This window comes from Equus przewalskii, chromosome 4 (assembly GCF_037783145.1).
Source record: "Equus przewalskii isolate Varuska chromosome 4, EquPr2, whole genome shotgun sequence".
Lineage (NCBI taxonomy): Eukaryota > Metazoa > Chordata > Mammalia > Perissodactyla > Equidae > Equus > Equus przewalskii.
This window is the reverse complement of record NC_091834.1, coordinates 12510888-12582976: the sequence shown is the minus strand read 5'-3', so window position 1 is coordinate 12582976 and position 72089 is coordinate 12510888. Positions and strand designations below refer to the sequence as shown.

Sequence of the window (72089 nt, the reverse complement as noted above, 5' to 3'; positions counted from 1 at the left end):
AGGAATTGTTTAAGAAGAAATCTACAAGAGAAAGACAGGAAATGCAAAATGACCCAGTGAGTTTCAAGCAAGTTGAAGCAGAACCTAAAGAGAGCCCCTCAAAATGAAGGGTGTGTGGGAGAGAAAGTGATCAAGTGTGTCAGAAGAAATTGAGAAGAACAGGCAGCCACGGTTTGACCCGGGGACAGCTCCAAATTCCCACGTGATAACCTTATGCTTAATGAGGATAGCCCAAAGTTCGTGTTCATTAGTAAGAACAGAGAGGCTAGATGATTTCGTAGGCACAAGTGCATTGACAGAGGGTGTTATTTCAGTAGATTTATTACATGCTTTTCCAGAAACAACACTACAGGACAGTGCTGTGAAATGGAGTTTTCCAGAAGATCCTGTTTGTCAGTAGGACAGTGTTCCCTGGCATCGTAGTAATTGAGCAATGGAGTCTGATTGGATTTACCTGGACAACAAGTTGTGGCTACCTTCAAAAGGAACGATGTCAACAATGGAAAAGTGCCTCTCTTTCCTCACTGGAGCAGTTACACCTCCTCCACCTTTGATACTACGAAGAGGAAATCATTAATATCCACCGGCATTGTGAAATTTTCTTAACCTCTGAATTGGTTCTCTTTGCTCTTCCTGTTAAAACTCCACACAGTCAGTCACCTTCCAAAGTCCACATTGCTGGGAATTATTTGGAGGACAAAAGTTCCCAGGACAAAGTTTCACACTTTATGTAAACAAAACCTTGTTTCTATTATTTTCCATTTAGCCATGAGCAATTAAGCTGGAAACACAAATGTGAAGTATATTTGTGATGACTTTGCATGTCCTCTGACACAAACTTCATTCTCTTTGGGATTAGCAGAAGCCTTACTGAGATGTACAGTTATGTTTGCTGTACTCAACCATTCTTGCATGGTTAATTCATTTATTAACTTGATAAAATGCAAAGTTGGCCAGCATAAGGCTGGACTCTCAATCCTAAATTAACTTTTCCATCTAAAACAAAACTCTAAATGATACTTGCTGGTTTGAACAGCATTACCTGCTCTTCTCCACGTCAGATCCTCTCGGGGGGTTAATGCTGCACATGTGGGTGAGAAAGGGCTTAGGGAGGGGTAAAGATTTCTTTCCCACTTCTAGCCTAAAGATGCTCTGCAGAGAACTGGACCTTGTGCCGCATGAGATTTGGAAGAAGAATAAGGAGGATGTCAAGAGGATCTGAGAAGAGAATGAAAAAGGAAAACAAATGTAGGAAGACTCAGAAAGATTAGTTTTATTGTCAATACTTGAAGGTATCTGCAAATCTTTTTGTAATAACTTAGAAATAACTAGAATTAAGCTGCTATCAGGATAAAGAACATAGAATGGTTCAGAGATTATATAAATATCTTAAAGAAAAATATGTTGCCTTGTCCTCATCCTCATTAACTCTTTACCTGACTCGTGATACTAATATGACTAAAGAGAAAACAAATCCATCCAGAGGGAGTGTTGAGGGAATTGACCAGCAAAGAAAGAACGAGTTACTAGAAAACATAACGCCCATTGGAGGAATGACTAGGAAGATGGAACAGTAGCCAAAGAACTTCAAAGATTCCTGACTCATTGGCAAGATTACCCTTCATGTGGGGATAGACACAGAGTATCACAACCAATGGAGTTCAAGGATTGCTGTGCCTTTGGCAAGTCCAACCCTGTGGTGAAATGGATTAGCTTGATCCTTTCAAACATTCCATTCAAATTATTCTTTTTTGTTTGGTTCCATGTTTGCCTAAAATCTCTCTCTGTTTATGCCCTTCCTTCCTGTGAAACAGCCTACAGAGTAACCATTCACTGCCCCTACAGACTTTGAACGTGGAAATGCTTGTAAAGTTGCTTGCATTATAAATCAGTATGTTGGCACTCTCTTCATATTGTTATGTTGTTACAGTGAGATAAATACTACACGTATGGAGTCGTATGAATTACAAGAATACCTCTCTGTGTGACATTCCGGTATATACATTAGTCTTATCAACTTGTTTAAGGTGACTCTGCCCAAGAGAAGTTGATACATCATCAGAGTGTTTAAAGAATCAGGTGTCTCTGCCTAGAAGGTTGACGCTTGACCCAGAACCACGGAAAATTCCAAGGCATAATAAATGCTTCCCTACTAGATTTCTTAGGAGACAGCATGCTGACATCTCAAGTTCTGAAAGCAGAGAGTTAAACTGTGCCCACAGAAGGACTAAGACATTATTTCTTCTAACTAAGTTAAGGGACTGGGATCCCATAAGTGTATGGAACACCATTTAACTACAGTCCTTGGGTTCAGCAGAAAAGCATCCATTCTTCTCTAACATCATGACTAAATATATATGTTGGCAGCTTATGTCTAAAGAGCATTTGTCATGTGCCAAACACTGCACAAAGGTCTTTATGTACATACTCTCATATATTCCTCATAACAATTATGAAAGAAGGCTGCGGCATTGCCTCATTTTACAAATGAGGAAACCAGGACCCAGACAAGTTGAGAGCTTTCCCTAAGTCACACAATGGTGCAGCCAGGAATTGAAAGTACCAAGCTGCCTTTCTCCAGAGCCCTTGTGCTTACTGACTCCCCTGTTCCAATGATTCGTTTCTTTCCTTTTTTTAAAAAATGTCTTTGGTTATAGAATGGTCCCATTGAAGCCAGTGGCTTGTGGTCAACCTAACTGGCTAAACCACTCCATACCAGAGGGATATTCTGCTCCCTGATTGTTGAGTGTAACTGCACTTCAGTGTCGCAGTGCCTGCCACAGCTCCCTCTGGCTGAGAGGATGCTGCCTATAAAATAGACGGTGGCTGCCCTGATTGATGCGCATTTTACAGGTGGGGCAGCATATAAAGAGCAGTGTCACCTCATATGAGGGCCACAGGTCTACCATTTTTACTCAATTTTAGCCCATAATTTTGCTGCCACCAGGAATTTCTTACCTCTGCCTCGAACTGTTCTTCAGTGGAATTTCTGATTCTGCTTCTCTTTCTCTTTTCGCATAGGTTAAATATTTATCTTCGCTTAAAATTCTCCCAAACTCCACAGCCCTTAGAGACATTCTACTCTCATCTTATGACTCAAAACTTTGCTTCATTCTTTTTATAGATTCAAACTGGCGGGGACCACTAAGTTTATACTATGTTCTTCAAATATAACCCAGGGCCCAATGCATTTCGTGCACTTACAAAGGAACATCCGGCAGGTTTCCAAAAGTTGTGTTGCCATGACACAGCTCTAAAGCAGACCACTCTCAGAGGTAGCTAACTAAGGCTGGAGAGCCTCTCTCTGGTAGGTAAGGAGGTAAGGAAACAGGGCCACAGAAGCCAGTTGATTTTTCCCCACTATTAGCTAGTTGGTAGCTGAGTACACAGAAAGTGCTCAATATGTATTTATTGAATGAACAAATGAATGAAAGAGTGCATGATGAATGCATAATTGACTACTGCCTCCATCTACTGCATTCTAAAATATAAACCAGATAACATTTCTTCCTTTCACAACTGCCCAACAGCTTCCTGTTAATCTTGGTATAAAATGGAAATGGTTTACCATGACCTACCTTTGTGATCCCCACTTGCCCTTCAGACCCAACATCCTACCCCTACCTTCCTCAGTCACTCCGCTCCAACTCTACTCACCTTGCTGCTCCTCAAATAGGCCAGTGCCTTCTCATTTCAGGATCTCCGTGGGTGTCAGTCCTTCTGCCTGGAATGATCTTCCTTCAAAGTTTCATGAGACCCACTGCTATACTTCCTCAGATCTCTGCTCCATGGCATGCATTCACACAGGCATTCTGTCTGTCTGTCTCCCTGACTCTAACGAAAGCCTCATGATATGGCCTAGCCAGAGCCCAACTTCGAGCACCTGTGCGTGTACCCAGTGCATAGAATACAGTGAACGCTCAAGTGATATTTGCTGAATAAATGAATGAAACCATATTGCCTCCACAGTAAAATCAGATCTTCTGAGACAATGGATATAGCAATTTATAAATACATATAAAGCATTAGTGCAAAACAAAGTGAGTCTATCAGAAACCAAACACAGAAATGTGACAGCTTATAACTATCAGCTTTTTGATGAGAGATCTCTTCAATTTGAAGCAATCACAGATTTAGAACTTGAAACTGCATCTTTTTCTACAGTCGTGCATATTGTGATATATAATAGCATGCATTATGTGTACAGAGTAATGACCAGGAAATTTCCCACCTAGCTGCCTTTTGTTCACTTATGGTAAGAACACTTAGCAAGACCTACTCTCTTAACAAATTTTGAGATGTACAATACAGTATTGCTAACTATAGGTGCCATGTTGTACAGTGGATCTCTAGAACTTATTCATCTTGTATAGCTGAAACTTTATACCAGTTGAAAAGCAACCTCTCACTTCCCCCTTCCCAAAGCCACAGGAAACCATCATTCTACTCTTTGTTTCTATAAATTTGACTGTTTTAGATATGTCGTATAATGGAATCAAGCAGCATTGGACCTTCTGTGACTGGTTTATTTCACTTAGCATAATGTGTTCTGGATTCACCCACATTACTGTATGTGTCAGAATTTCCTTTTTTTTAAAGGCTGAATAATATGCCATTGTGTCTTCTTTATCCATTCATCCATCAATGGACACTAAAGGTTGTTTCCATGTCTTGGATATTGTGGATAATGCTGCAGTGAACATGGGGGTGCAGATACCTTTCCAAGATTTGGATTGTGTTTCCTCTGGATATACACACAGAAGTGGGATCCCTGGATCATATGATAATTTATTTTTAATTTTTTGAGGAACTTCCATGCTGTTTTCCATCTCGATTACACCAATTTACATTCCTACTAACAGTGTACAGGGTTCAAATTTTTCCATGTCCTAACCAACACTTATTCTCTCTTGTCTTCTTGATGACAGCCATTCTAACAGGTGTGAGGTGATAGCTCATTGTAGCTCTGATTTGCATTTCCCTGATGATCAGTGATGTTGAACACTTTTTTCGTGTACTTTTTGGCCATTATTCTTGGTTCTGCTGCTCCCTCAGAGGCCTATTTCCTGTTATCCAAAAAGGAAAACCAATCCCACTTTCTTAAAGTCACAGGACTTCTCTTATCTAGATGGCCTCGACCCCTATACATTCGGGAACATTTGCTTAAAGTGAATTCGCTTAATTGGTGTTTATTAGAACACCAAGGAGGAGCCTACTCCCCTTATCCACCGTGCTAGTCACTCAAGGGTTCTGTAATGAAGAAGGTATAACCTGTGCCCTCCAGAAGGGCCCATGTGTGAAAAAGAACAAGGCTGGAGGAAAGTGGAATGAGGAACAGCACACACACCTGGCAAGTGGAGTTTTTTTCTGTTGTCCCGAGCCTCTTGTTTCATCACGATGCATTTAGCTTGCAATCTCATGCCTGAGAACCAGTTCATAGGACAATGTTCTTCAGAAAAGGAGCCAGGCAGAGGACAAGGCTGTGACATTCTCCTGGAGACTCATCATTTTGTCCTTTATTTATTTTAAAGCACTTCTCTCACCATTCCTTTCTGGAGACCAGGCAGGGCACCTGGCCTCTAAGAAGCCACACACTGCTCTGGCCGCCTCTGGCTAGGCCAGGTCCCCTTGTCGTGTGGGGGTTCCCCCAATGCCACTGAGCGGCTGTGGGGTCTGTCTGCCTGGCCCTGCCCTCTCCCGAGGGCCCCTACAGCTGCAACTCGTTACTCTTTGGCCTGGAGCCGGGACCTACCCTGGGCACAGCCGATGCCCTCCCTGAAGCCGTGGAGATGCTCTGATCTCAGATTTGTTTTTCTTCTTGTGGCTTTTCAGAAGAGAGAAACTTTAAAGTTACTTAGACCTTCTGCATCAAAAAGAAAAGCTATTGCCTAATTCCCTGGGTTGCGTCTCAAGAGATGGAAGAAGAAGCTTCAAGTGCTTCTCAGCACGGTCCCTGGAGGAAGAGTGTGGTCGTGTGGTGTCGTGTGGATGAGGGACTCAGACGTCAGCCACACTTGCGTTCCTAGCCTGGCTCTGCTTTTTCTAGTTGCCCGACCTTGGGCACATCACTTTCCTCTGGGATGTACATAGATGAAGTCATGCCTGTAAGGTGCCTGATACAGGAATGGGCACACATCTGCACTGTGACTATTAATTATTGACATTATATCGTCTTTGACATTCCTGAGGTTTCCAGAAACAAAATTCACAATTCAGTCCTTCAGAAACTAGCATATCATTCATTCATCATTTTCATCACAACAAGAAATCCTGGGTTACCCTTTTTATAGAGAAAAATAAATATGTTGGAAAGAGATCTGCTCGTGATTTAAGATGTATTTCACCTGTTCCTGTCCGATAATAGGTGGCCCCCCAGAGACTGCATCCTGACCATTTGCTTATTAGCCCCTCCCTTACTGAAATTTCCCTCTACAACAGAGTGGGCAATGGGAGGTTGAAAAAAGAAATAACACTTGATTATTTGGATCTAGTCTGCCCTAGTCAGGCAATTTTATTGGCGGTTTGAGATTCTCATGCTCATTTACCGACCAAAAAAAAAAAAAAATAAAAAGAAAGGAAGGGCGGAAGGAAGAAAGAAAACAAATCTTGAGCAAGCTATGTTGCAGAGCCACCAGTAGTTAGCTTAACTGGAACTCAGGGTCTCATTCATATCTCTATTCAATAAATATTTTAGAATAAAAAATATACAGAAAACGACAATAATAATATAACGAATACTCATATCATCATATCCACAATTAACAACTGTTGGTGTCTTGTCTTACTTGCTTCTAGCCATAAAAACATAATAATAAATTTTATCCAGTGCTTATTCTGTGTTATCCCCTTTCATCCTTTTAATAGCTCCACATCCCATCCACAGAGGAAACCCTCCCATAAGATTTAGATGTGGATTTTTGGGCTCTTTTATACTTACATATACACATGTAAACATACATATCCATAAATAATTTATAATGTTTTTGTGTGTATTTTTAAAAGTTTCATGAGTAGCATTATGTCATATATACAACTGGGCAACTTAACTTTTTTCACTCAACATCATGAGTTGATCTAGCCTTTTGATATAAATATCTCTAGTTCATTCTTTTAACTGCTGAGTATTGGTCCGTATTAATATATCATATTTTGTCTATTTCCATACGGATGAACATTGTTATAAATCATGCTTCAGTAAACATCATTTTATACATCTCATGCTCATATATGAGAATTTCTTTAGAGTATGTATTTAGGAGTTGAAATGTTATAGATACTCATTTTTATCAGACGACCACAAAATTTCCTCTAAATCACGTATACCAATTCAAATGAGATATGTTGCAGATGAAATTGCAAAATGGAATAACACTACAGAAAGAAAATCGTCAATCATTACCAAAATTACAGATGCGTTTACTCCTTGACCCAGTGGTCCCACTCCTGAGAATTTATTTGCAGATAACCCTGCACATCTTCATGGCATTTGAGCAAGACTATCCACTGCAGCATTGACTAGGACATCCAAAGGCCTGGTGGATAATCTACACAATGATGCATTAACAGCAAACTGGTTAATTATGATAAATTTATGAAGTTGAATACTAGGCAGCTATAAAAACTGAAAGCATTCTTTATGTACTGACATGAAAAAAATATCTCTAAGAGACACTCAGCAAAGCAAAGTGCAGACGTAGTATATGCTATTTTTGTTTAAGAATGGGAAAATAAGAATATGTAATCATATTTGCTTAATTCTTCATAAAGAAATTTTTTTATAAGTAAGAAACTGATAAAAGTGTTACCTATAATTGGGAATGGAGAATGAAGTTGGACAGAGGTGGGAGCAAGATTTCTCTGTTATATTTCATTTTGTTTTTTTTTTAAATATATTTGTTTTGTTTTTAAATATTTCATTTATTTCACTTTTAAACTATGTGAAAGCACTACTCAATTAAAAAAAAACTTCATGAGTGTATATTTTTCCACATCATCACCAAAATTCACATTGTTTACTTTTTAAACCTTTGCTTTTTACATTGATCTACATTAATTTCCCTTTATTATTATTATTATTTTTGGTATATACACCTGTCCGTGTGTTTTGGGTCCATCTCAGCCTATCAATAGTGATGCTATTGGCTAGAAATGCCTGGGGGCACTCATCTTGGCCCACAGCGAGCCACTATAGACATTTCTACTTTTGGAGACAATGCTGTGGCTGGATCGGCCATCATGGTTCTGATTATAATTGCAAGATGCACCTCAGCAACAATCATCAGGGAACTTTGAAAAAATAAAGTTTATTACTCACAGGTCCTGGAGGGTAAATGGCACACCTGGGGCCACACAGTAAGGTCACAGGAGAGAGAGAGTCAGGGAGAAGCTGGGGTTCTACCTTTATTGGGGTTGAATTTGGGTCTGCGTATGGTTTTGTGGGTTTGCTCTTTATTGGTGAATTTAAAACATAAGAGCAGGAAGGGAAAAGCAAGAGGTCAGTCAAATAGCCAGTTACCTAAGCCAACTAGAGCTTTCTAAAACAAAGGAAGCTTCATGAGTGGGGCAGCCTGGGTCCTTACTAGTCATGTAGTATTGTGTTTATTTGAGATGGACATCTTTGAAGTGGATGCCTCCACAATCAAAAGCTTAATATCAGGCACTTACATTACAACCAAAAAAGTTAATTGTCAGCCAGTTACACTACATCTTGCTTTTTGTAAACTCCTGTTTTGTCTTTGTTTTTGCTTTTTTTCATGGATATTATTCCACCCCTTTTCTTTGAGAACATCATATCATTTAATGAATGAAAACTGTTCTATGATATCTATTTTTACATGTGAATTATTGTTCGATGGCTCTGTTGATCCTTTTACGCTGCTGGACTTCCTCATTTGCTTCGTTATTCTCATTTTAGAGTTCATCCATGGGAATTTTTTCCAGCTTGTGGGATGGCTGTCATCCTGCGTCCACCTTAGCCCTATAAGTTCCAATGAGTGTTCAATCTGCCATCTTGAGCCTTCTTTTCAACATATTCCCAATACCTTCTTCTGGAAGGAGACAAATATTTTCGGTGAAGGCTCATAATGAAAGCTGTGTGATTGGAGCTGGGATTATGTTTGTCAGGGTGTTCAAGCCAGAGAGACAAATTGGAGGAAGAGCTTGCTACACAGTGCGGTGGTTCCTCCTCTGCTCTGGTCCTTTTATTCTGGGTTTGTACAAAGAGAAACCCCAAATGTGCCTTCCTGGTGGTGGAAGGGGATAATTTGTGCACCTGCTCACCTCAGCTCACACTGCTCTTTGCTCTGCTGTTTACCTCTTGGGGACAAAATAATTCTCTGTAGTCATGTCTTTAGTAAAAGTCAAAAAAGGAAAACCAAAACTGTCTCAAGAATACGTTTCCAAAAAAAAGAAGCAAGAGCTCACTTCCGAGCTGGAGTGAGGAGGATGAGAGTGTGTCCCATGTGTGGAAGCGTGTTGGTCTCTGTCGAAAGCATGGTGCCTCCTGCTTTTCCCCTTGCTGTTGGAGGTCTGTCTTCACAGGCTTTTGTGTTTCCCATCCTCTCTGCAGCATTTATCTCACATGCACTGAGTTCCCTGTCAATTTGCAGAAACTCTGCTCCTGAAGAGACAGCCTCTTGGAGATGGAGAAATATTCGTTAATTATTAACAAAATATTGTTAATAATAACCTGAAAATGGATTTTTTTTTATCCTTGAAGATTGGTACGTGAGCTAACATCTGTTGCCAACCTTCTCTCTTTTTCCCCCCTTCTTCTCCCCAAAGCCCCCCAGTACATAGTTGTATATTCTAGTTGTAGGTCCTTCTGGCTCTGCTATGTGGGACGCCTCCTCAACATGGCTTGATGACCGGTGCTAGTTCTGCACCCAGGATCCAAACTGGCAAAACCCTGGGCCACTGAAACAGAGTGTGTGAACTTGCCACTCGGCCAAGGGGCTGGACCCTGAAATGGATTTTCATGTGATCGTATGTGTAAATCTTTGATAGATCTTCTCACTATTTAACAGTCTATGTACACACCACATTTGGGAATGAGATACATTTTATTCTTTGAGCCTTCTTTCCGTTAATATCCTGATTTTTTTTCTTTGAGTCTAGTTGGGTCCAATTGAGACCAGTATGTGTTAAGCACCCAGGAAATACTACTAAGCAGAGAGAGTGAGAAATAAAAATGATGGTATGAAGAAACATCAGAGCAAATGAGCTCATTTATCCCTGTTTGCACACCTTCAGCGGCTGTCTTCAAAGCGGATGTTGACCGATAACTAGAGAAGCCCAACGGGAGTTTTCTCCTTGAAGAGGAGGAAGAGCTTTGCTGTCGAAGCACATAAACTGGGATCACGCATTGGCTCTGCCCCCTCATGACCACGTGAAGTGAGCGGTTATCTCATCTCCTTGAAATCACATGCTCATATGAAAACTGAAAACAGCCATGCTGTGCGTGGAGTGCCTGACACCCAGTGGGTGCTTGATTTCATCACGATTATTGCTGGCACAGCGTTATGCAACAAGATCAGTTCACCTTGTACAATTTAGCAGTAAAATAGGTATTAAAAATGGACGATAATATAAAGAAATGTGATATTATAAAATATGCAAATAACATATTACTCAAGGAATGTTTACTGACTCTTCCCCACCTGCACTGAAACAGAATGAAGATTTAGACTATGTGAGGTGACAGATGTTACCCAAGCTTATTGTGGTACTCATTTCACGATATATGCATATATTGAATCATTATGTGCTGCACCTTAAATTTATACAATGTTGTATGTCAATTGTACTTCAATAAAACTGAAAAAAAATAATCAGACTATGACACCAACAAGGGAAGAAAATCCTAAAAGCCCAGGTGTTGTAAGAAATGTGATGAGTTACTATAAAAGGCAGTGGAGGGGTTGTCCCTGTGGCCTAGTAGCTAAGTTTGCGTGCTCTGCTTCGGCAGCCTGGGGTTCACCAGTTTGGATCCTGGGTGCAGACCTACACATTGCTCATCAAGCCGTACTGTCACGGCAGCCCATATAGAAGAACTAGAAGGACCTTCAACTAGGATATACAACTATGTACTGGGGCTTTGGTGAGAAAAAAACAAAAACAGAGGAAGACCGGCAACAGATGTTAGCTCAGGGCCAATCTTCCTCACCAAAAAGCAAAAACAAACAAACACACAAAAAGGCAGTGGAATTCTCTTTCCTAAAAATCTCCAGGAAGGCTCTAAGATTATATGAACACATTAGGGCCTAGGATGGCTCCTTGATTTCAATTTTTAGTCTTACTTCCCGTCTCTTCGACTTTATCACTGTTTTCAGACCCAAACTCTTTCCTACATTAAAGCTGCCTTTTCATTAATTTCATTCTAGGTTTTTGGCTTTTGCTGGTATTTTTCTTCTGCTCTCTCTCTTTGCTTTCCTTCCATCCAGCTAATATTAACAAATAATAATGGTAATAATAACAACAACAACAACAATAATAAAAACAATCAAAGAGCTACTGTGATTGGATGTTTACTGTGCACTTAACATATATTATCTCCTGACAGCTAGGGAAGGTGGATATGAATGTATTAGCTTATGAGATGAAGAAACTGAAGCTGGATGCGCTAAGTAACTTGTCTGATGTCATGTAGCGGCTGGTAGCAGACTCAGGATTCAAACATAGTTTGGTTGCTCTAACTTACCTGTGTCCCATGCTTAACCTAGGTGTTAAACTTGTGTTTCTCATAGTATAAAGTAATAAACGTCTCACTCTGCTTCTTTTTTTTTTTTGAAAGATTGGCCCTGAACTAACAACAGTTGGCAATCTTTTTTTTCTTCTTCTTCTCCCCAAAGCCCCCCAGTACGTAGTTGTGTCTTCTAGTTGTAGGTCCTGCTAGTTCTGCTATGTGGGACGCCGCCTCACCATGGCTGGATGAGTGGTTCTAGGTCTGTGCCCAGCATCCGAACTGGCAAAAATCTGAGCCACCCAAGCAGAGTGCGCAAACTTAACCACTCAGTTATAGGGCCAGCCCCTCACCCCACCTCCTAATGTGCCAGATGGTCTTACATTCTCTTATTTATTCCATGGGTACATTCCTCTATTCTCTAGATAAGGAAACTCAGATCATTTAAGTAATTTACTTAAGATCCAACAACTAGTAATGGGCAGAGTTAAGATCTAACTCCAGCTCTGCCTGATTATAATGCCATGTATTTTTTCACCATTTTGGACCTTAACCATCTTTGGAAGTCTAATCTCTTCCAAGAAGACTATAGTAGACTTTGTTTTTCAGAAATTTTATACTGTGTTTTATCTACACATTTTGGCAGTTGAAAATAACCTGTTTGGAATTTTCTTGAATATTTCCTCTATGTTTCATAATTTCCAGATTTTTTTAATCCCCACTGAGACTAGAAACAGCCTGAGGTACATGCAGAGTTTGTGTTCCTTTTGTATGGCATGGAAAGCCATCAGCACAGGGCTAGGAGCTCAATATACTTTTTTTGTAAATCAATTGGTTCATTGATTCACTATAGCTAATTTCTTGCAAGTTTGCTTTTACCCTTGTCCCAGAGGATTTGGGATAGAGCAAGTATATTTGTGGATGAATGGATTTTCTATATAACAAGTATATACTCGCTAATGTGAGGAGAGGAAGAAGCCTGCTTTTATAGTTGCATTAGAAGGAAAACTGTCGAGAGTCCTGACACTTGGTGGGGCAGAGGTCTAATGAAGTACCAGCCAATGTCTCGGGTCAGGATGTGCTGGCTGCTCATTCACACACATGGTAAAGGTGAGCATTTCTTGAGCACCTCACTCTGTGTGAGGCAATGGGCTGAACCTTTAGAGGAGTTGTCTCCTTTATTCCCCACATTACGTGCTGGCAACCAAAGCTTTAAGGGGTCAAGGGACTTACTCAAATCCACAGACCTGTTAAACAGCCAAGTCAGGATGTGATTCTCAACTTGTCTGACTCTAAAACAAATTAGCCGCTATATTCCACTGCCATGCACTTGAGGAAAGTGGCAGCAGGCACAGTGAAAACTTGCTGGTTTACCTGGACCTCATTATCAGAGAAGCAAGGAGAAAAAGGCTGCCTAGGGCTGGATTGGATGGGGAAGCAGGTCTCTGAATCAGTCTCAGAAATAGATGTGAAAGGCCCAGGCTCTAAAATCTGGGGTGGGAAGAGGAGCATGAAATATGGTACAGAAACCACAACTAGTACACGTTTGTGAGGCCCCTGCAGAGCCTCCAGATTTCCAGGGTCGTCTCCCAGGCCTTTTGACTTCTATGTCCCAGCCACACTGGAGCCACAGACCTTTGCACCTGTGTTTCTTCTGCTTGAAACCCTCTTTGTATCATTCTCACCATACAAGTGCACGTGCGCACACGCACACACACATATCTTCACCTAGTTAGCTCCTTCTCATCTCTTAGATTCTAAATCAAGATCACACCTTAAATGAAGCCTCTCTTGATGACCACCCCCCACCCCGCCCTCACCCCTTCCAGTAGAGGTTTCGTTGATCTGTTATCTGCTCTTCCGTGAATGAGTTCTTTCCTTCAGAGAGTCCCCTAAATGTGTAGTTGAATGTGATCAGTAGATGGACATTTCCCTTTTGCCTACTAGAATACAAGCTCCTTGAGAATAAGACACTAACATTTTACTCTTTATTCTATGTCCACCACCTGGCAGTGTAAAATTCTGGGTGGTCAATAACTGTTTGTTCAGTGATTGACTACGCAAATTAACGAAACTTTTTAAGTACTAAACAATCCATCCATCTCTAGAATAGAGATGATAATCCTTAGTTCATGAGTTGTGATGGAAATAAAATTAGATAACCAGTAAAGTGCCCAGAAAGACATCGCTGTTTAATAAATGAGAGTTCCTTTTCCCTTTAGCCCCAGCCATCAGATTACGTAAACTGGTGCTGGCCCACTGGGGCCACTTGCACAGTCTTAGGTAATATTACAGGTGGTGACAGCACACAGACCTAGTCTGAGTTTCAAGTGCCATGTTTTCTGCTTACAAGTGTGAGGACCTAAGCAAGTTGTTCTCTGAGCCTCCCTTTCCAATATTAAAAATGGAATTAATATCCACATAAAACTCACAACCATGCCTGGCATATGAAAATGCTCTGTAGACGTTGTTATTATTGTTATTTTCCTTTCCCTCTTCAGAATTACCTGGTAGCAGAGTTCACACTTCCTGTATGGTCTATATGGCTTTTTCCATTTTCTATACCTGTTTCTCTATATTATCCTCCTCAATCCTTTCCCGTTGCCCACTGATCTTTCTCCCATTTTCAGTAGGGTGGGAGATAAGCTGACAGGCCAAAGCATTATGGGACTACCCTAGGGTACATGAAGTTGGGTGGAATTCTGAGTTCGGTAATTTGTTGGCCCAAAATTTCAGACCCGTATGCAGGGATCATTATCAAAGACAATACCTTTCCCCATTCCAGACCCCAGAGGTTTCTGTGAATTATTTTAAGACTGCTTTTATGTTTGATATGGGAGGAAAAACTCTAGAGGGGCATTGTTTGTATTGGCATCTGTGAATTCTTTTAAGACACTGCATTTGAATTCAAAATGTCTAGCTGGGCAAGGTGAGGGAGCCCCATATTAAGGCCTGGTCCACTTGTCTCCCTCTGCCTATTCCCATCCCCACCTCCTACCCCTACTCCCTCCCTCACACACACATGCGCACACACACATCTTTCATGACCCTATCTGCATTTTTTCTGTTCTCTCTCAGTTCTAATCTTGAAGGTCAATAAGCGCCATCATCAGCTTTTCAACCTGCCTCCCACACCTGTCATCTCAGTTCAAGACCTCTGGGTAGGATGTTTTAACCCAACAAGGTAGACATGGGATCTGAGCGAGGCTGTAAAAGCCTGTGGGCCTAACAATCTAAATAAGCGCTAATTTTATTTTGGTATATTTTGGATTTATACATGAAGGTTTTAATCAGGAAATTTTAAATTAGGGGATGAAAAGGTAAGAAAAACAGAATTTCTCCATTTCCTAACATAGCATATAATTTCCACGAAAATTCTGATTACCTTCCGAATGTGTGCCCTTATGGTCACTTTATTATTGCGGCTGCTTTCCCCTCCTCTAACATGGTACATTTTTCTTGATGCGCTGTTTTAAAAAACTTTTAAAATATGATAACTCCTTTTTACACCATTTTGCATATTATATTCTTATTAAAAGACCCCTTAAAGAATTCCTGATAAGTGGATCTGAGAGAGTGCTAAAGCATTGTGACAGGAACATCATACTCCTGGTGAGATTGTAAATTTAGGTCTAACTAGGGCTTCATACTAAAATAAAACCCCTCCTTGATAAACTCTGTGTATTTCCCCATTCTCGCATGCCTATTTCTAAAGAAAAAAAGAGACAATTAAAGTTCTTGCTGCAATTTCAGTTATCACGGTGTGCTGGGAGGCCCACAGGCACCGTATCTGCCCTACCGACTGGACATTTCTGAAATAGAACCACTATCAGGTAGATCAGATTGTTGGCCAAAACTTTGGCACCAAAGAGACTCAACAAATACATTTCATCACACTGACCCTGTACTCACAGCGACTGGATGTGAATAACCTCATGGGAATGGAAGTTGAGAAAGAGCTATTTCAAGGCTGCCAGTGCCTTAATCTCTGCTCTGTGCAAAACGCAAACGTGCCGCTTTGTATGCTCACGCTGGTAAAACAAATCTGGGGGAGTTTATAATCCTCAGCATGGGAAGTTAGAGAGAAAAGTGAACAAGAGGCATCTCACAGAAATTAGCTACAGTCACAATAGAGAGAAGAGAACAAACACCTGCTTTAAAAGAAAAAATATATATTGGAAATTCACCCAATTATAAGAAGGCAAAAAGTAACTTTTGCTGGGAGAATCAACACTCACTTCTTTGTTCAGGAAAGCTAGAGCAACACCCTGCAGACTTGAAGGCTCCTAAGTTATCAGGGAACTGTTTCCTGGGAATACGCTCACCAGTTCCACACAGCATGCTTCCCAAAGGCAGAAGGAGCAGTGCAAATAAATTCTCTAGAGCAGAGGAGTGTTCCGTGCTTTGTTCTAACAACTATGATATTGATAGAATGGAAATATCAGGATATGTCTGATCTGCTCTGCCCAAACAGACTTGAATGGCTTCCAGGGTTGGACCTGAACTATTCTTTCCAAAAGCAAAGGGATCTCCTGACCCTCAAGGCCTCTGTGTGTTAACTGGCCTGCTGGGATGATGGCCTCCTGTTGTGGAGACTCTCCCTCCACCAGGACAGTGGAGTATGGATATCACAGTAAGACAGGGAAGTGGACTAGAGCCACAAGGACAGGAGGACCAAGACGTGCTTATCTTGACATTGGTTCTCCATAGTAGCAATGGGATGGATTCCACGGCCTTGGTCTCCCCGCTATCTGCTCTAAGGGTCTGTCTATGACCCTGGGATCCTTCTGTCCCACTCATCCATCCTTATAACTATTAGGGGGGATCAGAAGAGAATGGGACTTGAGGTGATTTTTCAGAACATTGGGAAAGAGGCCCTTAGTCCCCTTTCTCTGTTAGTCATTACCAAATGGTTCTCATCCGGTGATTTAAACAGTGTGGTAGCTTTATTATGACTATAGAGAGTGATTCCAAACCTATTGAACGATTTTTTATTGTCATTTATTTGTGTTTCTTAATTGAAACAAAATGGTACAGCATTCTATAATAATGGTACCAAGCCCTACAGCTCATAATAATGTGCAATGCTACTTTTTTCTTTTATGGGGTCTGGCTATTTAAGTTCGTCCTAACTACTTGTATGTCGGAGTGTGACATTCCAGATTGGATACAACCGAGAGAGCCCTGCAATGTTCATTTCTAAATCCAATCCTCACAGCCTTGTTATCTTTGTCAGAACAACCTAGTAACTGTTTCTTCAATGTTTTAATTTAGATTGCTGAGATACACGAGGAATTTAGATGTTATCCCCCCCACCCGCCCCACCTTAAAAATGTGGCAGTGCCTCACTGTTTCTAGGACAAGCTAAAAAGAAACAGATCAAGCAGCAGCAAAGCCCTGAAATGTTATTCTAAGTAGCTTTCAGATTTCAGCCCTTCTGTACAGTAGTTGGGCCTCACTCAGGGATATACTGATCAGGAAAGCAGTCATGGCATGGCCAAAGGATTACGATGACGCTCATATAATGATAAACAGGAGGCAGCTAATTGTTTCAATTGTTCCAATTCTGTAGTTTCAGGGAGTTATAAATGAAAACGAAAAATGAGAACAACTCCTATGTCTTTTACTATAAATCATACGCACAAATCTTTTTTTTCGAGCCCTTGCACAATACATCTTTCATAAGTTGCTTCAGAACGTCTGTTGCTGTATGTATTTAGGTTAAAGAATCATTTGGGTGGGATTGAAAGGGGAGACCAAGTCATCATAGGAGTGGAAGCTTGAAGCATTCTGCATGAAGAAATTACTAGTCCTGGCTTGCCCAGATTTCTGTGGCAAAAAGTCATCGTGGCAATTTCGTCAGACCATGCTTGGACTCTAAAACACCTTTGCATTTTTTTTTCCCCCATTTTGTCCTTGAGAAAGTCAGGTGTCCATGGGTAGTGTATCTGGACACTAAACCAGATACCCCATCCAAATTCGGGAAAGACAAAGAACTATTGTCACAGGATAAATGCTTCCTTCTTAGGCGGCATTTGCAGTTTCACTCTCTTTGTTTCTCAGTTTGCTGCTTGGGTGAGGTCTCCAGCAGCTGACAGACAGAGCCTAAAATTTAAGACAGTCTTCAAAGGTCAAGTCCGCTTTCCTTGCACTTTTTGTGAAAGAAGAGCCCAGGCATCTTGCCTTGGAAAAGTAGCAAAACCAAACAAAAGAGGCTTAAGTATTTATCTAGTGGAATTCTTCTGCGTCCTCGACAACATCCTTGTATGGGTGCCTTTGCCACATTAGTGGGCTCTGCTCTCAACAGAATCTTCCACAGAGTTTTGGATTCTGAGACCTCGAGATACGATGAAGTCATGTGTTTGAAAACTGTAAAAAGAAAAAGAAAAAGCAGAACAAGGAAGAGGGTAAAGAGTGAGGTAACAAAAAGAAAAACATGATACTTGCTTACTAAGCCAACTTCTAAGTGTAGCGCGCTCCAAGTTAATTTCTGAAGCTAATTGCAAGCGGAACTATTGTGATGTTTGTAGGAAAATCCAATAAAGCTGTCAAAAGGTTTCAGAATCCAGTGCTTTGTGGTTAAGGAGATACCAATTTGTTTGCTTTTGGGTTCGTTTACGCCTTTAGTCTTTTAGGTGCCCTTTTTTGTCGCGATAATTGCACTTTTTTGCATAAATATAGCCATTTTTCCATTATTTAAGCAAAGGAAACCGTTACGGTTTCTACACATTTTGGCAGATAGGATCAGCAGGGAAAAGAATAGCCATTATCTTCCTTTAACTCTCTCCTCAGTCTGTAACTGTGTCCTTTCAACTTCCCCTCAAAAGTATTTCGGGCTGGGAACACAGTAACTGGTTTTGTTTTGTTTGTTCGCTTGCTTGTTTGTGAAGAGCAATGGATGCTTCTTAAAATAAGGCTCCCCTGCAACTTAAGTCTCACCTTTCAGGTGGCATATGTTTGCCTATGAGTTGCAGCTGGCACACCAAAATAGAGGAAGGTGCTAGGTCAAAATACAGGCATCATATCTGAAGATGCCAACAAGCAGAGAAAGAAGAGATTTCCAATTCTCTGTTTGGGGACAAGGTAAAAGGTTATGGAAAAAGAAGGGAGCTCTTTTGGGAAAGAAGTTTTCTTTTTCCTTTCTTTCTGCTTATAAGCAAGGGAGACATGCCAGCTCCTTCCACTTGGGTGGTATATGTGCCTCACGGGCTGGCTGCTCAGAGAGGACAGCATACATGGCCTGCTGACAGTCTTACTCACTGCCAGCATTATACTTGTCTTTCACTAAGGGTTTTCAAAACCTTTTTTAAAACGGCGATTTTGTTTTTCTATACTGTTATGTCAATTTCTGTGTGGACCATACTTTCAAGTCTTTGGCTCTGCCCTTATGCCGTGCCACACCCCTCTAAAACTGCCTCTAAAAATTATCATTATGCATGCCCTATGCAGTCATTAGATGTCACATATGTCCTGTATGGTAACATGTTGAATAGAAAATAGCCCCTTTACTCTAGTGTATGAACTGGATCAGTTTAGTTCAGATACTTAAACACTTACATGAGACTTAGATGTTACTAGAAGGTGGAAATCACAGCCACTGGTATTACACTATCTAGTCCAGTGTCACAAGCAGCCAGGCACTAATTACAATGTTGGTGAACGAGTGCCCAGGGCATTTAAAATGATTTTGATTTAAATGTAAACTCTCAGAAATGAAATGCCGATACTTAAGGAAAAGGTGATATTTAAGTACATTTCAGAAAGAAACTCCTTTACTTTTCATCATTCAGTGGTTTCTTGGTTCGCCACTCTAGTGGAAATCTCTTGTCCACTTGCCCAGTATCCATTACCTTTCTTTTGGTAAGACCTCACATTTCCTAAGGGGACTGTCTATACCCAGAGTCCTCCCCACCACTCTCTCCACAGCCCCTTCCACCCCTAGCCACTGTGTGGTTTGAGGGAAACTGTCTCTACCTCTGGCTGCCAAGATGGGCCTGTGACCCAGGATTGAGCAAAAACAGTGTTTATCCCACTGGCCATAGTCAGTGGTTCATGGATGAACATAAAACCTACTCAAAGAAAATCAAACCCAGCACAGGGCTTCTGTGGGAAAGACTAAGAGATGCTGGCAGCATTGATCTTACGATGGGCTTGAAGCTGCTGGGAAGCCATCTTGCCCTCAAGAAGGAAGTAGAAAGACTAGAAAAAAGTGGAAAGTTTCAGGATGTTTTTGGGCGGTAGAGCCAACAAAACTTACTGAGTTGACAGGGTGTTCTTATGGCTCGGATGTAGGTGATGAGAGAAGGGAAGACTCTTGAATATGTTCTAGATTTTTGGCTGAAAAATTGGGTAGATGGTGCTGCCATTTACTGAGTAGAAGAAAGATTAAATAAGACACCAGATTGAAGGGGGAAAAAATCAAGTGTTCTACTTTGTCAGGTTAAGTTTGAAATGTCTTTTAGACATTCCAGTGGAGGTGCCAATTTGGAAATTTGGGGAAGAGGCAGGTTTGAATAGATAGACTTGGGAACCATCAGCACTTGGTTGGCACTTAAAGCTATTGAGTTGGGCAAGATAGCTAGGCTGAGCTCTTGGGCATGCCCATCTTTGTGTGCAGGCTGAGGAGGACCTGACAGACAGAGAAGTGGTTCCTGCTGAAACACTTTAATGGCTCCTCCTGGCTCTCAGAATAAAACCCAAGCTTCTCCACATTAAACAACTCACGATCTCTCCCTGGTATCTTTCCAACCTCTTCTCTTTTATTCCCTTCCTGTACCCTGCATTCCTGATACCGTGACTCCCTGTGAGCCCTTGACTAAGTTGGCTGAGCTTTCCTCTAGGACTCTGAATTACTTGTCTTGTCTGCTGGCAGTGTCTTTCCCTCCCACTCCAATGCACCCTTGGTTTTGACAGCTTAATTTAGAAGTCACACCTTTTCCTGACTCCCTCCCCGACTTTGGATTGGATCCCACTTAGGCGCTCCTCTTGCTAGTGTATTATGATTATTAGTCTACTTGTTTGTCTCATCCACTATAGTGTAAACTTTTGGGGATCAGAAGCTCTAGGATTTGTTCACTTTTGTATCCTCGAACCCATAAAAGTAACTAGCTCCTAGTAAGTGCTTGAACAATTTGCACCAATCTGGCGCATATCTGAGCACTGATTGACTGTCGTGTTGATTCTTTTTCCCCTAAAGCAGTCCAGCGCTCTGAAAGAGCTTCATCTGGTACTAATGGTTCTCAAACATTAGCATGCATCTCAATTACCCAGAAGACTTGTTAAAATGTAGATAGCTGTACTCCATCCCTGGAGCTTCTGAGTCAGTAGGTCTGGGGTGAGAACTGAGAATTTGCATTTTTAACAAGTTCTCAGGTGGTGCTGAAGCTGCTGGTCCAAGACACATTGAGAATTACTTACTGCCTTGGGTACTTTCTTTAGTAAATCATTCTCACCATCTACTCACCTCTACCTTCTGCCTTTTAGGTCAGCCCTAAAACTTGGAGATGTTTCAAATCTGACCTAAATGAAGCTGTCCAAAGGTGGCTTGATCTTATGGCTTCAACCAGCTTTGTTCAGTACATTCGACGAGGCCAGGTCCCTCTTGCCTAGGACCTTTGCTGACACTATAGCGAGAGGTACCTGCAGGATCTCATTCTGTACTCATGCCTATATAACTCTCAAGTTCAGAGGCCCAATGGTTAAACAATTTCCCCTTTCGTTCTGGGACACACATTTCTTAAGGCTCCTTAGAAGGTCTGTTGAGACTGAGCGCCAGCCTCTGGAGATGGCCAACTTGATCATGCATCCCTAAATTGGCTTCTCCTCCTTCCATGACACTCCCCAGACCCTCACTCCTGCTCCTGGGATGACGTTCTCAAATAAAATACTGTCTAATAAACTTCTTGTCTCGGCTTTGGGGGGAATCCAGGCTAAGATATAACCCAAAGCAAAAAGTCATATTGAGAGGCGAAAGTTTTGCCTCAGGTCTGTAAGACCCATGTGCATTGCAAAGTCAAACCAGAGCTAGACGTGAAATACAAATAGACGTGGTTGCTTTTCACTTAACTACTTGATTGGTATTCTCTGACTTAAGTGGTTTGAAAGCTTTGGAAGCAATCCTTTGTACAAGTTTAGAGCACCGTTTAGAAGCTTCTGTGTCGGTGTGAGAGGACATGGAACAGATTTATGAGGCAAAGCAAAAAGAAAACCGTCCTTTCGCCAAACTTTTGGAAATCTGGGGACAATAAAGATATCCATGTCTAGCTAAACATGAGTATTATTAATGACAATAAAAATAATACTATTTAATGATATGTATTTGGGCAGAACTTAAGGATTTTCTAATTTAAATTGTGAGTAATAATAATATTGTTATTTCTTTCACTTGTATGACAGTTTGCACAACCTCAGACTTTTCAAAGCATGCTGAAATTGCGATTGACTTTCTCAGCCAGTGTGGGAGTTAGATAAGGCCAGTATTTTCATCTCTGAAATGAAGTAGCTGAAGCTGAATTAGGTTAGCTGCCCCCACCCCACCCCCTCGCCCCAACAAGGTCCCTTCCAGTTTCTAAAATTCTATGTTTTATTTTAAGGGCAAGGAGATTGAGAAGTTCAGGAGCTTACTTAAAATTTCAGAGCCAGTTAATGTGGAGAGGAACAAGAATCCAGGACTTCTGCCTCCCAGGTTAGCAATCTTTTAAAACTAATGCTCTAGGCAATAAGTTGACAACACTTCCATCGCCCCTGGGCCAAAACCTGGCAGGGAGGGTCTCTGGAGCCCTCCGCTTTCTCCAAGGCTTCCAGGAACCATGTCTTGCCTCCTAAAATATTGCTGCAGTAATTGTAAATCAGCACAATGGGTTGTCTGGGACTACTAGATTAAATACTACTATAAAGAATAAAACCAGAAAGAAATGCCTAAAAGTTTAGGTTGAAGGCTGGCCCGTCTTGAAAATTATTTTACAGAGATTGTAGATTATTTGTTTGCCTGCAATTCCTTTCTAAAGCAAACACAGCCCATGAACGAGATTTATCACTATAGTCTTTTCTAATTGGCTTTATTTCCATGGCAGCCAGGTCTCCCACACACAGGACATGCCCTCCTGCTTACACTGGAGGGCACACAGAATACGGTTCCCACATGGGGTGGCCAGATGTCCTGGATTAACCAGAATGACACAGGAGCTGGAGCTACTGTCTGCCTGGTGTTGTGTGCAGACATTCTGGAGGGAGTGTCCTTCAGAGCAAGGTTCTTGGAACTCTTTGCAGGGGAGACACTCATGGCTTTCACCATTTTGGTCTCAGGAGGATGAGGAATGAATCTCTCTGGGCCAGCCCTGGGGAGTGCTTGATTGCTTTTGTTTGAAAGGAAATGTTTCCAGTTCTATAAAGAGCTATCCTTTATTCCTAAGAGGAAAGGAATGATACAAGCTTACACATTTTGTAAGACTCCTAAAGGGGGCATTCCTGAAAGTTTGCCACTTCGGATAGATTACTAAGAGATTCCAGGGAGAGAAGAAGAGAGGAGGGTGGGGACAATTGGTGCTCACCCAGAGGGGACGTTGTCTTCTGCACGTTAACACAGGACAGAGTTCTCAGAAAGCAAGAGGGGGGATTTGGGACTGTGGCAGAAATTCCAGCAAAGGGCTGGAGAGCCATCTATTTTCTGGGCTTCTGCAGAGCCCAGAGGCTCTCTTGAAGTCGACCTTAATTACTGCTTCTCCTTCCGAAGAAGAAATGTGTTTTCTATAAGCCGGTTCTTATGAATACGGCTGATTACAAAGCTGTAAAAGTCAGACATGAATTAGTGTACAGAGTCCCCAAAGTCCCTGAATGCCACACCAAGGCAGGACTTTTAAGTGCAATTATAACTCTGGAACCAGCATAACACGATGTTCTGCATTTGAAAATCTGGGAAAGTATCTGCATGAATTTCTTATTCCATTTGCTATTTGCATACTTGCAAAATGTAAAAACCTGCTTTGGCATATGTCAGAAAAACTATAAAATCCCTTTCAGAATAATGAAAGTAAAAAAATGTAAAATGCAGTGTAAATATTTGTGTCAAAGCCTTGATAAGGGCAGCTACACATTTTTTTTCCTTTTTATTAATAGTTTCTGGCTCTTCTTAGCACAGTGGTTTCAATGGACAAGAGTTAGGAGAAAAAGTGTCGATTACCCTAAGTTATTAGGGAGAGTCTGCTTTAACTAAATGGTAGAGCTAAAACCGCTTTCTCTAGGGCTTCCAGGAACCATGTCTTGCCTCCTAAAATATTGCTGCAGTAATTGTAAATCAGCACAATGGGTTGTCTTTGCCTTAGCAAAGTAAAACTTTGCCTTAGCCAATCAGATTTTAGCACCGGTTAAACTTCTACTGGGTTGGGTTATTACTAAGCTCAAGCGAAGGGAGACCCACACCCTGCCAATGCCCCGCCCCGCTCACCCCAGCTCCTTTCTCCAGCAGCCTCTGAACTGCAGTGGGTAATTTTTTCTGGGTTTCAGTTAATAAAGGGTAAGTAGCCTCATTTTGCTTTTTTTTACTTCGAGGTCTCAGCCTTGTCTATTTGCCATCAAGTCCACAGCCCACAATGGTTAGACATGAGTGCTTAGGGGTAGTTGGAGCACAAGGGCAGTTAGTTGGATTTTGATCTTTTTTTTTCCCTTTTGAATTAGATTTGCAGGCATAGAGTCAGTAAATTCCTTGAGAAAACAGTCCAAGACTCTTTTGTACATCCAGAAGTGGGCATCAAGCAATGATATTTGGATGAATAACAATGAGTGGATGAGTACACTGGAGAATGGGAAAGCCAACCTTGAGAAATGCCTCTTGGGACCTTCGCATTTGGCTATTTACAGAGCACGTAAGTATCATGTGCATCCTGAGTACCAGGCGCTGTTCTGAGCACTGCGGACGTGAAGATGAATCAGATATAGTGCCTGTATTTGAGAAGCTGATTACCTTTTGAGGGCAAAAGACACATAAACGGCTCCATTGTGAGATGTCGGGGCCTAGCATGGAAGAGTGGCCCACTCCCGTAGGCCCCAGCTCAGCCCTGAGCAGTTCAGCCACTAAAAGTTGTCCTCCATCATTGGTCTCTCACGTCCACTCTCAGAAAACACAAGCCTTTTCTAGGGTCAGAGAACTGGACTTGCGAAACTCCTAAACCCAGGGCTTTCATAATAGGCAAGGTCATGGTCTACTCATACTATTTTAAAAATAACCTTTCCCTTCGTTACAGATGTGATGACAAACAGGTTCATCTAGAAAACTTGAAGTTGCCCAGCTGATACCACCTGACTCTGCTACTCTTGTTAGCATGCTGTGTGAGTTTTAGCAATTGTTATTCACAGTGATGGTTGGGCAAGAAGTGTGCCCAATCTGTGGACTAAGGTCTACGAGGCGGCCTGGTGCCAGAGCTCTGCCCAGCAGAGAGAGGGATGATTAACCGGATGGGACTTTGACTTGTAGACAGAGTTGACTGTTGACAGCATGGGCAGAGGCTGAGAGACACACAGTGAGAAGCCGAGGCCAGAGATTAACTGGGCTAGTATAACAGGAAAACATTAAAAAAAAAAATCAAGACTAATTATAATGATAGCTGAAATTAATTGCTTACGATATGCCAGGCACTATTCTAAGTGCACTTTACATCAATTATCTCCCTTAAATCTCACAACAACTCTAAGGAGTAGAAGAATTTTCACCATTTTCCAGATGAGGAAATGGAGGAACAGAGAGGTTAATGAACTTGCCCAAGGTTACGCTGATTGGAAGTGGCATAGCTGAGCTATGAAACCAAATAGTCTGGCTGTAGAGTCTATGCTCTTGTGATTTACACCCTACCGTCCTGTAATGGAATACGTAAAAGCATATGTATGTATGTATGTATATGTGTGTGTGAATGTATATGCATACACTGATATTGATATACGTCAGTGGAAACTGGCTGGGGAGAGGGTGACCAGATTACATCAGTCAGCAGATCCAAGAAACTCCTCAGGTTCCTCAATCATGTTTCAAGGTCTGGGTAGCAGCTACTGTTCCTGCCCTAGCCCTGGGTAGGTGACCAACCATCCTAGTTGCCAAGTATGTTTGTGGTTTCCCCACTGAAAATCCCCTCTTTGGTCAGATTCTGGTCTTTCTCATTTCTCTCTACTCCTCACAATAGGATCCTGTGTGACTGCCTCTCTTCTTTGTAACCTTAAGAAGCCTGGTTGACATCAGTGCTTCTGGTCACTGGCCTCCCTTTGCATACCCTCTCCCCTGAGAACCCCATTGCTCATCCCCTCCTCCTGATGGTACTGGCCAGATGAGAAAAAGAATCCGCTCTCTCTACCTCTTCTGTCTCTGCAGTGTCCCCTCAGGCTTTGTCCCCCAACTTGGTAACAAGGATTGACCACACTGATGATGCCCTTTCCTCAGAGGTCACCTCAGCTCATCCCCTTTGAGCCACTGAGTTCGGTAGGGGAGGGAACCCATTTGGAGAATGGACCTCAGGACGTGTTAATTCCCTCTTCTCATCTGACACAGAAATTCCCTCATCTCCTGGACCTCCCTCCTAACTCCTCCACGCTGAATTGTTCTTGTCACTTTCCACAGCTTTAATTTTTAGAAGTTTTCCCTCCAGTTAATGTGGAATATGACAAATCCCAGTTTGGCTTTCTGAAGTCACAGAAAATAAAGCTTGCACCAGTGGAATAATGGTCTCCTCCAAGGAAGTAGAGCTCACACAGACTGGGAGGAAGGACGAATCTAGAGGCGGATGTGATCTGCAAGCTATTTGCACGGAAATGGACGGCGCGGTTCTCAGGAGGAAATGCAGATAATATAACGCTAGATATAGAAAGACAGAAAATTTCATACGCAATATGATCTCAACGTTAGAAAAATATACATGGCATAAAAGAAACTTGTAAAATTTTAAATAAAATGTTAATATTGCTACTTTAGGTGGAAAAAAGTAACTTTTTCTCAATGTTTTAATAATTTTTCAAAGTTTTGAAACACTAAAAATAATGAACAAGTACACTTTTTGTTTTTAAGAGTTTTCTTGCTCTCTTCTTAATCAGACATCAGACTATTACCAAACATCATTAAAAATTAGCATTAGACTGCCTTATGTTGACAACCCATAATTTACTTCATCATTCCTATATTAAGCATTTGACTTGTCTCCAGTCATTAATGTAATGACTCTGTGAGGAAAATAATCCTACGTACATTGATCTTTGTTTGCTTTTTGTGAATAATTTTCTTAATATCTATTCTAAAAATAGAATTACTCTGTCAGAGAATATGATTTTTTAAGGTTTTTGATAAAATTGCAAAACAAAAACATTCAGAAAAATTGTAAAAATTAACACTGCCGGGGCTGGCCCCGTGGCCTAGTGGTTAAGTTCGTGCGCTCCGCTGCAGGCGGCCCAGTGTTTCGTTCCTGGTTCGAATCCTGGGTGCGGACATGGCACTGCTCATCAAGCCACGCTGAGGCAGCGTCCCACATGTCACAACTAGAAGGACCCACAACAAAGAATATACAACTATGTGCTGAGGGGCTTTGGGGAGAAAAAGGAAAAAAATAAAATCTTTAAAAAAAAAAATTAGCACTGCCATAGCACTGCATGTGGGTCTCCCTTTCATACAGACTTTATATACAAAAGGCATTATCAGATTAAAAATTTGCTAGTTTTGTAGATGTGGCTTTTGCTGCAATTTTCAGTTCACTGATTATTAATGAAATTGAAAATCACATTATATAAGAACAAATATCATGCAAGAAGAAGAAAGCCTGAGACCAATCAAGTAAGTACAAATTTTGAACTTTCCTAACTAGTCAATTTTCCCTTCTGCTCTCAGAAAGTACTCTGTTTACCCATGTTAGACAGAGCCATAGGCAAATTCTTGTAAATGCTCAAGGGAAAGATTATTTTAATGTTTTATTAATTGTGTAAGAGCACCAAATTTGAGGAGAACGTCACATCACAATTTAATTTTTATACTAGCAGAAACACGACCTGAAAAATGTAACATGCACAAGAAAAGAAAACTGAAGGTAATTTCACCTATGACTACAGATACTAAGTTTACTATTAAAAAATTCAAATCCAGCAATTTATTAAAAGAATAATACCCCCAAATCAAGTAGGATTTATGCAAAACAGTAATGGAATTTAATGAGAATTTGATTAATTTAATTAATCATATTACTCAGTCAATAAACAAAAGTCATCTGATGATCTTAATTGATATCAAGAAACCAGTTGGTTAAATTTAACATCAATTTTTTCTGTAAATTATCAATTAGGAATATTAGAATACATCTATAGCATGACAAACAATATATATCTCAAGCTCATATCCAATTTAAAAATTAGTGATGGGGGACTGGCCCGGTAGCATAGTGGTTAAGCTCATGTGCTCTGTTTCAGCAGCCAGAAGTTCGTAGTTTCGGATCCCGGGTGCAGGCCTAGCACTGCTCGTCAAGCCATGCTGCAGAAGCATCCCACGTAAAACAGAGGAAGATTGGCACAGATGTTAGCTGAGGGCCAATCTTCCTTATGGAAAAAAAAATTAGTAATTAAATATCCAAAATGCTACCATTAAAGTCAGCGGAGAAAAATGTTCCTTTACCCACTTTGATTTGACAACAAACGCAAATAAGATTATAAATACTAGAAAGGAGAAGATAAATGTGTTATTACTCCCAGACATGGTGGTTGTCTACATAGAACACCTGATAGAATAATGAGAAAAACAAAGAAACAAACCAAACATTGGCATGAGTAAGATAAGTAAATGAGATGGCCAGTTACTTTGTCTGTTAGGTTCTTTGAGGAAAAGAAACAACCTCAGGTTACCTCAGCTCTAGGGTTTTTTGTAAAGCTAGATCAGTATGTACTGAAGAGTTGTCTGTTTTTACCACAGCGGCCACTTTCTTCAGTGGCTACAACAATAGTTTAGTGGTTCAAAACCCACTCTCCTGACTCAATGGCTCTTCCAATGGTTGTCTGCCCATAGGCTGCTGGCCAGTCTATAGATTTCTTTCCAGTTCCTGGCCTGCTGAATAATGCAGTGGGGAAGAGAGGAAATAAAGCCTAAACTTAAGACACATAAAGGAGCTAAATATTTGAAACTTTAGTAAATATAGAGAGACATGTTTTATTATGTATAGGAAACTCTCTTCTTTGGAGAAATCAAATGTTAAAGACATGCAGAAGATACTCTGAATATAACAATGTAAGTGATTGAGTTCTCCAGAGCTGAAATCGTTGTCTTTTGGTTTGAGATCTTGAGGATGGAATGCACAATGGAATTTCCAATTCTGAAAATGATATTAAGCTCCCACTTGTGCCAAGCCAGCAAAGGCCACATCAGAAAGCTACGTGGGTGGTAAGAAGACAGTTAGATATGCCTCATTGTGGGCAAACGGAAAGAAATGAATTTCAAGAAAAGTCATCTAAACTTGACTCATAAAATAATGAATACCAAACTATTGGCTATAAACCAGAGGAAGAATGTTAAGAAAGGTGGACTTCTTCCTAAATTCACTAACTTGTGTATGGAAGCCACAAATAAAGGTCAGCACAATGCTGGGCATCCCCAGGAAGGTCACAAGAAAATAAATGGACAGCATGCATTCACTGCACAGACATTCAGCAAACAGCTAGTGAATGGTGGCCCTCAATAGAGACAGGCCACTGGAGGGACAAAGTAGAATAAAAGACGCCAAAAACACCGTCGGTTATGAGTAGAGGCCAGAAAAAATTAGGACTAGTTGAGGAGTAAGGCAGTACAGAAAACCAGGATGCAATATACTCTCTGAGAAGGTAGTAGGTGCTTAGCAGAAAAAGAAAGCGAGGGAAGGCAAAGGAGTTAGGGGAGGGCAGGGAACAAAGAGTTTGGATGCTGGGAACTCTTTTAAAAGTAGAATCAAAGGGACATGCTGATGTTTTTGATGTGGGATGTTAAAGAAGAGAGACATCAAAGGTGATGAAACTTTTTGGCCTAAGCAACTGGAGAATTGAGTTGTGTTTTCTGAGATGGAGAGGTCTAAAGAAGGAACAGGTTTGGGAGTGGCTCAGGAGTTCACTGTGGGGCATTTTGAGTTTGAAACAACATTAAATAACCAAAGAGAATATTGAATAAGTGATTGCATATATGAATCTGGAATTCGGGGTTGCAGATATAAATTTTGGAATAATCAGCATAAAAGTGAGACTACCAAGAGTGCAGTTATACTCAGAGAAGAGAAGTGAAAGGTCTGGTATTCCAACTTGCAGATGTTGGAAGACGGGAAGGAATGGACAAAGGAGACTGGGAAGAAGCGGCTGGAGAGAGGAGGAAAACTAGGCAAATACTTTGCTCTGGAAGCCAAGCAAAGACAGTTTCAAGGAGGAGAAAGTCATCCACTGGGTCAAATTCTGTTTACAGGTCACCTAAGATGAGGATGATTGGGAACAATTGATTAGATTTAACGAAGTAGAAGTCATTGGTCACCCTGATAAGAGAAATTTCAGAGGAGAGATTGGGGTGACAGCTCAACCGGACTGGGTTTACTAGAGAATAGAAGGAGAGAAATTGGACAGCAAGAGACAACTCTTTCAAGGAGTACCTCTGTGAAGGAAAGGCGGGAAATAGGGCAGCAGATGGAGTGTGAAGTGGGATTAAAGAGCATTTTCTTTAAGATTTAAAGAATTGATAGCCTGTTTGCTCTGGAAGAGTCTAGTAGAGAGGGAAAGATTGCTGATGGAGGAGAGACAAAAGAAAAGGCTGGAGGCATGTCTTCAAGTAAGTGAGAGAGGATTGTATCTAGTACAGAAGTAGAGAGGATAGTCTAATCCAGGGGTCTGGACAGTTCCTCCATGGAAAAAGAAAGGAAATGGAGAATAAGGCTACCTATAGTGCAGGTGAGCAGATGCAGAGGATCTTGTAGAAATTCTCTCCCCGTTGCTTCTATTTTCCCAGGAAAGCAGAAAACTGGGCTGTCAGTGGAGAGTGAGGTTGGAGTAGGAAGGGTTGGAAGTTTCAGGAGGAGAAAACACAAAATGGTAGTTGAGTAAGTGGGAGAGTGAGCGTACTTGGAGCAGAGTATGTGAGTAAGGGAGAGTTAAGGCTTCATGTGAGATTCATGGTCATGAATTACAGATGGCACATTACCACAGTGGTGTGCGCTCATTCTGCTCAGAGCATTCCACTGACTACATTGTCTTCAGAAGACTGTTAAAGGTCCGTGATATAACTGACAAGGGTCTTTAAGGCTTTGTTGGGGCAATCTTCTTCATTCAGCGCATGGTCTCTCAGTACTCACCAGCTCACGCTCTTTTTTTCTAGCTGTTTCCCCAAGGGCTGCTACTTTGGTACCTGGATCACCCTCTCCCTCAGCTACTTCTCCTTCAACGTTTAGTTCCTACATTGCCTCCAGAGGGAGGCTTCTCCAGAAAGCCTGAGGTGTCCCTGTGTAATTTAATAATTGCTCCATCTTAACATTTATTACATAACTATCTTATGAGGTAGATATTAGCATATCATTATCATCTTTATTTTATGGATGATGAAGAGGAGGGATAGAGATGTTGAGTAACTTGATGGGCTCCTACAAGTAGAGTAGTAAAGGTCAAGGTTGGGAATTGAATGGCAACCAATCAGACCCAGAGTCCATGCTCTTAAGCACTGTAATGCTATCTCTTTTGTTTTGGGTCAGATAAAAATGACATCATTCCAACAGGGGGAGACTCAGCCGGCTAAATCTATGATTTGTAGCTAACACAGATTTTCTGCAAAGATATATTGCTATGTTATAAGGCTAAATACACCACCAATGAGTTTGGGATTATTCTTTTGTGTTTCTTTTGAGATTGTGAGTGTTATGCTCCCTGGAGGCAACTGAAGACATGAGATGTTAATGTGCTTTGATATCATTCTGTTTAAAAGTAAGAATTTGTTGTTAATATTCTGTTGTAAGGGCATTGAGGAAATGTATATTCTGCCTACATGTTTTGGTTAAGAAATAAGTATTTGAATCTTGAATTCTGAATACTTCCCCATGAAAATTCTTGAGGATGGATTTCAAAAGCCTTCTGACAACGGCTACCTAATTTTCTAAGGTTATGCAGAAAGAAACATTTTTAAGGGCCAATAATATTCTCTCATAGTTAGCTAAAATCAAAACTGCATACAAAAGGAGGAGCAGACGTGACACTAGTACTTACAGGATTTACTTCTTAAAAAGGAGCAAGCTTTTCTTAAAAGCTTTATTCAACGGCTCGTCTGACAATAGTGAATATAAACTATTTGGCTTCCTTAGGCAACTTTTTCTTAATGTATTGTCTAATGGCCTTTGACTCTGTCTGCCCAGCCCTGTGTGTTCAACACAGCAAAAGCTGTATGGAGCGCTAACTTGCTGTTCACAGCTGTGTCCTGTTAGTGTGTTCACCTACACAACTGCCATGCCTCCCCACAAGCCACAAGCCTGACAGTGAGTGTGTGACTGCAGAATCACTGGGATCCCTAGGATGTGAAAGCAAAGGAATCAGAAGACTGACTTTTAATTTAAGCCACCAGAAAGAGAAGAGCAAGATGCCTGGATCACTGTGCTGTTGTGTGGGATAGGAGTAAGTGACAACAAATGGCATCTGATTTTTAGATACCATGATTGTTACCTCTTGTCCTCCACTGGGCATGGCACTTTACATATATTATTCCATTTAATCTTCACATCAACATTCAACATGAGATATTTCATTTAAGACATATGTGTTAAGAGGAAATATATCCCAACCCTCTGCTCTGCACTGGAGTGGCTGTGCACCTCAGTAAAAGATAGTCCCTGTCTTCATAAAGCTGACAGTCTAGAAGGGGTGCGAAGGGCCTTTTGCTGAGTAATGTATGACAGCGATAGGTCCTTGGGGAAGCAGAACTGGGGATGAGGGAGTAAAGAAACTTTAAAGGCCCCTGAATATGGCTCTCTAGAAAGAAAACAAATGAGATTTGTCAATAACGTCTGAAAAAAAATCACATAAAAAAGAAGGGGAAAGGAGGCCATACCAAACAAAATAAACAAGGCTCCACTGATGTCAAGCTTGAAGGTGAAAGCCAGCCAGCTTCCCAGAAGGTGGCCACATGGCACATCGTAGACAAGTTCCTCCTCTCTACTGGGCTGGAGCCAACAAAGCTTTCAAGGCTACAGATATTTCAAAGTTTTGTTAATAAGTGTGACAAATACATTTTTAAGGCTGGGCTACCCTTTGCAGTGTGCCCTAATGTTTGATGTGTTTGTTATATACTATGTCTGTCCATAAAACGTCTCACGTTATTAGAGGAAGATAAACTTATCCCATGTTTCAGAAATTCCCAGATATGCCAGGAAAGCAGAACAAGTCACTTAGAAACAGTACTTTAAGAAAACATTTATTCTGGGCGAGCCCCAGTGGCCTAGTGGTTAAGTTCGGCATGATCCACTTTGGCGACCTGGGTTAGGTTCCTGTGTGCTGACCTACATAACTCATCTGTCAGTGGCCATGCTGTGGTGGCAGCTCACATACAAAAAGAGAGGAAGATTGGCAACAGATGTTAGCTTAGGGACAAGCTTCCTCAGCAAAATAAATGAATAAATAAAGTTTAAAAAAATTTATTCAGAAAAATTTATGCAGCCAACATGCTGATTCAGTTGTTACAGATAATGGGAAAATTATAGAAATAACATTTATGAGGATATATGTGAAAGTGCCCTAGGAGAGGTACAAAAAGCACAGGCTTTACAGAGGATTGCAGGAAAATATTAAATCAGAGGAAATAATAAGTGTCTTATAGAGGAGGTGTCTTTTAAAGGAGGTCAAAAACAATGGCTAAGCTTTTGATTAGTAGAAATGAGGGAAGAAGTTCTTAGTATTCTGACAGTAGAAGCAAAGGCACGTCAACAACCAAGGATGAATTCAGTGTGAATTCGAGTAAGAAAACAATAAAATCAAGGCTGCAGATTTAGGTTGGGTTCAGGCCAAAGAAGGCCTGAAAGCCAGGCCAGTGGCTTTGGTCTTAATTCAGTTGGCTGCTCCTGTAGGAACAGGCTACCAAAAGCTTAAGAGAAAGGGAGAGATATGATTGGAGTAGGGCTTTGGGAAGACTAATCTGACAAATGTTGTGATTGGAAGAGAGATGGAGATAAGCACTCTAATGACAAGGCTATTAATTGTCTAGATGGGACGACTGAGGGTTTGAATTAGATGGATGAGAATGATGGAGGGAGAGAATGGCATGGAAAGAGAATGGAAAGGAGGGAATGGAGGTAAAGATGTTGCGGTGGTCTTAGGACTTGCCTGCCTGTGGGGAAAGATTCAAAGTTTCAGAGTTGATGGAGAACTCTAAGTCAGATAACAGATATGGCAATATGACGTGAGCTCTGGTAATGGCCTTGTCTGGGAATGAGAGGTATAACATATGCTTAGAAGACATATTTATTACTAGACTGTGATAGCCCCTGTCCAGGAATAAATATGATTATGAAGCGATGACTTAGCATGCAAGGATTCAAATAATTTCATCTTCAGGAAACGTGATTCACCATTTTTGAATATGAATGAGTAAAATGAGAAGAATCAAACATTTCATGTGGATTATATCAGTGGTTCTCAAGCTCCACACTCATGAGGATCACCGAAAGAGCTGGCAAAAATTCCAGACACTCAAAAACAACTTCTAAAGATTCTCATTCAGTAGGTCCTCAGTGGGTCCCAGGAATCAATAATGTTCTGACGTATATCCAATGATTATGGATTACGTGATCAGAAAAAGAAAGCTTGAGAAACACTGGGTTATGCATCTCAAATAGTACCCCCCCCACACAGAGAACTTCAGGTAATCACAGTGTACATTGTGTATTCTGATGTGGCCACAAATCTTCTTCCCAAGAGAAGTGAAAAACATCCCACCATGGACAGCCGAAAGGTAACTGTCTGACTCATCCTCATCTTCGTTCTTTTTAAACCATCCTCTCCTTGCATTCCACTCAGTACTAACTTTGGGAGATTTTATTCCCTTGAATGCTCCTTCTTTAAGACTGTTGGCTGTAGGCACTCTTAGACTCCATTTACATAGAGTTTAGTTCATTTTAAACTAGACGATATATAAAAATTTTGTGACTTTGCTGCTGCCACCACTGCCAGTACTGGGACCATAGGAAAGTGACCTAACCTTACTGAGTTTGCATTTTCTCATATTTAAAATGAGGAGATCTGACTGGACCCTTTTTATGATCTCTTCTCTGATTCTGTAGTCTCATGAGTTATCATCTAGATGCAAATCCATTTCAGGGTTAGAAGGAGTCTTAAGTGGGATTTTGCCAGGCCATCCTTCCAAATGGCCCCTTTCAGTGTAGAGACCACCGTCTCCCTTGGCAGCCTGATCCCAGGGAGGGCACAGGACTCCCATATGTGAAGCTGGAAAGTCTGTGTTGACTCTCAGATACCGTGATTGCCCACCTGAGATATTCTTCTCTGATCTTCAGGATTTTATGATCTCAGCAAACTTTCCCCCATGGTTTTAGATGAAAAATAGTAACTTCTGGGCAAGCTCTAGGAAGACTGACCCTGAGGGAGCAACACGTTCCTTTTCTGAGGAAGAGGTGTTTAAGTTTTGTCAGTGCTGGACCACAGGAACAGAAAACAGTCATGAGCGGATCAGGTCAATGTTTTACTAACGAAAAGAGTGAGTTAAGAGAGTTTGTGCTTGGGGTCTGAATATTGAATGGGTCCACACATATAAGCATACTTCTTTTTCTACTTTTGTTATTATCTTTTATAATGGCCCAATTTTATGCACTTATTTCTTATTCTAAAGCAATAGAAGTTCAATGTAGAAACTTCAGAAAATATAGATTATTAAAAAGAAGAAAATTAACTAAATCCTTCCAAGCAGGAATAAATACTTGGGTGTATATTCTTCTAGTCATTTCTCTTTCTTTGTCTCTCTGTCTCTGTCTCTCTCTGTGTCTCTTTTTTGCTTCCTGCCTCTTTCTTTCTCTAGGTTCATGTGCGTGTGATTTTATTTTAAAGGGACCAATAACATAGGTGCTAATCTGATTTTTCCCCAGGTCACTTTTTTTATTTTTTACTGTTTTGAGTGGCAGTTTTGAATTCTATCTGATAAATAAATCACAATTTGTTCATTCTATTCTCTTGATTTTAGTGGAGTTAATTTTAAGTGGAGCTTATTACATAATGACTAATCTTTGCCTTCAATTTCAGCTGCTTGATCAAACCTCCAGCAAAGGCGCTCAGTACTACAACAGAGCAGTGGTCAGTCCTTATCAGTGCAGCCCAGTGGAATCAGACAATTGACTTCCTCACGTTTTGTTAGATATCTCACATGGGCTCCATCAGGCCCACAGGCCTCAAACTGGATGCCCGGGACCTCGTATGCTTTTTCCCCTGGGGACCGAGCAAGAGTCATGCCAGCTGAGTTTAATAACAAAAGCTATAGCTTTATTCAAACGGCCATTAGCCCAGTAGAAATAGCTTTCTGACGTTATTTGATCCCAGGACATATGGGCTATAGAAGTTCTTTGGCCTTCTAGTGTTTAAAGAGTTTTTGTCCAAATCAAGCAGCGTAAGTCTTACTTTTAGTTTTTGTGAGCCTTACTAGCGCATATTTAAAACTGCAGGAAGAAACCTCTGCATTAACAGTTCCAGTTGGAGCTGGGGAAAGCTGAGTTCTTTTAATTCCAATAAACCATTGGCAGGCTAGTCTACATATACATTTGCGCCTCCTGCCTCTTCCAACTGAGCCAGAGAGTCTCGATCGTTACTGCCTTCAAGCTGTGAACAGCTCATGACCAGTACGTGAGAGCCTTTGGCCCTTACAGGGATGCTCTTTGCGTTCAACCTTTCTGCAGGCATGCTTATGAACTTTCCATTACAGCCAGGCCAGACTTGCTGACATCTCCCTGCGGAGTATGTACCTGGCTGAAAACCACTTGCAAAAACTTTTAGCTAAAGTGTAAAAGTACGTGCATTGGCCAGCTGTAAGTACTATACCATGTGGAAAAAGACTCCAGCCAAGCAGAGCCACCTTGACAATAGGCTGGACCAAACACGAGAAGCAGGTGTGTTCCCGCCCATCATCCCTGTATCAGTACAGCTACCATGCGCTATGGATGCTCCCTCTGAAACATCTAACCCGTTCTTGGCTGTTCATCTCCATTGCTGCAACCTAGCCCAACTTTCTGCCTTATTTGTCTATGATATTTCTAGAGCTCTCTCTGTTGAGCTCTCTCAGCTTCCTTCTGCCACCTTCCTATCCGCTCCCTGCACTATAGCCAGAGCAGTCTTTTTAAAATGCAAATCTGCTGATGTCTTTCCCAGTGGCTTTAAAAACCTGAACATGACCCATCAGGCCTTCTCTGCCGAATCTCTAGCCTCATATCATGTCCCCATCCCAGATATAAACAAGGCTCGCCCTCCCAACTTTTAGGGTTTAAGTGTCACCTACTCAGTGAGGCATTCATTCTCTAAAGTTGCAACACCCCTCCCCCACCACACGCTCACCTCCTATTCTCCTTTCCTGCTCTTTTCTTCTCCTTGCTATGTTTCACCTTCTAACCTACTCTACATTTTATTTCTTTACTTTGTTCATTTTCTGCCTCTTCTCTCTGAATTTACGTTCCCTGGAGGTAAGGAGTTTTGTCTGTTTTGGTGATTGTTTCATTCCTAGCAACTAGACAATTCCTGGCAAATAGGAGATATTCAAAATATTTGTTGAATAAACTTCCTGCTTTATAATCTACGCACCAGCAGTACATATTTATAAGGAGTATTTCTATAGCATTCCTGAAAAGCAGGTGGATTCATTACAAAAAGTTTTGTTAGTAACCGTGCAGGAGAGGAGGGCACAGATAAACATTTTTTTCAATTCCCCTCTGCTACATCTCTGAAATTAAATCACACTTGACAGTCACATATTATGCTGTATTTCCTTTTTGCAGCCTTCATCACACTTAGAATTAAATAATATTTTTGTGTATTTTGTGGTTATTGTCTGTTTTCCTAGTAGGTTGGAAACATTGTGGGGTAGGGACCGTGTTTGTTTCGCTCAGAGCCAATGAATGAATTAATGAATGAATGCCCCTGTTGCAGCAACCATAGATAATGGAGCTGGGAAATTTACCCTTAAGGCAGAAAAATTAGTTTTTAAGGAAAGTCTGAAAAATGGTCTTTCTCCCTGAGAAGTATTGGATCCTTGGCTTCTGAGAGAAATAGCAGAATTTTCTGCCTCCAGATCTTCCCCTAAATTGCTAGATTCCCACACGCTAGGTCTTACTTGAATTAAAAGGGAGGTAACATTGCAAGATGGATCCCCAGCACTGGGCGGCCTGTTCTTTTGAGGTTAAGAGAATAAATAGTTACAAGAATCTTCACTTGTATTGTTACGGACACTTTGGACTTTACTGAACAACATTTAAGAATCTGATTTAAGAAGTAGTATCAGAAACTGATCTGAAATCAAAGCAAAACGGAGCACCCTATGCAGGAAAAGTCGACTTAATCCTTTGGAAGATTTTTCACTAATCTTGGGGGGAGGGAGAGAGTTTTTCTCTTCTAATTATTCAATTTTTGCTCTAAAAACTGTTTTCATTCTACTGTACTGAATGCCAGATGGTAGAAACTTATGAAGAAGAAAGTATTTGTGAATAATCATGCAGCCTTTTGGTCGCCAGCTTTCCTAGTTATCAACTCAACTTCTTGCTTTCTTCCCCACCTACCACAACATGGCTGATACCACGAGCGAGCGGGAGGGGTAGCTGCACATGAACTCAGCTTGGGAAATCTCCCTCCTTGGAAATTCGCCCAGTCCAGGCTGGGCTCCAAAGCAAAGGGCAGGATACTTTTCAGGTGGTTAAAAATGCAAAATAGAGGAGCATGGTGCCTACGTAATTTTCTCAGTAAGCATTTGCCACAAACTCCTCAAGCACTTCAGCTATAGTGGATTATGCTGACATTTTTCTTTTCACTGTTTTCATGAGTTTTGAATATTGAAACAGATTTTGCTGGGGATAATGGAAAGCAGACTTGGGAAACACTTTTTTTTTTTTTAAATCTAGATCAGATCTAGCTTTTGATGTAGGACTAACAATAGGAATATAATGAAGCAGGCAAGTGGGATTATACAAGTTGGTTTTGTTGATAGTATCTAAAAACATTTTCATTTCAAACCATTTCCTTAAATATAATATTTGCCTTTTAAAGGTCTAGCCTCTGCCAAATGTTTCCCAATAAAAAGCTTGCCCATTATTTACATTATGGTTACATTTTGATTTTCTGGTTATTTGAAGAATGCTCCATGGATATCTAGCACGTTGTGATCTTTGTTATTTCAACCGTATATTGGAACAAAATAAACAGGAATCACTGGAATGATCGCCAGATCACAATGAAAAAGTATATTGAGGTTGCTTAAACCAAAGAATTGTCCAGATTCAGCAAGAAAGTCCATGATTGGCCAAGTCTTACTCCACATACTATGTCTACCAACCAACTTAATTGAAACAACACCCTTGTGAAGTGGGGCTATTATTATTAATCCCATTTTAAAAAGATGAGCTAACAAAGGTCTAGTGGTTACCTAATTTGTCTTGGGTTATATGACCACCAACAGGTCGAGTTGGACGTGAAACAGGTAACCTCAGGCAGAATTCACATCCTTAACCACTGCCCCATACTACCTGCTTGATATATGACCAAAAATACACCCCAGAGCTGTTTTCCTAACACAATTTGTAAAAGATGGTGTGCTTTCCTTTCTTTATAGTGTTCTTTAGATTTCTCACCTTGAAAATATGAGGACACTAGTAATCCTCTGTGTGAGTTGGGTGAGCACTTGAAATCTGATTGCCTCCATCTTCTCATTTATGGAATGAAGTCATTGCAATAATATTTCTGAGGTCCCTTCCAGCTCTGTGGTTCCACTTGTTCTCTGTATAAGGGTCTTGAGTATGTGTATGTGTGGTTGGGAGGGTGTGCTGCATGAGAGAGAGGGGTGTGGGATTACGAGGGTGTATGACGAAGAGGATAGTCTTCAAAGAAATGGAATTAAATAATTCATTAAAATGACTGAGAAAGCACATTTCTGTCTCTTGCGAGCAGTGGGGACTTCATAACTCAGAGCTTCATCACTTGGAAGTTTTAGGCCATGTATTTACCGGCAGGAATTAGGTAAGACACCCCTGACCATTCACAAGTGGTTCAGATATAGAAATGGTTTTTTTCACCTCATCAGACCTGCACATGGAAGCAATTAGAATCTACCAGCTACAAGGAAATCCTGTTTGATATCATCACCTAATGTTTTCCCCAAGACAATCAGCAGAGGTTGATCTGCTTTCTATGGGAAATCAAAGCATCTTGAGGAATGTAGATACCCACTTTCCTTGGGGATATTTAGACATTCTTCCCCCATGATTTGTAAGATTAATAAATAACAATTACAACAATAATGGTGCTATTTTGGTGGTGCCTGGTAGACACATAAAGCAATATAATCACCCCAACAGCCATACAATGATAAAATTATTAGCCACAATCAGTAGAAAAGAAAAATGATAAGCACTACACTGGAAATGGCAGAAACAGGATTGAACCTGAGGACTATCCAGCTTCAACTACACAGCATGCAACGCAAATTCATTCCAGGAACACGCAACAAAATGCTAACCTAGGAAAACACACCACTACCATTTTTTCAGTAATACTGAGATTTTCATTCTCTGGACCTCTCAAATTTTTTCTCCCTTTCCATTTTTTTCCATTAATTTAAGAGCATTCCTAACTCCTGACCAGATTTTGCAACAATGGCCTAATTTTAGCCACTCTGTTTGCCACCTAATCAAATCCTCCTTTTCAAGGACTCTTCATGATTTGAAAGAAATCCCAACACCAAATTTCTTCTGATAAGCGTTGTCTATACCACGCATGATGGCATCTCTTCTGTGCTATTCACTAGTGGCCTCTCTTGTGCAAACTTTGCATCACGAATAAAATTGTGGGTTCACCAAGGAGAGCACAGTTAAGGCACAGAGAAGCACATTTTGAAAACCACTGAATGAGTTTATCTCTTTTGGTTCTCCTACCTCCTACAGTCTAGGATTTTACATCTGAAAACCAGCCACCACCTAACTGCATGTCTGTTTTGTACTAGTCACTATTCTGTAAGGCCCTGTGCCTACTGTGTTGTAGAAAACAATCAAATTAGATTTGTGTCTTACGCAGTTGATAATTTAATCACGGGGAAAACCTAACTAAATTTTGATTTTTGTTTTCCCAAATCTGTACCACTATTTCAAATGAATCTGTCTTAACTGAGGGTCAAGAAGAAAGTAGAAATAGATCAGGAAAAATCAGAACATTTGGACATGTGGTTTAAAGGCAAGGCATAGAAGAAGGCAGGAAGGATTAAATTATGTTAATCATTTTATCACTAAGTAATTTAATATACTTTCAACAATTCGACTTATTTCACCAATTGCTTGTTTATGAATTAGAGCAGGCAGATTCAAGTTCAGGAAAGAGCAAGGATGAGGGATCCACAAATTTTGTACTTTTAATTGTCTTTGGTACACTATTTCATAATTTTCCTTTATTAAAAAAATTAAAACATCAATTGAACACATGCAAATGAGGGAGGATTAACACACACACACAATTTTCCACTGTCTATATTTATTTATGATTAATTTTTAATTCCCAAAAAATCTCGCAAGGCTGTATAAAAGGTAAAATCTCAAGTTTTGCCACTGACTGAATTAACTTCATATCTCCAGAGTTCTAAAGTTTTTTATACAAATCCAGAAATTCCTAAAATCATAGTATAATGTTCTATTTATTTGGAATGTATTTGGTAGTGAGCAATTGAATATTCAATGAATCATGACTTAAAAGATATGGGATTTGTTATTTCACATGACAAGATGTCTGGAGGCGGTTTGGTTCCAGAGTTGGTAAATTCAGAAGCTCAAGAATGTCAGGGTTCCATGTTGGCTTCTCTGTAGGTCCCTTGTCCTTCCTCTCGTGGTTTCACAATGGCTACAGCAAGTGCAAGGACCATGTCCTCCCAGACAATGTGCAAAGGCAGGAAGAGCCCAGTGTCTGTCCTGGGTTACTATTTAAGAGTAAAGAAGATGTTGCTAGAAGGCTGTCCAGCAGAACGTGCTGGTCAGAAGAGCGCATGCCCATGCCTAAACTCACCACTAGCAAGAGGGAAGAAATTTACACCGTTGCTTAGCCTAGTAAATACCAATCCCTCATCCCACCCAACCCCCACCCCTGCCCAGCCTGAGGAGGAGGTCCCTGGAGAATATGGCTGCTCAATATCAGAATAGAATTGAGGTTCAGTTAGGAAGGAAAATAGGAACTATTGGGTAAACAATCAGTGTAGCCTGCCCCAGATATCACTGGGAAAATGCAACTCTATAGTTATATGACAAAAAATATTTACACAAAAATCTCACAATAGCTCTTACTAAAAAGCATGTTGATGATGTGTGTGAACCCACAGAGGGGCACATGGATTAAATTTTCCCTAAAATATACATGGGTTTAGATTGTGGGGGGACGTTCTTGGGAAAACATGTTGTGAGTTTTACCAAACCCAAACTTTTGGGGAAAAAAGACAATTGACAACTGAAAACATAGTGAGAGTCACCCGCTGGAATTCCATCCTACATGTGGTTTGTCGAAAGTTTTGAAACCCTGTGGTATGGCCCCTGTGGATCTTGTGCCTCTGACCACCTACAGCTTCTTAAGATTGAACCAACCTGCAGCAAAAGCTCCGACAGGGGAGGGCCAGGCTGAGTGGGTTCAAGTGGATTAACTATTTGATCCATGTGTCCATTCGTCCATCGCACAAAGACTTTTTGCTCTCCTAATACGCAGCAAGTAGTATATTGTGTTCTAGGGATCCAAAGTGAAGAAATCTGAGTCCTTGCTCTTGTGAAGCCTGTGTCTTGTAGAGAAAAACAGTCAACTCTCAGTGACAGCTAATGGCCATAATGAAGCATTTCCACGGGTAAGAGAAGCTGAGAAGGGCTGCCTGCTTGTACCTGCTGGGTGGTTTCAAGCATGCTCTTCCTAACCAGTGTGCTTACAACTCCAATTCAAATACATGAGACTGGATAAAACCCCAAACACAGGTTTCTGAGGCATTTTCCCCTTTAATTCTTGAACCCACATGTATGTGAAAGGAAATTTAATCCATATGTTTCTGAATCATTCATACTTAAACCATCATCATTTGTTTTGTAAAAGCTGGTAAGGTCCAAGAAGCCTTTGGAGCCTTTTTTTTTTTTGTCAACAGGAAGTTGATTAAACCAAGAAAGAATGACCTCTGATAGCAAAGAAGTCATCGAAGGCCCAATACTATGAATCCATGAAATTCAAATGGCCTGTGAGCTTGGCAGACCCTGCAACAAACTCAAACACGTTGCCTGTGGTGCAATCGCACGCCTCTTTTCCAGGTTATGGCCCCTCATCAGAAATCCTGCCGGGAGGTATTTGGATGATACGTGCCCCAATTACGTCTTCTTTGTGTGCTTAAGTGATGCAACAGTCCAAAGGCCGAGGGAACCAGAATGCTAATTCAATCCTGAGCCATCATTCAGGCCTTTTTGAAAATTGGGAAACTGGTTTTCCCTTCTTGTAAATGCTACCCCGAATGCCCCCCAAACAACTGTTACAAAGTTTGCTTTGGGATTTAACTAAGATTCCTGGGGATTTAAGATACTGGCTGCCAGATTGTTAAAATGCGTTAATGTTTATAGTGATTATGATTACGAGAACTAATAATAAATACTTGCATATACCTGGAACGGAGCCCAAATCCTACTGTTTCGAAAGAAAGACTCAGTGTAAAGCCACAGCTCTTCGGAAAGCTGCTCAGAGGAAAATGTGAGACCAGTCTAGACCCACAGAACTGCAGCTAAAAGCCAGAAGCAGGCTAATCAAATTCTCCCTAGACCCCTTCCAATGCTTTAGAAAATTAAAAAGAAAAATGGCTACCTTAATTGTATCTTTTCATTACTACCAATTTGGATAGGCTGCCTGGGGGAAAATAATTATGTTTCTGATTTCATCAAGCACAGCACAAGTAAAAGAAATAAATAGCTGTAGTCAGAAGTCTTTCCGAAGTGCAACTGTCCTGGACACAGTTAGTTCCTATGTGCTGTTATAACCTGAATGGCTGACCTGTCGCCAGTCCCATCATGCTTCGTTCTGTCTCCGGATGCTCAGCTCGAGTGGTCAAGGCCTCTTGCGGGTGAATGAGGCGCAGATCGAAGGTCTGATTCATTATGGACCTGTGAGCTCTTCTGAACCACACAGGTCACACCCAGAATGGGGTCACGCCCCAGGATGGGGTCACGGGTCCCCAGGAGCCAAGTCCTTCCTTCTACCCAGAAAGCAGTTCCCGGTATGTTTGTTCCAGTCGCCAGCCAGTAGCACTGCTCCTGCATGCAAGGGGCAGCGTGATCAGCACTTTGGTTCCAAAGTTTCTCTGTCACGCTTGAATCTAATGCCACGTACTCGTCCACCACAGAAGCCACAACAGAGGTTGCTGACTTCTTTGTTCTCAGCAGAAAAAAAATGTTTTCACACCTTTTGATAGTAATCTTCATACTCCGGGACCATTCAGGGTATCATTTTTCCTTTCATGGTCATAGAAAAGATTTTCACTGTAACATATATCTCACCAGGGAAGATGATAAGGAGAGTAAAAATTACAAGAAAATGGAAGACATACTTTTCAGAGTCAACAGAATGTAAAAATCAAACTTATCCTAAAGAAACATTTGCTGTATTTAAAAAAAAAAAAAAAAGAAAGACAGAAAGAAAAGAAAACAACTGAGAAACTGATGAACTTTTAAAGCTATTCTAATCTCAGAGGGTATTGTGTGTCCCTTTTATAGGACAAACGGGTAACCTGTACCCCATGCATAATACCAGGGACTATATAAGGCAAGTGTTTACAAACTGTGCTGGATTGTTTAATCCAAAACGTTTCCCTCCTGCCTCAGGATTGTGTGTCTACATGAAGTTTAAAAGGCTTTTAAAGATAAGCAGGGCCAATAAGCACTTGAGAGCCAATGGGGCGGCTTTTTGCTCGTTAACTTGATACGGGCTGATCTACTGATAGCCAATCCACAGCTTGAAAGTGATGAAAGAAACTCCAGCAGAGAGAAAGTGGCAGTGCCATCCCCAGAAAAGATGATTGGCTTAAGCCAAAGGGGGAGACACGAAGAATGGTGGGAGAAAGCCTACTCTATAATTTTACACTTTATCCACCACTTTTTTGTTGTTGTTGTTGTTTTTTGTGAGGAAGATTGGCCCTGAGCTGACATCTATAGCCAATCTTCCTCTTTTTGCTTGAGGAAGATTGGCCCTGAACTAACGTCTGTGCCCATCTTCCTGTATTTTATGTGGGATGCTGCCACAGCATGGCTTGATGAGCAGTGTGTAGGTCTGCACCCGGGATCTGAAACTGCAAGCCTGGGCCGCCAAAGTAGAGCTCACAGATTTAACCACTATGCCACCAGGCTGGCCCCAATCCACCACTTTTAAACAATTTTTTTAGAGTGACCAATTTTTTAGAGTGATCCCTGCACTTGGCGTTAGAAGATTGCAATCAGGGTGTGAGCACCTTGGACAAGTCTCCCACTTTCTCTGATATTCACTCCTCTGTGTCAAAGTCATGTGCGACCTAAGTGGCAGGGAGAGTCACCTGCTTTTGGCAGAGATTCTTCGTACATCGTTTTATCAGATTTGCCTCCCAAACTGATAGAATATTTTTTGTCTTATTTTTATTAACAGCTTTATTATGGTATAGTTGGCATACAATAAATTACCCACATATAAAGTATTAATTTGATAAGTTTGACACCTGTATACATCCAGGAACCTTCACTACAATTAAGCAAATAAATACATCAATCAGCCCAAAAAGTTTTCTCATGCTCCTTTGAAATCTCTTCGTCCTGCCCCTTCTCATCACCTCTTCCTCCAGGCTGCCACTGATCTGGTTTCTATCACTATAGATTAATTTACATTTTCTAGAATTGTTATATCATTGGAATCATACAGTATATACTGTTTTTTGGGATGACATCTTTCACTGTGCGCAATTATTTTGAGATTCATTCACACTGTTGTGCATCTCAATAGCTCATTCCTTTTGACTGCTGAGTAGTATTCCATTGTACGGATGTAGCACCCTTTGTTTACCCATGCATTTGTTAGTGAACATTTGGGTTTCCAGTTTTGTTCTATTTCAAATAAAGCTTCTATATGCATTCATGTACAAGTTTTTGAACAGCCATATGCTTTCATTTCTCTTGGGGAAATACCTAAGAGTGGAATGGCTTGATCACATGAAGATGTATGTTTAACTTTTTAAGAAATTGCTGAAATGTTTTCCAATGTGGTTGTACCATTTGACACTCCCAGGATATCAAAGTTCTAGTTGTTCCACATCTTCACACTTTGGTATGATTAGTTTTGTAAAGTTTAGCCATTCTAATAGGTGTACAGTAGTATGTCATTTTGATTTTCTTTGCCTTTCCCTAATGATTAATGATGTAGAACATTTTTTATGTACTTATTTGCATCCATACGTATCTTTTTTGGTGAAATGTCTGTTCAAAACTTTTGCTCATTTTTTGGAGGGGGCATTATTTATTTTCTCATCATCAAGTTTTGAAAGTTCTTTATATATTTTGGATATACGTCCTTTATCAGATATGTGATTTGCAAATATTTTCTCCTAGTCTGTGGCTTGCCTTTTTATTATCTTAACAGTGTCATTCATAGAGAAAAAATTTTTAATTTTGATGAAGTCTAATTTAGCAGCTTGCTCTTTTCTGAATAGCGATTTGGGTACTATATCTAAGAAATCTTTGTGTAACTCAAGGTCATAAAGATTTTCTCCTATGTTTTCTTCCATAAATTTTATAGCTTAGTGTTTTACATTTATAGCTATGCTCTAGCTTGAGTTATCTTTGTATGTGATGAGGGTATGAATTGAAGCACTTTTTTTAATATGGATATAATCAGATAGAGTTTTTAATCAGATGACTGCAGAGATACATATTGAGAAAAAATAAGGATTTTTAGCAGTATTGTGATAAGGTTGAAAGCGAAAAAAGGAGTAACTTATGTGATGCTCATAATGGTAAAATCACGTGCAGTGTTGTTTTCTTCAGCTGAATCTACCTAATATGTATGCTTTTTTTTTTTAAAAAAACATTTTTTTGTCTGGTATTCTAACTGCTTGTTTATTTTTATTTATTTATTTATTTTGAGGAAGATAGCCGGAGCTAACTACTGCCAGTCCTCCTCTTTTTTGCTGAGGAAGCCTGGCCCTGAGCTAACATCTGTGTCCATCTTCCTCTACTTTATATGTGGGACGCCTATCACAGCATGGCTTTTGCCAAGCGGTGCCATGTCTGCACCCGGGATCCGAATCAGTGAACCCTGGGCCACTGAGAAGCAGAATGTGCAAACTTAACTGCTGCGCCACCAGGCCAGCCCCCCAATGTGTATGCTTTTGAAGTGGTTTTGGGGTTTATAAGTCCTTTAATTAATTGTGTATAATTTGTCAAGTAAGTCAAGGACAAGTAATATCAATAATGAAAAATTCAGCAACTCAGAATCTGTTAGAAGCATTGGCTCTCACTGAATCAGCGAGTCAGCAACAAATGGAGGAAAGAAAGGAAATTCTGGGAGGATAGGTTATATCAAAAAAAACAAAGGAAAAGGAGGAGGAGAGGGAGAGACAGTGCTGTCAGACAGTAAGAGTGTCTGAGCCTGGGACAAGCCATTCCTTAATGACCGTACTTGTAACTTTGGCTGCTGAGTCATCACCAATGAGACAGCGAGCCAGCCCTGGAAAAGTGTGAGACCTGAAAGAACAAAAGAGACTGTTGGGAACCAATAGGGGCTCCTTACCAGGCAAAATAACACCTCCTTGCCTATTGTGTGGACTCTGCCCTTCCCGAGGCTCTTGGAACCTGGCATGCCTGAAGACAGAGCTAAGCTTTGGCTAGAGTTAACCAACACACAAAATAACCAAATAAGAATTGATTAATATTTACGACGAGGCATTGTGAGAGCTGCCATATTTGCTTGCCTGGTTGAAAGTCCGCAAGAAGTATCCCACATGCTTTCTGTTATGTCACTCCTGCAATAGAATAATGAAGTTCCTCTCCTTTTTAGTTTCAGAAAAAAAGACAATTATTCATTTCCTGGGTTGCACATGGGAAAAATACAAAAGAGTAGAGGAAAAAGGCTTCAGACTGAATCCTCCTGGTCCTCTCACCCTTGTCCTCACCCTCTTCCTGAGCCAAGGGTCGTTGTAGTACCTACTTGTGGACCTTGGGGAAAATCGAGTTCATCCTAAAGGTGAGCGTGTGTGTGTGTGTTTTAGTACAAAAGGGCATGAGAATGGCTAATATATGATAAATTGATCAATGCTAGAAATCTCTTGGGACAAATCTTGCCTCTTTACAAGTACTGCCACACAGCTCATTTCTACCAGTAATTGAAAGTTACCAATGTTTACTGAGCACCTAAGTCCTCTAGCATCTTCCTAAGCCTTTTATGTCTGTCATCTCAACTATTCTTCATAACAGCCTGAAAGTCAGGAAACGTTAATGTTCTCATTTTACAATGAAGGCCACAGAAACTCCAATCCATTAAATAACTTGATCAAGATCATATTTTGATAAAAAAGCAACATAGGTAATGTAATTGCCTTACTGGCTTTCAAGGCCAGAATACCTCTTGCTCTATGTAACTCGTAATAAGAAATTAATAAACATCTGTTTTGATGAAAACAAAATGAAACAAATAAACAAACAAAAATCACATGTTTATAATGACAGCAGAGGCTTGAACCCAAGTCTTTCTGACTCCAAAGCTTGGCTTTCCAGTAGAGGTACTGCATCCCACAGCCCCATGCAGGCCTACTTCTGCAAAAACTCACATCACAGGAAATTCCAATTATTCCAGAGTAATGGAATTAAGTTTCTTTTTTAAATTATTAAAACTATTTTTTAAGTGGAAATATACTCATAACACAAAATTTTACCTATATTATTTCATTTTATTAGGATTAATATCTGTTCATAAAAGATATAAAAAGCCAAAGAGAAAAAGCAATCCAAAGTTTCTTTCTAAAATCCACCAATTTAACGATCCAAAGGGAAAAAAATGGTTGTACCAAAGAAGCTTTGCATCCAAACTTGAGGATTAGATTGATCAATTATGGGTTAATAAAAGGCAGTTAAAAATTCCTTGTGTCCAGGTTATTGGAAGGAACACTGGAGTAAGAACCACGAGACTATGGTTTCATTTCTGCCCCTGCCTCTGCCCCTAACACTGTGCAACTTCATGTAGGTCACTCACCAGCTCTGGTTTTCTGAGGGTTGGAACTATGTGATCTTTAGGACCCCTTCCAGCTTGGACATTCTGTGACAAGAGACAGGCATTTGTCAGGTTTGCCATTCATGGTTTATCGTTTTACATCTTTGCAAGAGAGAGGGCAGATCTTGCACGCCATTCCCCAGCCCCACCACCTCCAACAACCTAATTTAAACTCTCCAAAGAAAGCGAAAATCTCTAACTGGAGGGCTCATTTATTCTCCTCAACATGTGTCTGGTTTCCAGGGTTTCTCAGCTGACACTTCCTGGACGGTGTCTTTGCCTCTTTGCAGTAATTACCTTTCGCACACAAGCAGGAGTCAAGGGAAGAGTGTGTGGAGTGTGAACCCTTGGCTGGGCTAGGATCTGGAAACAGTGGTCAGTGCTTGGATCTTTGCTGGCCAATCTAAATTTAAGAACCGGATAGCTCGCAGCAGGCACGTTTCACGTTCTTTGTTTGTTGGACACCCTTGTTTGGCAATGGCGTATTTATTTCTTTGGGATATTGTATCGAAAGAGTTTTGTGAACTCATTTTTGTTTCTCTCTCTCTGCCCATTTCGATGATGATTTTATTCGAAATGCAGTTCTGAGCGACACTGGCCTGCAGGAGGAAACTCTGCTATGCCCACCACCCCTGACTCGCTGCATGCTCAGTGCTTATGGCACAACCTGCCTGCCTAAGTCCCTAAGCGCGGGGGAGGGAAATGCATATTAGCCTTCCTATCTCCCTCAGCACTGGTTGCGAGCTTTCCTCGTGAACAAAATCCAGACGAGTTGGATGTGTACATATATGTCTAACAAAGGATTAGAGAGAATAAAGGTACATTGGGAATTAAGCAACACAACATTTACATAACAACCGTTTATGACATTGGGGGATATAAAACAATGGAGAGAATTCTCAGCACAGGGCTGAGGTTTCCACTGCAGGATTCCCAGGACCATTAATGAGAATCGTGTGGCTGGATCCTGTCACATCTGCTGAGAACTTAGCCCGAAGCGTCCTCTTTATGCTAACTTTGGGAGTCCAGCAGTGGATAGAGTTGGCATGCCCTTTTCCAGCTGCCATATGCTTGTCCATTTTCTTTTGGCCCCTCCATTGCAGCATGCAGCTTTCCTTCTATCATGCTTTATTTTCCTCAGGTTATTTCTGGGCCGCAAGTGGGAAGGGCAAAGGGCAGAAGAGGAAAATAAGTTAATGATGAATATCGGCTCCGTCCGATCCACCGCCACTTGCTGATGTTATCTCTCATAGGAAGACCCATTTCAGTTGGGCTTTATGGCATTATAGAAATAAATTGCTGTCATTTTCAGCATCTGAGCTAGATGTGTCATGATGACACAGCCCCTGTCAAAGTTCCTCATGAGGAAGCATTAACGTGAGTCCAAGGATGTGGTTCCAAGCACTGGATAAACCACACTGCCTGTCCACCTGGGAGCTTCCATTCGCAGCCGGGGATGGAGCACTGAATCGCCCTCCTCTGCCAGGCCCTGAGAGGCCCCATAGCATGGTGCTATGAAATGGCTTATCTCGGTACCATGTACTTTGGAAACAAAGAGCACTCTTTCTGCTTCCCTTGAAGTCTGTGTCTCTCATCGTTCCGATGCCTCATGTTGCACTTCTCACATGGGCACACCCAGAGAGCAACAATGGGGAAGGCCCTGCTCAATAGCACACCAAAGTTCAGAGAATTTAATCACATCGCCAATGCTGGGAGCTGGCTCAAAAATAAGTAGAAAATGCCTTCTGAGGGTCTGAAGCACTTTTCTTTTCCCCGTCAAGTTCACCTCAGTTTCAGAAGTTATAGCCAAGGTTTTTCTTTGGCTTGGTTTTGTTTTTAGCATAAGTTAGGGCAATTTTCAGACAACTCATTATTCAAACGCAAAAACACTCTGTGATATGGACCTCATTTTATTTGTTGCAAAACTCATCATTTTGGATGTGGTTCATGAAATTTGATTAAGAAATAAAGTTTGGTTGCGTCTTCCTTTTACCCTTTAAACATTTCTTGAAAGTCAAAAAGAACAACACATGTGGGAAAGATGTGAGATTTTGAAAAGGAATAAATCATAGGCCAAAACCTAAAAGAAAACATTTTAGACTGCCCCAGGGACACAATGACACTTAATGACTCACCTGGTGAATTGAATCTCTGGAGGAAAGCGTCCGATTCAAGAACCACATCTCCAAGTTTTGGGGGAGTGGTTCTAAATTCCCACCTACTGGTTCACAGCATTAAACATTTTAAAAATAAATAACATAAAACAAAACACTCCAAATAAGTGCATCCACTAAACATTTAGTAGCAAATATCCTAATTTTTCCAGATGTACAAGAAGCTATTTTTAAATATAATTTCCTAATTTGCGTTTTATTGCAGTGGAAGAGAATTGAATGTTGAAAATGGATTTTTGCCTTTAATAGAAGAATGTTTGGGCATTCTCACTTCAATCTGATGATTCAGAGGAAAGAATTTAGATTATGTGCCAGTGTTACCATGTTCTTTAAAAACAAATGCCACATATTGTTGGGATATGCTGATCTATGGGAAACTTAACTCAGATTTACACCAGTCTCCTAAGGGATTAGCTACCTACTGTCGCTCCTCTTTCATGCTTCGCATTGCTTCTATAGTCACTTTTCTACACTAAAAATCCCAGTGATGTTGCTTTTCTGAATAATGATGTCCCCCACTCCTTCCCAATGAATAGTTCTAGTGTGGCCGACACCCGTGTTCATGGTCGGGCCCCCCCACCTCCACTCTCCTGTGGACTTCTGCTCTAATGACACAGATTCTTTCGCTGCTCCCTGAAAACACCACTCCTCATAACCCTTTCTGTGTGCTCCTCCTCTTGACAAAAATATTCACCCTCAATGTTGCACCTGGAAAAATGCCTTCTCTCCTTCAAACTCAGCCCAGACGTAATTCCCTCCATGAACCATTCTTGATTCCTCAAGCAGAATTGGCCACTCTGTCTTCTATACTGTAGAGTGGTTACTGTTTTAATATGAAGTGTCGTCATCTATTCGCTTTTCTAATATTTTCCTTTGGAATATAAGCTTTTCAATTTAGGGGACTATGGCCTCATCTGGTATCTCTGTCCTAGCACATCATGAGTGCTCAATAAATCTTTATTGAAATGGTAAATGAATGACTGAACAGCAGTATTTTGGAACCCTGAACACCAAGGGCAGATGCAACCCTTTATCATGCTCTTAACCCTACATCTGTGCTTTGACGTACTCTTGTAAATCACGATTTTTAGTGAATTTGTGTATGCATGTTACAGCTCTTCCTTCATCTTCACCTCAATGGATCATGGCCATTTTTTGAAGTGAAAGGAAGGGGACACAGAATTTTTATTTAACTGAGGTCCTTGTTGACTCTGGACCTGAAAGCTGCTATATTCTTATGATGATTAGTGGAATGGACCCTGGTACAAGTATATGAACAAAGAGGTTTTCTCTGCCAGGTTTTGGAAAAACAAGGCCATTGGAATGTGGGGCCTTCTGACTATGTGATACAACAGAACTAAAAATTGTTTGCACTGATAAATGAACTGAGAAGCATTTACATGTAGCAATACCTCACAGAATTATGAATGAATTTGTGCTAAGGTGGTCTTTTAAAGAGAGAAATTACCCACCAAGCCTTGGCAGGGAGTGCCACTGGTGAGAGTCCGTTCTGTTGGGTGTTACTTGCAAAGGGAGGTCACTGCGAAGTGTGTGCCTACTGAAGCTTGGTGGTTTATGCAAGTTACAGACTCAGCTCTGCTTCTCTTCTTTTTGTTTCCCCTTCAGCAAAATGATGAGAACAACTTGTAGCATATGGAAGCATTTCCACACTGCAAGTTATTCTGAGGGGGAAAAATGTGATTTGCAAATTCTGTCAAATGAAGAGGCATTTCCAAATGCTACTACAATGTTCGAACACATCCTTGTGTGTCAGAAGTGTCCTGTAGATGTTTCGTTTTGCGTTTTTTAAATCCTCCATGGCTGCAAATGAGAAGAGTGGGAAAGTGCACGCTTGTCCCACAGTCATTGAGGGGGAAGACCCCCCTCAGCTGCTGCTTCTGTATCATCAGCCTCATCACAGAGACTTGCTCCATTATCCTCAAAGAACCACATGTCGCAAACAGCTGTGTACCAGAAAAAGGACTGCAAAAACTACATTTGTAGACAAGATGATACCTGAAGATCAGGACAAAACAAACAACTTCTTGCAGGTGCCTCCACTCCTGTGGGCTTGTCTTTGTCAAGGCTCACGGAGAACGTTTCAATACTGAGGCAGGGAAGTGTCGTTCCCCACGGAGAGTGGGAGTGGGTCCCTGAGCAGTGGAATTTGAACGGGTGGTGATGTGGGTTAAAGAAAGGATAAAAGCAGCACTACCGTAAATGCCAGGTTTATCGCTAGACAATGTCGCAGAGGAACAGAATTACACAATTTCATAAGAATGAATCCTTACCTCATTTTTTAACAGAAGAACAAAATAGGATAGGGAAAATCTGTTACAGGGAATATCAGTCCACCAACAGAAGATGGAGAAATGTCTGTGTTTGTTTACTGATGGTGGAATAGCAAGAAAGTCAATTCGCCGTGGACAAGGAGCCTCCTTTCATCATAAGGCAATAGAATCTTCTCTAGGATATTAAAAGGGCTGGTTTCCCAACGGATTTACAGAAGAAGAAAAAAGTTATTTAAAATAAATGAAATTTACTCTTGTAATAGCTGTTTCCTTTTTGAAGCAAGAAGAATATAATGGAAAGTAAAAGCTAATAAAACTGCCTCCATCACCCTGTGGGGAGACATTCTTTGCTCGCAGCCTTAATAAAACAAACTGCCCATTTTGTCTGTATGCTTGGTTGTTTTGGACTTAAACTATATTTTAATTTATGAGTGAAGAAGACGCTGAAAAAGAGGACTATATTAATATAACTGGCAAGAAATTTGCTGTGAGCTATCTCACATTGCTAAGTAGATTCAAAAGCAGAAATGTAAAGAAAGATAACATTTTCATATTTTTAAAAAAGCTGATCGCAGGGTAAGGAGTACACTTAAAGACTGCACAGGATAAGTTCTTTCTATGTTACAAAATGGAGAGCATCTCCGGGAGTGGATCATAACTTGGTCCAGAGTTCTCCCCAGCTTGTAAATGCAGCCGCTAAAAATGCATCAGGTACTAGACTAGGGGTTCATGTGGAATTATCTCAATTAATTCTCACAGCAACCCTACAAGATAGGCATGTTATATTATTCTTATTTGACCGTTGAGGAAATTGTATCTTAGGGAGATTAAATCTCAGAGCCGAGAAGTAAATGGGGACAGAAGTCGCAGTCAGGCTGTGGGATTCCAGACCTCCCACTCTTGACCAGCCCACGATGCCCGGCACAGGCACTCTTGCTGCTTCCACTCTAGGGCTATTTCTTGCAATGGGTTAAAGAACTTGGTCTTCACCTGCAAATACTATTCACACCAAATTGAAAAATAAGCTAACATATTGTATTGCTCTGGTATCAATTCCAATGTGACAGGGATGGGTTACCCCACACCACCACCACCAAGCAATTCTCAGTCACCAGAAGGGTGTCCAAGAATTCAACTAAACTCGGAGAGTGGTTACCAGGAGGGAGCATCAGATTCCACAGGTAAGAGTTCAGTCCTACAAGGCTGCCCCCATCCACGCACCACCACCGCTGCAGATGCCAGCGGCAAGCCCAGGCTGTTACCGACACTTCTGACCTACCGGCTCCAGACTGGAAGTGCCTACATCCCCTCCTTGAGTTTGAATAATTTGCTAGAGTGGCTCACAGGACTCAGAGAAACATTTCACTTACTAGATTATCGCTGTTTATTGTAAAAGAATATAACTCATGTTGACGAAAATAATCCATAGCCAATCTATAAATGAAAATTTGGGAGAGTTTATTCTGAGCTGAAATCTGAGGACCATGGCCCGGGGCCTTTCTACCCGAAGGAAGAAAGGGCACCAAAGAAGTGAGGTGTACAGAGTGGTTATGTACCCCCAAAGAGGATATTTCACATATGATTGAAATGTCCCTCCCACCATAGTCACAAGATTGCCCTGTCAGCACAGTGCTTGATGGACACAGCAGGTAGTGGGTCTGCTATCTCGGCGGGCGTAGCAGGAGGCAAATCTATTGTCTTGAGCTGGGTGGTCACAGGTGAGCACAGCAACCAGTTCCTAGCCTAAGGAAAGATGCTTAATCCTTAAGGAAATGCCAACGTTGGGAGGGGGAGGGAAGTTGCACCTTTATCTCAAGGGCCTTTGTTCTTGCCATAGGGAATATCTAAAGCAGATATACAATGCATGCTCAACAGCCACAGTCAGGCCCTTTTGGAAAGACAAGGTCAGGCCCAATTAGGTTTACACCAAATGGCTTCCTCATATACTCCAATATATCCTATTACTTGCCATTTTTATTTGTCACTCAGGAATAGCCAGATGGAAGAGATGCATAGGGCAAGGTATCTGGGCAGGGGTGCTGAGCTTCCGTGCCCTCTCCACACACGCCCCCTCTCCTAGTACCTCCACGTCTTCACCAACCCGTCTTCACCAACCTGAAAGCTCTCTGAACTCGCCCTGTATGGTTTTTATGGATGCTTCATCACACAGGCATGATTGATTAAATCATTGATCCTGGGTGATTGAACTCAATCTCCAGCCCCCTCCCCTCCTCGGAGTTCAGGGGATGGGGCTGAAAGTTCCAATCCTCTAATCACACAGTTGGTTCCACTGGCAGCCTGCCTCAGTCCCTAAGTGGGGTCCAAAAGTCACCTCATTAACCTAATAAAGGACACCTTTAACTTTCTTATCACTTAGGAAATTCCAAGGGTTTTAGGAGCTCTGTGCCAGAAAAAGGGATGAAAACCAAATACGTATTTCTTATTATAAATCACAATATCACACCTGTGAAAGAGAATGAATATCTAAATAAACTCTAACTTTTCAGAAGTTCATAAAGTTTATACAAAGGAAGCAGCAGAAGAACCAGGCACTGATCACAGTGATTGCTCAGCAAATAAGACTCATTCGACAAAGTGCCCGCATCCTAGGCTTTATCCAGCCTAATTCTTTGTTTCTCTTCCTTTTTCCCTCTGGATTCTTTCTGAAATCCATTGCTTTCTGTATCTGTTCGACACAGTGGAGAATACTAAAACCAGAAAACAAAATAACTTTTCTTGTGTTACTAATAATGTGGATGGTTTATTCTCTTCAATGTATGTTTCTCATAAATTGCTTTAGGAGAAATGAGTTGAGCAGAATGCATGTCCATTTGTAAAACAATTAAAAACATATAATAGCAAATTCAGTGAGTACATTTTAAAATACCTTCTGAATAAAAAAAGATTTCAGATTTTACATGTAACAAACGATCATTTATGAACTAAGTTATGTCAAATACACTGTATTTTTCAAAAATAATGGGTTGAGTTCAGGTTTACAAAACTCCTAATTTCACTCAAACCCCCTCACTTTTTAATATTCTCTTGCTTTTTTGTAATTTCAAAACTTCTATGAATTTTTTAATTTTTAATTAAGGTCTGATGATCTCATGTCTAGCATATCATGTTAAACATCTTTTCATTTGATTCTCCTCTTTATTCTTCTTCTCCAGTCTAGATGTTACCATGATGGTTAAGAATTTTCTTTCAGTTCTCTGGAATATAAATCGTGACACTCCTTTGTTGAGGTTTGGGATTGCAGCTGAAGCAAATTTATTTCAATATGCTTCCTAACAGCATTTTTTAACTTAAGTAAACCCAATATTCTCATGGTTGCATAATTAGACAATGCCCTTTTGGAGAGTTTTTCAATGTTGTGGCTTTCTACCTAAAATACGCTTTTTTCCTTCTCTCTGAAAATTATACCAATTCTGTAATGCCCACGCAAAGTCTGCCTTTTCCTAGAAAACATTGAAACAACTCTGTCCCATTGTCATCTCCTCTCTTCCTGAATTTCTATAGTACTCCAACAGTTGATTGACATACCAGAAGGACAAATTTTTGCAAACTCAAATTAATTGACGGTTCCATCCCTCACGCTAAGGACAGTTATTACAGTTTCTCTCTCCCCACCTCTTTTGTCTTCATTTCATACTAGGATTTCATGGTCAGGAATTTAGATATTTTACCAATCTTTTGTGAAGCTTAAGTGGGAAATGTTAATATCACATATTTTAGTAGTACTGATACACTAATTTGTAGTGATTTCATATTGATTCATGAGTGATAGACACATTATCTCAAAGGTCCTTGAAACCTGAGACTTCTTTGATTTCCCTCAAGAAGGACATGCTGACTGAATGAGAGTCTTGTAAGAGAGAGCCATGTTGTCTTTCCGAGGCAACTTCTCATGGCTTTGAAGATGGCACAGCCAGTCTTCTGATTTCCAAAATCTAGGAGAAATCATGCATCTATCTACCTGCTTTTTAAAATAAGAATAGAGTACTAGAGTTTAGCAAAGTCATATACTTATATATCTATAAATTCTGTGAAAAACCATCTAGATCAAAATAAGAAAGGAAAACAAATCAAATTATGGACTGTTTTCAATGTACTTATCTATTATTTAATAGCTTTGTGGATTTTAGTCTCTCAATATTCAACAAATAGGTCCTGAGCACTATGTGTATCATTCCGAATCTTCCAGGCACTGAGTGTGGAATAGTGACAAGAAACAAATGAAAATTCCCTTCTTGTGGAGTTTACATTCTAGGGCAGGGAGTGACACGACAAACAAGGTACATAATTAAAGTGCATAGCCCATCAGGGAGTGGTAACTGCCATGGATAAAAAGCAGGGAAGAGGATGGTGTTGAGGGAAGACAGTTGCAATTTTAAGTAGGATGTTCAGGAAAGATGCTACCAAGAAGGCAACATTCAATGAAGGCCTGACATTGATGAAGAGGAAAAATCAGTTAATCTCTGGGAAGAGAGCATTTCAGTAGAAGGGGAAAGTCAGTGCGAAGGCTGTGATGTAGGATTCTGCCACCATAAGCAAAGGATGGCAATGAGACCTGTACGACTAGGGTCGAGGCAGTGACAGGGAGACTAGTGTGAAATTAAAACATACTGTGCCCACACCTTACACTTGCAGATCAGCATTTGCCTTTATCCATCCACCTCAAACTGTTGTTATACTGCTCAAACCAAGAATTAGATTTCTTAGGACTCTGGATGCTTAAAACATGAGGGAGACTGGATTGGTTTTAGTCTGTTTTTGATCTTTCATTATGTGGTTGGTTATAGATAGTTGGGGTACAGAGTCTAAATATTATTTATCTTGGTTTCATCAAACTTGTCATGTCAACATTCTACTTTTGCGTGTAAATTTGGGAATGATCATGTTGAAGGTTAAACATTTAAAATAAAAAGGAAGTATTGATTTTTATCCCAGCAGGTGGTGAGAGGTATTACTACAAAATAACTAAAGATTTGACATATCAATAATTATTACTTTTATTAGCAATAGATTTTAAAAAAACTTTTTTTTCATAGGTTACAAGTTAATTATGTTAGGCCAAGCATTTCTCTTTAATAAATGAACCAATTCCTTGAGAAGTCAATGGGGAAAGGATCTCATCAGCCCAGAATTTCTAAGGAGGAGGTTTCCGCAGAATCATTGTTAATCCAGGCATTTAGGTCCTCTGAACATATGATGTGAGTTACCAGTGAGGGCATAAAAACTGTAAAGTTAGTTCAAGGCTTTATCAAGTTAAACAAAGACGTTTATAGAGTCCTTATGACCTGAGGGTTATGATGCCAGCTACCTAATTGTTCTAATTCATTCTTCCTCAACTCTCCATCAAAATGTTCATGAAACCCATAGGGAGGTAGAAATTTGCCAAAGCAGAGACCTAAGGAGAGCTCATTTATAATTTCCCTTCATCTGAAAGCAATATGAAGAGTTACACGAGTGATGGATGGGATTGAGAAACTTTCTGAGGCTGCCACATGTTTCTTTTGAAAGAGAAAACATAAGACAACATGATGTGAAGCAGACAGGAAGGCGCTCACACCCACGTTGCTGCATCTCACAGACATGAAACATTACTGGACCAAAGAGCCCTGCAGAAGCACTCGAATTTATGAGAGTATTACTTTCTGAGACAGCCATTGACAACTCCCTGTCCCCAGTCCATGTCCACCAGCATATATCTTCCATTAGCTATTTGGAGATTACAAGCCCCGTGAATGTAAAATGGCAGAATGAGGAAGGGCATAGGCAATGGCACATTGCTTCACAAAGTAAGATGATCATTGACGTGCAGGTGGACACAGGAAGAGCCCGAGAGAAGCACAGTCAAGAGATTGTTGTTACATCTACTTTTTATGGTGAAGACTCATTCACTGCCTCCTGGTATGAAGGAAAAAATTCTTTAATCCAGGTGACAAGACCAAGCTCTGGGAACAGAAGACTATTTTTATTTCAGCAGAGCCACATGGACATGCCTCTGCAACTTTTAAGTTGGAGTAGGGCTGGGAGAAAATAGTTGACTTAATCAGGAATAAATGTCAGGTTTGCCTTGGACTGCCCACCTTATTGACCATCAGGGGGACAGGTCTGTAGAGTTGAGAGGGAGAAGAGGAGACCAAGTGTTTACTTTTTAAATTAAAGTAAAATCAACATACTTAATAAAACTAATAAAAATACAAACTTCTTGAATAGAATTACCTACTATTTAGAAAATAATTAAAATGCAAACAAAAATGTTGCACTTAAAAACATATAGGAATGTGCCAAAGCTCTTTTCAGAGGTAAATTAATGCCCTTAATAGTATCGTTGGAGAGGTGTCAAGATGGTGGTGTAGGCAGACTCTGAACTGACCTCCTTCCATGGATACAAAAAATTTACCACTACTCTGGGAAGAATTACCCCTGAGAGAGAACTGAAAACTTGATAAAAAGAACCCCCACAACAAGAGACAGTCCTAACTGAGATGCAAGAGGCAGAAATTCCTTTATGGAGAGAAAAAGAGCCACCTTTGGAGGCCATGGCTTCATGACCAGCTGAGAGAAATCCTAAGGTATGCAGCTTTCCCTGGAGGAGTAGGGGCCCTGAGCAGGGGAGCATTACCACTATAAGCATCCTTTGGACTCAGCACAGCTGGGACAAGTGTCATAATATCCGGCTTTGCTGGCTACAAACAACAACAGGGAATACCCCTAGAAAGGCTATCAGAAATAAGGAGAAAAAAATCTGGTTCTTAAAGGGCCCACAAACAAATGCACTCATTTTGGAAAGCAACCTAAAATCACCAGAAAGAAAGGTGACTGTCCTTCGGTGAAAAGGGACTCACTTGATAGGCTCTGGGTGCGTTTCGATGAGAGGTGAGTCCTCTCCAGGGACTGAGACATTGGCAGCAGCCATAATTGTGACCCAGTACAGGCATGTGGACGCAGACACTGGAAGATGCCACTGGAGTTCTTCCCCTATCCAGTTAGCCCAGGGTCTGCCTCAGAAACTAGGGTACCAATTTAATCTAGCTTAGCCAGGGCAGGCAGCCAGCCCTAGGGACTGGTGCCACCCAACAGCAAGCCCTCAGGCTACTTGTGGGCCTGCATAGGCTGGGTGCCCAGATCCTCTGCAGCTGGGTGAGTGGGTCCATCTCTGTGTGGCAAGGCATGTGCAAGCAGTGGGTGGAGTGTGTGGGGTGTTGGTGGAGTGTGTAGACCTCTGCAGTAGGGTGACTGGGTCTACTTCAGGGGGTTGGAGCATGTGCAAGGGGCAGGACTGTGTTGACAGGGTTTGTGGCCCTGGGGGCAGCGTGCCTTGTCAGCTGCAGAAGATTGGTGCTTCTCAAACAGCCACATAGGGGATCAGCGCCATCTTCCAAAGCCTGAAACAATTGGGTGCTCTCATGCCTGGGACCAGCTCCACTCAGCTGCAATCCTGAGAGAGCTGACAACAGCCTTACAGGCCAGAGGCCTACAGCAATTGTAAGCCTCTGAGCCTACCAGTTAGCTATGCTGGAGGCCTACTCACTTAACAGAAAAACTGCAACAGGAATGTGCTCACACCCAGGCCTTGCATCCAACTGTGCTGGGGCTTCCCATGCCTGATAAAGTGACTGAAGGGTCCATAGCAGCCACAAACAGCTGAGCAGGGGGACAGCCTAGCTTCCCTAGGCACCTGCAGCAAGAACAACCCTGCCACAACAGAAGGACACACATAGCCCAAACAGGGGTTACTCCTGGAAAATTTAGAACTGGTGATGAGAGGGAAGCACAATGCTGGGCCTCATAAGGCATCTCTTACATAAGGCCAACTCTCCAAGATCAGGAGATATTACTGACCTACCTAATACATAGATACAAGCACAGAGAAAGAGGCATAATGTTGAGGCAAACGGATACATCCCAAGCAAGGGAACAGGACAAAACCCCCAGAAAAAGAACTAAATGAAAGAGAAATTAGCAATTTATCTGACAAAGAGTTCAAACAAAAACTCATAAGGATGCTCATTGATCTTGGGCGAAGAATGGATGAATTCAGTGAGAATGTTAACAAAGAATTGGAAAATATAAAAAAGAATGAATCAGAAATGAAGAATACAATACTGGAAACGAAAAATTCACTACAGGGACTGAATAGCAGAGTAGATGATACAGAAGAGTAGATCAATGAGCTGGACAAAAGACTAGAGGAAATAACTCAAGCTGAACAGAGAAAATAAAAAAGAATTAAAAAGAGCTAAAACAGTCTAAGGGACCTTTGGGGCAACATCAAGTGCACGAACATTCGTACTATAGATGTCCCAGAAGGAGAAGAGAGAGACAAAGGGGCAGAGAATCTATCTGAAGAAATAATAGCTGAAAACTTTCCTACCTTAAGGAAGGAAACAGACATCTGAGTACAGGAAGCACAGAGAGCACCAAAGAAGATAAACCCAAAAGAGCCCACACCAAGACACATTATAATTAAAATGTCAACAATTAAAGAAAGAGAGAGAATCCTAAAAGCTGCAAGAGAAAGGCAAAAAGTTACATACAAAGAAAATCCCATAAGGCTATGAACTAACTTCTCAGCAGAAACCATACAGGCTAGAAGGGAGTGGTACAATATATTTAAAGTGCTGAGAGGAAAAAACCTACAGTCAAGAATACTCTACCAGGCAAGGTTATCATTGAGAATGATGAAGAGATAAAGAGTTTTCCAGACAAGCAAAAACTAAAGGAGTTTATCATCAAAAAAGCAGTTTTACAAGAAATGCTAAAGGGACTTATTTAAGTGGGAAAGAGAAGACCACAAATAGGAATAAGAAAATTATCCCTTCAAAAAGGCAATAAAATCACCATTAAAGGCAAAAATACAGTAAAGGTAGCAAATCAACCACCTATGAAGATAATATGAAGGTCAAAAGACAAAAGTACTAAAAATATCTATTTCCATGATAAGAGGGTAATAGATATACATGCACAAAAAAAGAGGTCAGATATGATATCAAAAACATAAAATGTGGGAGGAGGGGAGTAAAAGAGTATAGTTTTTAGAAGGAAGTTAAACTAAAGAGAGCATCAAGTTAATACAGATTGCTATACAGGTTCATATTATATATGAACCTCATGGTAATCACAAACCAGGAACCTATAATAAATACACAAAAAAATGAAGACGAAGGAACCCAAATATAATACTAAAGAAAGCCATCAAGGGGCCAGCCTGGTGGCATGGCAGTTAAGTTTGCGTGCTCTGCTTCAGTGGCCCGGGGTTTGTAGGTTCACATCCCAGGCACGGACCTAGCACTTCTCATCAAGCTACACTGCAGCAGCATCCCACATTAAAAAGAGGAAGTTTGGCAACAGATGTTAGCTTAGGGCTAATCTTCCCTGCAGAAACAAAAAAAGAAACCCATCAAACCACAAGAGAAGAGAGCAAGAGAAGAAGAAAGGAACAGAGAAGAACTACTAAAACACCCAGAGAAAAGTAAGAAAATGGCAATAAGTACATTCTTATCAATAGCTACTTCAAATGTCAATGGAGTAAATGCTCCAATCAAAACACATAAGCTGGCTGACTGAATAAGAAAACAAGACCCATATATATGCTGTATACAGGAGACACACTTCAGACCTAAAGACACAAACTGAAAGTGAAGGGATGGAAAAAGATAACCCCTGCAAATGACAAAGAAAAGAAAGCAGGAGTAGCAACACTTATATCAGACAAAATAGACTTTAAAACAAAAACTGTAACAAGAGACAAAGAAGGGCATTACATAATGATAAAGGAAAGAATCCAACAAGAGGATATAATACTTGTGAGTACCTATGCACCCAATATAGGAGCCCCTAAATGTATAAAGCAATAATTAACAGAAAGAAGAGGAGAAATAGACAGTAAAACAATAATTGTAGGGGACTTTAACACTCCACTTACACCAATGGATAGATCATCCAAACAGAAGATCAATAAGGAAACACTAGTCTTAAACAAGATATGAGATCTATACAGAACATTCCATCCAAAACCTGCAGAATACACATTCTTTTCAAATGCACATGGAACGTTCTCCAGGACTGATCACATAATAGGCCACAAAACAAGTCTCAATAAATTTAAGAAGATTGATATAATACCAAGCATCTTTTCTGACCACAAATGTATGAAATTAGAAATCAACCACAGGAAGAAAATCAGAAAAGCCACAAATATGTGGAGATTAAACAAAATGCTACTGAACAATGATTGGGTTAATGAAGAAATCAAAGGAGGAATCAAAAAATACCTGGAGAGGGGGTGGCACAGTGGTGCAGCGGTTAAGTGCTCATGTCCTGCTTCGGCAGCCCGGGGTTCGCCGGTTCAGATCCTGGATGTGGACATGGTTGGCACACCATGCTGTGGTAGGCATCGCACATATAAAGTAGAGGACGATTGGCATGATGTTAGCTCAGGGCGAGTCTTCCTCAGCAAAAAGAGGAGGATTGGCAGCAGTTACCTCAGGGCTAATCTTCCTCAAAAAAAAAAAAAAAACCTGGAGACAAATGAAAATGAAAATACAACATACCAAAATTTATGGGATACAGCAAAAGTGGTTCTAAGAGGGAAGTTTATAGCAATACAGGCCTACCTCAACAAACGAGAAAAATATCAGATAAACAATCTAACAGTGCATCTAAAGGAACTGGAAAAAGAAGAACAAAAGAAGCCCCAAATCAGTAGAAGGTAGGAAATAATAAAAATCAGACCAGAAACAAATAGAGAATTAAGAAACAATAGGAAAAAAATCAACAAAACCAAGACCTTGCTTTTTGAAAAGATAAACAAAATTGACAAATCTTTAGCTAGACTCACCAAGGAAAAAAGAAAGATGGCTCAAATAAATAAAATCAGAAATGAAAGAGGAGAAATTACAACAGACACCTTCAAAATACAAAAGACTAAAAGAGAATACTATGAAAAGCTATATGCCAACAAATTGGATAATCTAGAAGAAATGGATAAATTCTTAGAATCATAGAACCTTCCAAAACTTAATCAAGAAGAAATAGAGAAATGAATAGGCCAATCACCAGTAAGGAGATGGAAACAGTAATCAAAAACCTCGCAAAAAATAAGAGCCCTGGGTCACATGGCTTCACTGGTGAATTCTACCAAACATTCAAAGAGACTTAATACCTATCCTTCTCAAACTTTTCCAAAAAATTGAAGAGAAGAGGAAGCTTCCTAACTCATTCTACAAGGCCAAGATTACCCTGATACCAAAACCAGACAAGGACAACACAAAAAAACAAAATTACAGGGAGATATCACTGATGAACATTGGTGCAAAAATCCTCAACAAAATGCTACCAAATTCAACACAACAATGCATTAAAAAGGTCATACACCATGATCAAGTGGGATTTATTCCAGGGATGCAGGGATGGTTCCACATCCACACATCAATGTGATTCACCACATTAACAAAATGAATAATAAAAATCACATGATCATCTCAATAGATGCAGAGAAAGCATTTAACAAGATTCATTTATGGCTGCTGAATAAAATGGGTATAGAAGGAAAGTCCCTCAACATAATAAAGGCCATGTATGACAAACCCACAGCTAATATCATTCTCAGCGGAGAAAAGCTGAAAGCTATCCCTCTAAGAACAGGAACCAGACAAGGATGCGCAATCTCACCACACTTATTTAACAAAGTATTGGAAGCCCTAGCCAGAGCAATCAGGCAAGAAAAAGAAATAAAAGGGATCCAAATTGGAAAGGAAGAAGTGAAACTGTCACTATTTGCAGATGACATGATTTTATACATAGAAAACCCTAAAGAACCCACAAAAATCTTTTAGAAATAATAAATGAATATCGTAAATTTGCAGGATACAAAATCAACATATAAAATTCAGTTGCGTTTCTATACATGAAAATAAAGTAGCAGAAAGAGAAATTAAGAATACAATCTCATTTACTTGCAGCAAAAAGAATAAAATACCTAGGAATAAACTTAACCCAAAAGGTGAAAGATCTGTACACTGAAACTGTAAAACTTTGTTGAGAGAAATTGAAGAAGACACAGAGAAATGGAAAGATATTCGTGCTCTTGGATTAGAAGAATTAACATAGTTAAAGTGTCCATACTTCCTAAAGCAATCTATAGATTCAGCGCAATCCCTATCAAAGTTCCCACAACATTTTTCACAGGAATAGAACAAAGAATCCTGAAATATATGAACATGACGTAATCTACACAGGAATCAAAATATAATGATGTACAGCTGAAATTTAAACAATGTTATAAACCAATGTTACTGCAATAAAAAAAGTAGTATCATTAATACAAATGAAGGAATAAAATAAATTAAATGAGCATCAAATTCAAAATATTTAAGAACACATGGCAAAAAAAGCCTAACGCAAATTGGATCTAGAAAATAATGAATGAAAACAAAAACTAATGAAAGAGAAAAACAGTCAATTGATAAATCTAGGAAATAGTTCTTCAAAAAACAAAAAAGACGTCTTGGTCAAATTTAATCAAGAGGAAAAAAGAGATACAGACACTGAAGCACCCATAGTAAGGGATAAAAAAAGAGCATATACTCTTTATGGGTAATATTTGGGCAATATTTACAGATAATATTTTTTAAAAAAGAGTACAGTGTGAAGCTTATTATAATACATTTGAAAACTTTACTGAAAGAGTAATTTTCTGGGAAAATAAGAGACACCAAACAGAACACAAAGAAACAGAATGTCTATGGGGTCAATAGCGACGGGAAAAAGAAAGAAAAGAGTTTGTGAAGAAATTACCCCCCAAAGCGACTCCAGGTCCCGATGGCGTCACTAGGGTATTCTTTCAGACTTTTAGAGAAGAGGTGATTCCCACACTTTTAACTATTCCCCGAAAAAAATGTTAGAAAGCTTTCCAATTCTTGATAAGCGTAACTTATACTGACAGCTGAGAACACACATTTCCAAAAGAAAATTGGAATATCAACATGGATATAGATACATAGTAGTTAAGAAAGTGATCAGTAATCAAATTTAATAAGTTAAATTAATAGCTCCTTAAGACGAAGTGAGGTTTATGACAGAAAACAAGAATGTGTGTTATTTAATCAATTAATAAGATATATTACATCAATAGGTCAACGGAGAAAAACCTCCTAATCATGAAGCTTAAAAAGGCCATGAAAATCATAAATATATATATATACATACACACACAAGAGAGATGAAATACCACGTTAGTAGAACTGGAAAGTGACAGAGAGCTGTTTGTCAAGAATTTGCATATTAAGCAAATGAGCTTAAATAAAAACCATTAATAATGGATATGGTTAACTCTTTGAGGAAGTAAAGTTAGGGATCATCTGCAAATATGTGACTCAAAGTTGTAATGATATCCCTTACCCAGGATTAACAAAGTGGAGGATTTTGCATTTTCTAGAGGGGATAGGTATGCCCAGGACACCTCCCCCAACCCACCTTTTGAACCACCTGAACATGTGACCCAGCCGGGGAAGGATGTGTGTCTCAGGAGGAAATGTGGACCTTTAAGGAGGCCCAAGTAAATGGTATTTCTAGGTGCCACCTGGCAAGCAGGAGAGAAGGACAAGGACAGAGGATTTGGGGGGAGAATCCAAGGAATTGGTGTTCCAGATCTCCTCTTCTTAGTGATGGCTGCTCCTCTTTATCTCTTTTGTACATTGGGGTCCATTTTAAGATTTTTCTGAAAAGTGAGCTCCCAATGCCAATTGCAGACAAATAACTTTGAAACTCACTCCTTAACCAAGTCAGTCAGTACAAGCATTTAAAAAGTAATTAGAACTTAAAAAAACCTCATTGTTTACAATTTGAAAAGGTAGAAGATTTTTGAGAATATTAGCAGGCACATAGGCTGAAAAAATTTAAATATACAGAATTATTTTGTTGACTCATATTTCAGCTGTCTGTAATTTCTGTTTGTCTGTGTGTGTGTGTGTCTGTATCTCTTAGTCTTGTTCTCCTACACACACTCAGACACAAACTCTCACGTGTTTTGTGAAATACTATGCTCTCTATCAGTGATTTACGATATTAAGAATTGATGAAGTGGTTGCCAGGGGCCAGAGGTGGGAGCTGGGATTGACCAAGGGGACTTTTTGGGGTGATGGAAATCTTCTAAAACTGAATTGTGGGAATGGTTGCATATATGCATAAATTTACTAAAACTCATTGAAGTGTAGATCTAAAGTGAGTGAATTTTATAGTGTATAAATTGTACCTCAATACAGCTGTAAAAAAAAAAAATTGATGAAATACATAGAAGTACTCCGACTTTAGTGTGTAACAGAGTATTTGTTTTTCTTTTTTTCTGAGGAAGATTAGCCCTGAGCTAACATCTGCTGCCAATGAGTGGTGTAGGTCTGCACCCAGGAACCAAACCTGGGCTGTGGAAGCAGAGTACACCGAACTTAACCACTACGTCCACATGGTTGGCCCCCAACAGGGCATTTTTTATTGAGATATAACTGACATATAACTGTATAAGTTTAAGGTCTACAACGTTTTGATTTGATACATGTATATATTGTGAAATGATCACCAAAATAAGGTTAGTTAACACATCCATCATCTCACGCAATTACTTTTTTTCTTAAGGTGATAACATTCAAGATTTACTCTCTAAGCAACTTTCAAGTATACAACAGAGTACTGTTAACTATAGTCACCAAGCTAAATACTAGATCCCCAGAACTTATTCATCTTATAACTGAAAGTTTGTACCTTTAGGCCAACATCTCCCCATTTACCCCAATCCTTAGCCCTGGCAATCATTATTCTACTTTTTGTTTCTATGAGTTTGGCTTTTTTTTTTTTCAGATTCCAGACATAAGTGAGATCACACAGTATTTGTCTTTCTCTGTCTGACTTATTTCACTTAGCATGATACCCTCAAGATCCACGTTGTTGCAAATGACAGGATAGTCTTCTTTTTTACAACTGAATAATATTCCGTTGTGTGTATGTATGTATATATATACACCACATTTTTCATTTCCATTCACTTGTCAATGAACACTTAGATTGTTTCCATGCTTTGGCTTTTGGGAATAATGCTGTAATGAACGTGGGAGTGCAAACATCTCTTTGATATCCTAATGTCATTTCCTCTGGATGTATACCTAGAAGTGTGATTGCCTGGATCATATGATAGCTCTATTTTTAAACTTTTGAGTAACTTTCATATAGTGTTCCACAGTGGCCACACCAATTTACATTCCCACCCACAGTGCACAAGAGTTCCCTTTTCTCCACATCCTCAGCAACACTTATTCTCTCTTGTCTTTTTGATGATAGCCATTCTAACAGGTGTGAGGTGATGTCTCACTGTGGTTTTGATTTGCATTTCCCTGAGATTAGTGATGTTGACCACCTTTTCATGCACCTGTTGGCCATTTGTATGTCTTCTTTGGAAAAATGTCTATTTGGGTCCTCTGCCCATTGCTAAATCAGATTATTTGAATATTTTTGCTATTGAGTCGTAAGAGTTCCTTATGTATTTTGGGTATTAACCCCTTTTTGGTATATAATTTGCAAATATTTTCTCCCATTCCATAGGTTGCCCCTTCATTCTGTTGATTGTTTCTTTTTGCTGCAGAAGCTTTTTAGTTTGATCTAGCCCCACTTGTTGATTTTTGCTTATATTGCTTGTGCTTTTGGTATCATATCCAAAAATTCTTGCCAAGACCAATGTCAAGGAGCTTTTCTCTTATGTTTTCTTCTAGAAGTTTTACGGTTTCAGGTCCTACATTAATTCTTTAACCTATTTGACGTTAATTTTTGTGAGTGGTAGAAGACATGGGTCCAATTCCAATCTTTTGCATGTGACTATTCAGTTTTCTAACAGAGCATTTTTGCTACCCAGTCACACTCTCTAATTCCGGGATAGAAAATTAGTCAAAATCCTCATCTCTTCCTCTTCAGGCCATATGAGATCTTATTTCATAGCAGCTCAATGGGTACTTTGAACGTTTTGCTAAGACATTATATCTTCTCACATTTAACAGGTGAGTATAAAGCCTTAAACGTTTTCTCAAGTAATCCTGCCCTGGAAGTAGACTCAGAAATGTGATAAAACCAAATCCCAAGTCACCAGATCTCAACACCCCCCCAACTTTACATCAAGAATTTGTAGTGTCTTTCTAGTAGTCATTCTAAACCCAAATCCTGTTATACCTCCCCTGTTCTTCAATGGTTTTCTATTGCTTAAAATGGCTTTCTATTCAAAGTCTTCAACAGCTTTTTCTTGCTTAAACATACAATATAAACCTTTTTACTCTGCCTTCCATTTACTTTTTAAACTTTTTCTTTTACTACTCCAGTTCATATTTTATGTTCTAAATAATTTACAATTTCTTTTACAAGCCCTACATACTTGAGAGAGATCTTCAGAAAAAACGTACACTCTTCAAGCTGGCAGTGACAACGGAGGTCAATTCGCTCTGCCTCCATGGAATGCAGGCCCCTCGAATACTGGTGAATACTTTTGGTTACAAGGAGCCCACCACTTCTCAGGGAATCCATGGGTCCACCCTCATGAAGATCAAGAATGCAGGCAGACCAAAGGCAGTAAAATATTATTGCCTCTCTATTGTCTGAAAACACTTATTTCCCTACTTGCCAAAAGCCACACTTACAAACTGGAAGTTGGAATCTTAAAAGCTCTAAGACATTTAGCGTCAACAAAGCAGCAAGGGGTGAAATGTGATGTAAAAGCAAATTTTACTTTCCTGATAACTTAAGACTATTAATTTACCTGTAAATAATAACTTTCCAAAGCTTAATGCATATATGAATTGACATAATGGATTCTTTCATTCCATGCAAAACTATTTGTATGCTCCCTCTTCAGTCTCAAAGAGTTAGGATCAACTACCTCTTCTGAAGAGTGTAAGGAGGCAGTTAGGCAGTGAGGTGAAGATTGTGTAAAATGAAGAACACTGGCAAATACGAATTAAATTCCATTTTACTCTGGATCTTGCCTTGCTTATGTGACTTAAGTTTTCCCCATCTGGGAAGTGGGAGTAGTAATACCTTCCTGGAGCATTGTGGTGAGGATTAGTGACAATCTATAGAAAGCATCTACCACAGCGCCCAGTTCATAGGCTTCTAATGACTGACGCCCATTACCGTAGGCGACCCATCCCCTAAGCTCGCAGTTGTAGAGTGCTGTTTTCCTGTTTGAGAGGCTGGTTTTCACAGCCCTCTGTAACCTGGAAACCCTGCCCTAGGCAGTGTGATCTTCTACATCTTTCCTCTCTGAATCCTGGGTTCCCATCAGCAGAGGCTGACCATCACAGGATGGTTCTCTGCCCTTCATTCATGCTCTGCACAGTCCCCCACCCAAGCACACATGGGATGTCCTCCCATGAACCTCTCAGTGTTCAAAACCCACCCCGTCTCTTTCAAGACCCACTTCAGGAGATTTCCCCAAACATTATCTACACACTCCTAGACAAACAGGGTTCAAAGCACTCAGAGGGGCACCAAGCAGGGGTCTGAAGTGGAGGTGGGAGCCAACATTCATTCATTCGTTCGTTTAATACATATCTCTGGAGCCTTACTGTTTGCCAGGCACTGTTCTAGGTACTCGGGATACAGCACTGAATTAAACCTGCAAAAACCCTCCTGTTATGAAGTTACTTTCTTTACATACAATTCTATCATGGAGTAAACAATAAAAGAATATTAAAAAGTAAAATATGTATTTTGTTCAATGGTTATGGTCCGTAAGAGAAAACTGAAGCCAGAAAAGGGTGCAGGGACCAGGAAGGAAGGCAGTACACTTAGATAGGGGAGCCCGCGAGGACATTGACATCTGAGCAAAGACTTAAAGAGGGGAGAGACGAAGTCAGAGACATCTGGAGGAGGGGCACCTGAGGCAGAACCTGGCCACTTCTGGAGAGGGCAAGGAGTCCAGTGTGGCTGGAGCAGAGTGAGAGAAAAGAATGGAAGGCATGAGGTCAGAGCACTATGGGGGCAGATGGTGTGCACCTAGCAAGGCATTGTCAAGATTTGGCTTCTACACTGAGTGATACGAGAGGCCATTGGAAAGTTTTGAGCAGAGGGATGTGATCTGACACACATTTAACAAGATCTTTCTCACTGTCTTATATAGAACAGATTGTAAGGGGTGTGGTCTCTGGGCTCCAGAGGTAGCCCCCAGTGAACTACATCTCCCAGCATTCACACATTTTCATAGTCCTCTCCCACACTGAATCTGGGCTGGTCCCGTGACCGGCTTCACCGAAGAATTTGCTGATCATAAATCCATACTTATATAGCATAACAAGAGGCACTCACAACTAGAATATACAACCATGTACTGGGGGGCTTTGGGGAGAAGAAGAAAAAAGAAAGACTGGCAACAGACCCCAAGGGAGACCGACAGGAAAACTGTCTACCTGAGCCTCAGTCAACCCCACAGAATCATTAGCAATCACAGGTACT

The 72089-nt window shown here is 40.5% G+C and overlaps 1 long non-coding RNA gene across 1 annotated transcript; it reads left to right on the top strand.

Annotated features, from left to right (window-relative positions):
- The first annotated feature begins 24092 nt into the window (after nucleotides 1-24092).
- LOC103557032 (uncharacterized) lies at nucleotides 24093-27732 on the top strand. The gene is made up of 3 exons (XR_546348.2): nucleotides 24093-24191; nucleotides 24353-24540; nucleotides 24919-27732. It is a non-coding gene; the product is annotated as an uncharacterized lncRNA (long non-coding RNA).
- Nucleotides 27733-72089: the final 44357 nt, after the last annotated feature.